The sequence below is a fragment of the Gorilla gorilla genome, chromosome 4, assembly GCF_029281585.2.
Source record: "Gorilla gorilla gorilla isolate KB3781 chromosome 4, NHGRI_mGorGor1-v2.1_pri, whole genome shotgun sequence".
NCBI lineage: Eukaryota > Metazoa > Chordata > Mammalia > Primates > Hominidae > Gorilla > Gorilla gorilla.
The window spans coordinates 108,450,489-108,522,577 of NC_073228.2; positions in this window are offsets into that span (position 1 = coordinate 108,450,489).

Genomic DNA, 72,089 nt, shown 5'->3' on the forward strand with positions numbered 1-72,089 from the left:
GCCCTGTACTGTGTAATCTTTATCGCTGTAAAATGACATTTAAAGTTTGTTTTACATGAGCAAGTAGGAGAACATTATTTCTGCAGTGAGCAATAATTATCTGCCTCCTAGCTGAAAATACATGCTGTGGATAAATTGTGTTCATCTGGTAGCCTTTGTTTGCAAGACAAGTTAATTAAAAGAGGAATGGTGAAAAATATGTTTGCCCACTGAGTGCTGATGGAGTAATAATATTACTTTACAAGAAAACATTACGTGCAAAACAACTTTGGTTTTGTTCTGAAGTTATGGGAGAAAATGAGGTAAATGTAATGTTCCCACAAGCAAAATTTGATCACACACAAAAAAGAATAGATAAGGCAAATTATATTTTAATCAAGCAATAAAGGTCTAAAATTATCTGTACCCAAGTGGTATTTGTACTGTTTAGCCGGGACAAGAAATATTGAATCTAAAAACATGGGCTTATTAAAATATCCAAGTAATTCTTTATACTAAATACTCATATGCCTGGCTGCTACTGGGATCAGTATCTTCACTGAAAATGTAATAACTATTTAATCTGAGCACATAATACAGTTATCCCCCATACGCCTTGCAAAAAGCTTCCTTGTAGCTATACATTAAAAAAGAATTTCCTATTTTGGGGAAGAGACTAATAACTCAAATTGGAATTTATTCAGCTTTTCTGGAAATAATACACTAATTTTTACCAAATGAATTTTCTCTTGTAAAAAGCATCCTAATATTAAACTCTACATTCAGTCACTGGAATCAGAGTTCAGTGCTCACACTTTGTGAAAAATGAATTTATAATTAATATTTTTCTTTAACATTTTCTGTAGCATTTTCCACTTGTTTATTTTAGCAATAAATGATCTGCCAGCAGACTTTGTCAACAAAATTTTATAGCCATATCTCCACCTCAAGAAATTGAGGCGCATACTTCCTAAGGTCATGTATCTCTGTAACCAATCAACACTTTCATCTGGGCAAGGCCATCACCACTGAACTGGGGCTTTTCTTCATTGCTATTCCAACTGGTACAGCAATGAGTATGATATTACAACAAACCTCTAACTTTCCGGGGAAAGGCTAAAGTGACATACAATTAGGTTGGTTAATGGCTCTCATTTTGTCTGTTTAGTACAAAAATCTGTTTATAAAATCAACATTTTAACGCAAGTTTATGATTTAAAGTTACACATTTTAATCTTTTATAATAGGAAATGGCGGTAAAAAAGGTATGGCCCGTTTATCAAGCTTTTCCCAAACTTTCCATGTTTACACTCACTGCCTTTGAAGTACTTTGAAGAAATCTATGGAGAGTCTTTATTTCTAACTCAGACTAGTTGAGAATCTGATAAAAGATAGATAAAGCTTCTCTGAAACCAGCAACATATCCACGGATTTTGCATACAATTTCAGGAGATTAATGAAAAACTTGAAGTTCATGGGTCCATGAATCCAAAGGTGAGAACATCTGAAAAAGATCTTGACATTGTGTCCATTTTAGGGTTCTTACCATCCGTACTCAAAATACCTTCCTTCATTTAACACTATTCCTTTAAAGCTGGTGTGATCGTCAAGCATTTTTATTGTTTTCACTCACTGAAGCAAATTGTTGTGTTCCTGTCAAGGAGATTCTTTGTTTTTAAGAATTAATCTTTCCCAAGATTAGGTTGGGAAAGTGTGAGGTGGGAACTTCTAGGTTGTAGTATGAGGTAGAAAATGTGTATTATTTCACTCACAATTTTCCGGCCTTTCTCCACGCATTTCCTCTCCATCACTCTCTTAGGAATCTGCTTCTACTAACAGCTCTTGTTCATTTTATTTTTCTATGAATCCACTCTCTTATGGATGACAGATTTTCACTCCCACATAAACTTTCCTCCTAGTTTTTAGGTGAAGAAACTGAGAACAAATACTCAAATGACTTTCATATGGTTTGTGCAAAGACCCTTGGCCAAGACAGGCAGAGTCAAGACAAGGATCCAACACTGCTAAACTTCCTGATGAGGTTTACAATTTTTCATTTTCACTTTTTTTTTTTTTTTTTTTTGAGACAGAGTCTTGCTCTGTCGCCCAGGCTGGAGTGCAGTGGCGCGATCTTGGCTCACTGCAAGCTCCGCCTCCCGGGTTCACGTCATTCTCCTGCCTCAGCCTCCTCCCGAGTAGCTGGGACTACAGGCGCCCGCCACCACGCCCGGCTAATTTTTTTTTTATTTTTATTTTTATTTTTAGTAGAGACGGGGTTTCACTGTGTCAGCCAGGATGGTCTTGATCTCCTGACCTCGTGATCCGCCCGCCTCGGCATCCCAAAGTGCTGAGATTACAGGCGTGAGCCACCGCGCCAGGCCTCATTTTCACTTTTAACTAATGCAATTGATTTCCTTAGTAAAATAATGCTGTAATAATGAAATGTTAGTCAAGTAACCAGAATAATAGAAGTGCCATATGTGGAAAAGAAGGCAACTGACATTAATGCTATTCCAATTATTTCCTGGGTTCTATTTTTAGAGATACATGCTCAATCATATTTTCCATAAATAAATGTGCCTCTAGTTGCACTACTCAAAAGGATAGCTTTGTCTCCATTCTGAACTGAGAAATACATGCCAAAATACTGTATGTAGTCTCTCTGGCAAGTTGTATCACATTTACTTGACAATGGTAAAATGTAGCTATTACTCTATTAAACAATAAACAAATGCACTCATAAATAAACACATGAGTAAAAGAGCATTTATATAATAGTTATGTGCATTTATACATATAAACATTCACACACATGCGTAGATAAAGGAAAGATGTGGAATATAAAGAGAGAGTCAAAGGGTGATTTTACCTAAATATGCAAAGTATCTGTGAGAAAAAAAATTTTAAATATTGTCAGAAAATAAAATAGATAAAGTGAGGTGGAATGTTCTTTTGCAATAAAAAATTACTCTTATAAGGAATCCTGGTCATTAGTATTCAAAAATATGTAATAATTTAAAATAAGTGGGAAAAAGAATGTTTTGACAATAAGAGTATATAGCATTTTTATAAATCATTTGCAGTTTTATAACTACTTATTGCTCTGTAAAATACTACTTCAAAATTGAACGATTTAAAACAACCATTTTACTGTCATGCAACACTTAGCAATGGGAATACTTTCTGAGAAATGTATCATTAAGGGATTTAGTTGTTGTGTGAACATCATAGAATGTACTTATACAAACCTAGATCATATGGCCCACTACACACCAAGGCTATATGGCCTATTGCTCTGCACTGCATGCTGGTGTACTGAATACTGTAGGCAAGAGTAGAACAATGGTGTTTGTGTATCTAAACAATATCTAAACATAGAAAAGGTACAACAAAAAATACAGTGTTATAATCTTAGGGGACAACCATTGTATCTAAGGTCTGTCATTAATCAAAATGTTGTTATGCACCCCATCATTGTATTTGTATGATTATTTGGGTCAGAAATTTGAAAAGGACTCAAATTGAAAAGGACTCAAAAGGACAAAGTTGGGCACTTTGTCTCTGATCCAGGTAGTGGCAGCTGAGACAGTTGGGTCCTAAAGATCCACTTCCAAAATGGTTTCAAAACAAAATAGTTGTTAAGTTTTTATTTCTATGTATATTTATTGATTCTGATTGGCACCATGAGGTTTCTAGATCAGGGAACACAATGATTATTGGCTCACACAGTGATTTTATTACCAGCTCACCACACCCTGATTATCTTTCCAGTTGACACAGTGAGGGCCAGATATACCCTGCTCCTTCAAGAGGCTTGAACCAAAGGAGAGAAACCTTATAATTATGAATTATTGGAGCTTATAAAACTTGCTGATGTAACTACCCCCTCCTCCTTTCTACAGAGAGAGACAGAGAGAGAAAGAGGCCTAGCCTTTTCTCTGGAATATAAATAAAATCCTCTCTGGGGAGAGGAAGAGATTTCTAGGCCCATCACCATTTGCAATGCAAATAAATGACTCTGGAGAGATACAACTGTTAACCTCTCTGAAGGTCTCTTTCTTTAGAGTTGCTATTTACTGACCTGCCCCTCTTCCCCAGCCCCCAGCAATCTTTGCTTAGAAAGCCCTGACTGTATAGAAATGTGAAAGTAATAACATTATTTCCAAGCACATAATATCTGGCACCTTGGTTCTCCTTGTCCTACTGCTCTCTTTCATTCTCTCTTATTCTCTTTCTCTCTCTGTCTCCATGGCATCTTATATTCCACAGTTCTTCCATGCTTTTTTTTTCTTTTTTTTTTTCTTCACAATGTGGGGCTCTAACAGAAGCTGTAATTCTTACAGAATAGATGGCTTCCAAGAGGTAGGGAGCAGAAACAGGCACAGCACCACTTCTGCTTATTCTATTGTCAGAGCAGTCACATGGCCTTCCCGGATTCAAGACAGTGGAGAAATATTCTCCAGCTCTTTATGGGGTGGAGGGAGAGTGACAGGGTCACATTACAGAATTGTGGCTATCTTTGGAAAACACAATCTGCTACACAACACAAAGACATTTTGAAAGAATGGACTTACTAGAACAAAGAAATACTGTAGTTGGATAGTAAAACTCACCATGAAAATAAATAATATACAAATAACTAAATGTCTGATACAGATCAAGGTGCTCCTTAACAAAGACCCAGATTTATTCTGAAAGTTCCTTAGACTGAAGAATAAAACAAATGCTTGAGGGCACAAGGATAGAGTTTAGTCCTTGCAGCACTTGATCTGGCTTAGATAGGTTTGGGGGAGTCTGGGCACAGGGGAGTTCAGCCTACAACATCATTTAGGTAGGGCTTAGATCTAAAAGCTTGATTTTACTTTTAGATAAACGTGAGGCTTGAAGACTTTCTTAGACTGCCTATAGGCCTCTCTGTTTTGATGTACTTCCCAGCCATTTCCATTCTCTAGAATGTTGGCTATTCTCTGGAGTCTCACAACCATTATGAGAGGCTGATAAAGAAAACTGAGACTGATTCTTTCTTACTACAAAATCTATATTCCCTCAGACTGAGAAATGTTTTTTTCAGTTCTCAAGGTGAGGTAATGTTCTCCCTACAGATTTTAAAAATTATTGCTGAGATCTGAAAATGCTATTTTATTTTTTTCTCCTCGTTTGAAAATTATAGTGGTTAATGTATATTAAATTATAAGTAGAACACAGAAGAAAGATGACAGGTATAAGATGAGAGTCAGAATACTTAGTAGTTCTGGTTCTGCCTCTGTAAGCTAAAAAAGTCACTCAAAATTCCTGGCCTTATTGTTTTCATCTAGTCAAGTTGGATCGGGTCATGATCAGTACTGCCCTGAAAAGGCACCAGTGAAGCTCTAAATGCCTGATGGGTCCATAATCTACTTCTGAGGAAAGCAGCTTCCAGCAGTTTTTCCTAAAGATGCTATGTCTCATGCATAAAATATATGTTAAGCAATGCTATGTCCCAGGTCTTAGCTAACATTTATTGAAGGAGCAGATAATGCAAATTTTTTGTAAGCACTATCACATTTAATTCCCACTCCTGCCCTGTAAAGTATCATTATTCTCTCATTTTAAAAATGAGAAAAGTGTATAGATGCTGAAGGCAAGATGGTCAACTTGGCCAACTAGATGCAGCCAGTAAGCCCTACTTCCACAAAGAAAACCGAAATAGGAAGTAGATATTCATATTTGGAATAGATTATCTAAGAAAAACACCCCAGAATTTAATGAAGAGGTGAATTTAACAAACGAAATAACAAAAGGAAAGGATAGGGAGGCAAGGCAGCCTGCTCAGCCAGGAATGGCCAGGAACTGGGAAAAGTTCCCAGACACAGGGAAAGGGTGAGTGACCCCTGCAGGGCTCCACATTCCCTCCATGGAATTTTACAATCCTAGCCACAGGAAAGCAACTCAACCCTTGTGGGTCTGGAGACCAACATAGGGAGCTACATAGAAATTATGCAGAGCATTGCTCCAAAGAGAGAGCTCACACCGAGCCCTACAGGCTTTGGAGCCCTGAGAAGCTGCTGCATTGTGCCACTCTGAGAACTAATCTCTTAAAGGATGGTGTCCTGCCCTGGGGCCAATGCTGCTGATTCTACCACTGGATTAAGGAGGGAGAAAGGAATGCCGGGCACCTTCACACACCCCAAAGACTAATCATACTGCCACTGTTGTGGTCTTTTGTGTGATTCAGACACAAGCAAACCACAAGCCTCACAGCTGTCTACCTATGCTACTCCCACCAAAAGTGGCCCTGCCCTCCCTGGAGACTGACGCACAGTGCAGCCACCACTGCCTCCACCTGAGCATTTTGCCAGCAGCATGGGGATCACTCCACCCATGACTATCAGCTAGCACTTGACTACACTTAGGGGGCCTGTGGGCAAGTCTGCCAGCCCAGTCCCATCCACCCAGTATACAGTTCAGTATCTCCCACACCAGTCCATCACCACTGGCATCTCAACCTTCCTTTCAGGGTCTGAGAGTGGGTTGACCAAACATGCCAATGTCACCACAGCTGGCACCCACCCACATGTGCCAACTGTAGGCCATGGAACTGGCCTGCCCATCTCATCGCAGCCACTACCAGCACCAAGGCCAGCTGCCTTAACACTGCTGTCGCAATTGTCCACTTCATACTCACTGTCCAGGGGCCCAAGAACCAGTCCACCCCCACCCACTGCTGTCACTACTGGCATATGAGCAAGCCACTGGGAGGCCTAAGAACTGGCCTGCTTTTATTCTGTAACAACAGAGTGAGCATACACAATTCTGGGGCTCAAGGACAGGCACACTCAGCTAACCACTGACGCTACTGGAGCCTGAAGACTGGCCCACCTGGTATTCTAGTCCCAGAAAAGCTTCATCACAGCCCCCACTTATAAGTGCACCCCAAAACACCAAGGAAATAACAGATACTGTTTACAGCTGAAGAAATAACACAGAGACTACATACACTATTGCATGGGCACAAACTCAAAGGCAAAGTACCCTATTCAACCAAAACCACATATATGTCTTCAGGAAAAAATCCTCCCATAAAAAAGCAAATTCAAAAAATTGGAAGAAATGACTATTACACCAGATATGCACATATCAGTGTAAGGACATAAGAAATATTAAAAAGGAAAAAAAAATGATACTTCCAAAGGAATAAAGCCATTCTCCAGTAACAGAACTCAATCTAAGAGAAATTCACAAAATCCTAAAGAATTCAAAATACTGATTTTAAAGAAGCTCAGTAAGATACAAGATAATTCTGAAAAAAATGCAAAGATATCAGACAAACAAGGATATGAATGAAAAATTTACTGAAGAGGTCTATATTTAAAAAAGAACAAAACAGACATTTTGGAATCAAAAAATTCATTGAATGAAATAAAAATATATTTGAAAGCTTCAATAATGGACTAGATTAAGCAGAAGGAAGACTCTCAGAACTTGAAGACAGGTGTTTAAAAATAATCCAGTCAGACAAAAATTAGCAAAAATAAATTTAAAAAGAATGTGCAAAGCATTCATGTATTTGGAACAACATAAAATCATCAAATATTCAAATTATTGGTGTCCCTGAGAGCAAAGAGACAATGAAAGGGTTAGAAAGCCTATTTAATAAAATAATAGATTTAAAAAATCCCCAAATCTAGCAAGAGACTTAGACATTTAGATAGAGGAATCTCAAAGTCCTCCAAACACATATAATGTAAAAAAGTCTTCTTTCCAGGGGCCCAACTAAACAGAATTATATTATGGCATATTATAGTCACATTGTCTAAAGTCAGACAAAGAGATAATTCTAAAAGTATCAAGGGAAAAGCATCCAGTCACTTATAAATTTACCCCGATGAGACCAACAGCATGTTTCTCAGCAGAAATCTTACAGGCCAGGAAAGAATGGGGTGACGTACTCAAAGTGCTGAAAGAATAAAATAAACTGCCACCCAGGGATACTATATCCAGCAAAATTATCCTTCATAAATGGACAAGTAACGTCTTTCTCAGACAAGAAAATGGTGAAAGAATTCATTACCCCTAGACTGGCATTAAAATAAATGATCAAGAGAATCTTAAACTTTAAAGTGAAAAGATGACATTTACCATAATGAAAACCCATTAAAGTATAAAATGCACTGACAAACCAAAGATGCAACTGAGGAAGAAAAAGGACTTGAATGGTGCCACTACAGAAAACCACGGAACCACAGTGAAAACAACAAGAGAGGGAAAAAATGTATTTACAAACAACCAGAAAACAACAATATGATTGAAACAAAACCTCACATATATCAATAATAACCTGAAATGTAAATGGATTAAAGTCTATGTTTAAAAGATATAGCCTGAGTGATGGATAAAGAAGCATAATCTAAATATACACTATCTACAAGAAATATATTTTAGTTGTTAAAAAAAAACCTTATAGACTCAATCTAAAAGGATGCAAAAAGATATTCCACACCAAAAAAAAGCCAAAGCAAAAAAGGAGTAGCTATATTTATATCAGATAAAACAGACTTTTAAGCAACAAAAGTAAAAAAAAAAAATCATTATACAATGATAAAGAGACTAATCCAGCAAGAGAAAAGAATGATCCTAAATATACATATATGCACCCAACACTGGAGCATGCAGATTCATGCAGTAATTATTACTAGAGATAAAGGGAGATATAACAATATAACAGTGACAGACTTCAACATCCCTTTCTCAGCATTAGAAAAATCATCTAGAAAGAAAATCAATGAAGAAACATTAGGTTTAATCCAGACTTTGGACTAAATGGATCTGACAAACATTTACAGAGAATTGTATACAACTACAGATTGTACATTCTTCTCATCAGCATGTGAAACATTTTCCATGATAGACCACATGTTAGGCCACAAAACATGTCTCAAAAAATTTTTAAAAATCAAAATTATATAAAGTATATTTTCAGACCATGGAATTACACCAGAAACCAATACCAAGAGGAACTTTGGAAACTCTACAAATGCATGGAAAGTAAACAATATGCTCCTTAATGATCATATGGTTTTGCTGTCCCCACTCCCAAGTCTCATCTTGAATTGTAATAGCCATAATCCCCACATGTGGTGGAAAGGACTCAGTGGGAGATAATTAAATCATGGGACCGGTTTCCCTCATGCTATTCTTGTGATAGTGAGTAAGTTCTCATGAAATCTGATGGTTTTACAAGCGGCTTCCTGCTTTACTCAGCTCTCATTCTTCTCTCTCCTGCCACCATGTGAAGAAAGACATGTTTGCTTCCCCTTCTGCCATGATTGTAAATTCCCTTAGACCTCCACAGCCATGCTAAACTGTGAGTCAATTAAACCTCTTTTCTTTAGAAATTACCCAGTCTTGGGTATGTCTTTATTAGCAGTGTGAGAATGGACTAATACATTGGGTCAATGAAGAAATTAAGGTAGGCAGTTTTTAAATATCAGAAAAAAAGAAAATTGAAACACAACATACCAACACTTGTGGGATACAGCAAAAGTACTAGTAAGAGGGAAGTTTATAGCAATAAATGTCTACATCAAAAAGTAGAAATATTTCAAATAAACAACCTAATGATACACCCCAAGGAACTAGAACAGCCAGAACAAACAAAATCCAAAATTAGTAGAAGGCAAGAAGTAACAAATATCAGAGAATAACTAAATAAAATAAAGACTAAAAAATCAATAAAAACTATCAATGACAGAAAAAGTTTGCTCTTCAAAATAATAAACAAAATTGATAAACAACTAGCTTGACTAATGAAGAAAGAAGAGATAAAACCCAAATAAACAAATTCAGAAATGAAAAAAGGAGACATTACAGCTAATACCACAAAAATACTAAAGCTCATCAAGACTATTATGAACAACTGTATGCTAACAAACTGGGAAATCAAGAGAAAATCAGTAAATTCCTGGAAACATACAACCTCCCAAGACTGAATCAGGGAGAAATAGAAAACCTGAATAGATCAACTGCAAGTAGTGAGATTGAATCAGTAGCAAAAAGTCTTCCAAAAAGGAAAAGTCCATGACTGGGGGGAATCACAGCCAAAATCTATTAAACATATGAGGAAGAGCTTATACCAATGCTCCTGAAGCTGTTCCAAAAAATTAAAGAGGAGGGAACTCTCCCTAACTCATTTTACGAGACCAGCTTTAACCTGATGCCAAAACCAAACAAAAACAAAATAAAAATACTATGGGCCAATATCTCTGAAGAACGTAGAAACAAAAATTTTAAACAAAATACTAGCAAACCGAATTCAACAGAACATTAAAAAGATAATACACCATGACCAAGTGGAATTTATATCAGGAGTGCAAGGGTAACTCAACATACACAAATTAATAAACATGATATGTCACATGAATGAAAGACAAAAGCCATACGATCATATTAAAAGATGAAGAAAAACATTTGGTAAGATTCAATCTTCCTTTATGATTAAAAAAACTCCCAAGAAACTAGAAAAAGAAGGAATATATCTCAAAATAATAAAAGTCATATATAACAAACCCAATGCTAACATCATACGGAATGAGAAAAAGCTTAAAGCATTCTCTTTAAGATATGGAACAAGACTAGGATGGCTACCTTCACCACTCTTATTCAACATAGCATTGGAAGTCCTGGCTAGAGCAGTCAATGCAAGAGAAAATAAATTAATGAAATGTATCAAATTAAAAAAGAGAAAGGCATATTATCCTTCTTTGCTGATATTATTTTATATGTAGATAAACCTAAGAAATAAAAATTCTTAGATTTGATAAATAAATTCTACAAAGTTGCAAGACACAAAACCAACATACAAAAATCAGTAGTATTTCTATGCACCAATAATGAAGTAGCTGAGAAAGAAATCAAGATGACAACTTATTTAGAATAGTTCCAAAAAAAATAAATGCTTAGGAATACATTTAACCAAGAAGTGAAAGATTTCTACAAGGAAACTAAAAATAACACTGATGAAAGAAATTGAAGAGGACACAAACAAATGGAAATACATCCTTTGCTAGCAAAGCAGGAGAATTAGTATCATTAAAGTGGCCACAATCCCAAAGCAGTTTACAGATTCAATGCAATCCCTACTGAAATATCAACATCATTTTTTTCACAGAATTAGAAAAAGTAATCCTAAAATTTGTATGGAACCAAAAAGGAGTACAGATAGCCAAAACAATCCCAAGCAAAAACAATAAACTAAAGGCATCACACTACTTGACTTCAGAATATATTACAGTGCTATAGTAACTAAACAGCATGATATTGGTAGAGAAAACAGATACATAGACCAGTGGAACATATAATAGAGGATCCAGAAACAAATTTGCATGTTCATAACCAACTGATTTTTGATAAGACACCATAAAAATTCAGTGGGAAAGAATGGTGTCTTCAATCAATGGTGGTGGGAAAATTAGATAGTCCACATGCAAAATGAAACTAGACTCTTATCTCTCTTCATACACAAAAATAAACTGAAGATGTATTAAAGACTTAAACATAAGACTTGAAACTATATACAACTACTAAAAAAAACTTAGGGAAAACACTTGAAGATGTTGGTTTAAGCAAAGATTTTATGGCTAAGATCTCAAATGTACAGATAACTGTAAGAAAAATATACAATGCCAAGTATATTAAACTTAAAAGCTTCTGCACAGCAAAAGAAACAACCTGTCAAGCAGGAGAAAGTATTTGCAAACGATTCAACAGACAAGAGATTCATATCTAGAATATACAAGGAACTCAAACAACTCAACAACAACAACAAAATAACCCCATTAAAAAGTGGGCTAAAAATATGACTAGACGTTTCTTAAAAGAAGACATACAAATGGCCAACAGGCATATGAAAAAATGTTCAACATCGCTAATCATCAGAGAAACGCAAATCAAAACAACAATGAGATATCATCTTACAGCAGTTAGAATAGCTATTATTAAAATGATGAAAAATTCCAGGTGCTGGCCAGGATTTAGAGAAAATGAACTCTTCTACAGGCTTGGTGGGAATGTAGATTAGTACAACCACTATGGAAAACAGTATACAGATTTCTCAAAAAACTAAAAATAGAACTACCATAGAATCTAGCAATCCCACTACTGCATATTTATCCAAAGGAAAAGAAACCTCTAAACCAAAAGGATACCTGTATGTTTATCACAGCATCACTCACAACAGAAAAGATAGGGAATCACCCTAAGTGTCCGTTGATGGATGAATAGCTAAAGAAAATGTGTTGTATATACACAATGAAATACAATTTGGCCATATAAAGGAATAATATAATATCATTTCCAGCAACAGAGATGGAACTGGAGATCATTATGGTAAGTGAAATAAGCCAGGCACAGAAAGACAGATATTACATGTTCTCAATTATATGTGGGAGCTAATAAAGTTGATCTCATGAAGATAGAGAATAGCATGATAGATTCCAGAGGCTGGGAAGGGTGTGTGGGTAGGAGATGGGGATAGAGAGAAGTTGATCAGAGGGTACAAACATACAGTTAGCTAGCATAAATAAGCCCCAATATTTGGTAGCAGAATAGGGTGACTATAGTTAGCAACAATGCATTATATATTTCAAAGTAGAAGAGAGGATATCACCAACACATAGAAGTGATACATATTCAAAATTAAGGATACCCCACATACCCTCACTCAACCATTATACATTCCATGCATGTAAGAAATACATGTCCCCATAAATATGTAAAATATTTTGTAAGTATGTAAAATATTTTGTATCAATAATAAATAAATAAATAAATAAAAATAAAGACTAGAAAAGCGAAACACACACAGATCTGTTAAAAACAGTCACTAGGCTTTACTTTGACTCTCACTTTATGAAAGGTGAGTTTTGAAATCTAAAATTGTGAAATTAAACTGGATTTATGTCCAGTGATAGGGCTAATAGAGACTCAAAATATGAATGCATAAATCATTATATTTTCCTCTATTTACTACACATTCCTCCAGATTTTTTTAATATGTCATTAAACATCAAGTCCGATGTCAGCATTAGAAAGTATCTAATTTTGTTTCCTAACAAAAGTGAATTCATAAACTGTGATTTATCTTTCACTGACATTACTACATTAGTGTGAGTTGTTGATAAGCTAATTTACAATGGTAGACAAGATCAAGGCTTACCCTAAGGGTGATTTATCATAGTTCCTATATTTGCTAACAGGCTGGCATGTGAAGCCTTTGAAAATATAATGAATTTACAATGTTTACCCATTATCTCACACCAGGTGATTAGTTAACCTATTCCTTGCATATTTACATTCTTTTATATTGAGTTTCAGCAGCAAATATTTAGAGTTGTAATACATCAGTAGAATAAATTTGAAATATTCAAATGTTTAGCCATTGTGAAAATAAATACAATCATCTACCATAATTTATTTTACTTTTAGTTTACTATACTACCTTGCATTTATTTTATGAAATTAATTATAAATCAAGAAAAAAAGCAGCCTACAATTTTAGAGTTCAAAGGAAACCTTAGAAATGATGTTGTTCAACTTTATTTTATAGACAGAACAAATGACAAAAGCTAGGAAGTAATTTGCTCATTGTAACAAAGCTAGTTTGAAACAGGAGTTGGACTAGGTTTCTCAAAATCTTTTAATGTGATAAAAATCCCTTCATTAGTCACTACATCATATTTTCCTGAAATTATGATATTTCCTTTGCATTTATGAATCGTTGTTTATAACAATGCATCTTATAGGAAACGGCATTTTTATAAGCGTTTAACAAAGTAAATGATACTTTATTCTTATTGCTATTTGATAAAAAGAAAGATACATACACTGGGGCAGTAAAATCACCCAGAACTATTTCGAGAATAGATGGTAACATTCACACTTGAAAGTTTTAAGAGAGCTATTATTGTTTATTGTGTGCTGTAGATGGCATACATAAAAAAAGGATTGAATATAGTTCATAGAAATAAATCAAAAAATTATATAAATTACCTATGCCAAAATAAATTTAGGGAGTTTTGGTATAACCAGTTTAACATCACGGTTTAGTTACCAAACACACCGTGTTTCAGTAATTCTAGGGAAAATTTATTTTTCACATTTGTATACATGTTGGAATTATCCTCCTAAATTTAGTATATCCCAGCAATCTTTGAATGTATATGTCCATGAAGATTTAATTAAGAAACACAATTCTTTGGGTCATATACCCAACTTTTCTGGCCATTTAAACCCTTTCTGTTTGACTGAATTTGAGCTGAGATTCCCATGGTAATACTAATCTGATGATGTTTGCTGAAATATTAAGGAATGCCTTAATTCTTAGACTAAGTCCAATATCTGTCTTAAAAGCCGACCTAGCATATGAATAGAACATTATAGTATTACATGATTTCCTTTGAAGGAATTATGTCAGTGTGAGAAATCAAGCCCATACTGTAAGTTTGAATTCTCAAAACAAACTTTAATATTTCATGGTTTCATTTATTTTCTATAAGATGTGCCTTTCTGTTTCTAAGTGGAAAAAGACATTAAAAAGTCTCAGTTCAGAATCTTTTGGGATGTGAAACAAGCAGTTCTGAGAGAGATAATAGTTTGAGAAATTAAACATGAAAGCATCAGATTTATTATTCAAATTCCTTTGATACACATTTATTGTTTAAAAATTTTAAATTATGTTTTGATCACTACTATGATTTGAATGTGTCTCCCAAAAGTTCCTCTGTTGGAATGTTAATTCCCAATGCAATAAACAGTGTTGGAAGGTGGGGCCTATTAATAGGTGATTTTGCCATGAGGGCAGAGCCCTTATGAATGGCTTAATGGCATCATCACAGGAGCTAGTTAGGTATTATGAGTGGCTTGTTATGAAGTGAATCTGGACTCTAGTGCCTCTCTCTGTCTTACACCCTCATTTGACATTTTGCTATGTCATGAAGCAGCACAAAGTCCCTTGCCAGATGCTGGCACCATGCTCTTCAATTTTCCAGCCTCAAGATCTATGAGAAATAAATTTCTTTGCTTAATAAATTATCCAGTCTGTAGTGTTCTATTATAGCAGCATGAAAGGAACTAAGATAATCATTAACTGTAGATTTTATATATTTTAAATGTAGGATCAACTTGAGATATAAGTTTTAACTTTAAATGTTTGTTTTTTTCACAGTGTAAACATAGCTCAACTAATAAAAACTGCAGCCATATAAAATACATAAAGGATATTTATATGTGAAATATCTTGTTAAAATTTAGGTGGAATATTAAAGGGTTCCAAATGTAAGCAAAACGTATCTGAGCTGGAATAAAATTAGTTTATACAACTGGATATGGCATACTTCCAAAACAATTATACTTTTCACAATGTTTCTACTATTCATATCATTTTATAAGTGTGATTGCAGATTAAGGTCCTGGTAGCCAGGCCAGAAGAGAGGGGGTACATAAAAGAACAAGTAAATCACTGTAGATGACTGAATAAAGCAACAAAGAAATGGAGGAAATTCAAGGTTGATGTGAAGATTTCAAATCTTCTGGGTTGATGTTACAAGTAAAAGAAAGAGGGAAATCAGACAAGATGAAATGGAGAAAAGCTGTCTGTTTTAGAGAAGTTGAGTTGAGAAGTAAAGATAATCAATAGAATGCTTTAGATATGGTTCTTAAAGCACAGCAATATGCCAGTTTGAAAATAAGTGTTGGAGACCAATGGATAATTTTATTTTATTTTTCTCAAGCTATGTTTATTTCAGAATGTTTAAAAATCTTTCCTGGCTTATTTAACTATTTACAGAAGTGTATATTACAAACTATTCATTCATCAGTTGTTTCTACTTTTGGGTCATTTCTACTTTTTAGGCTAACATGAATAATACTGCTATTGAAATTTATGTTGAGGGTTTTTTGAATTTTAGTTTTTTTAGTTAAAAAAGTATTTTGGGGGGCCAGGTGTGGTGGCTCACGCCTGTAATCCCAGCACTTTGGGAGGCCAAGGCAGGTGGATCATGAGGTCAGGAGTTCAAGACCAGCCTGACCAACACGGTGAAACCCTGTCTCTACTAAAAATACAAAAATTGGCTGGGCATGGTGGTGCACACCTGTAATCCGAGCTACTGAGGAGGCTGAGGCAGGAGAATTGCTTCAACCCGGGAGGCAGAGTTTGCAGTGAGCCAAAATTGTGCCACTGCACTGCAGCCTGGGTGACAGAGTGAGACTCTGTCTTAAAAAAAACAAAAAAAAAAAAAAAGGAATTTTTTTAGAGACAGAGTCTTGCTATGTTGTCCAGGCTGGATTCAACTCCTGGGCTCAAGCAACACTCCTGCCCCTGTCTCTCAAGTAGCTAGGATGACAGGTGTGTGCCACCATGCCCGACGTGTGTAGAAGTTTTTGTGTGAACATATTTTCATTTGTAAGAGATATATACTTAGCAGTGAAATTTCTGGGTCATGTGCAGCCATGTCTGACATTTAAAAGAACTGCTAGGCTGCTTTTTATAGTGGCCACATCATCTTCTATTAAAACCTCGGTGTATGAGATTTCCAATTTCTGCGTATTTTGCCAACATTTGCCTTTATCTGTATTTTTAGTTATAGCCATCCTAGTGGGTATAAACTGGTATCTTATCCTGATTTTAATTTCTATTTCTCAGATGGCCAATGATATTGAGCATTTTATATCACTTTTTTTTTTTTTGCTGCTTATGTTTTAGTATCATATCTAAGAATCATTTCTTAAACCCAAGGTCGTGAAAGTTCTTCCCCTAAGAGTTTATCCTCTTAAGAGTTTTATAGTTTTAAGTCCCACATTTAGGACTTTGATCCATTTTGAGTAAATTTTTCTGTATGGATATCCGATTGTCTTAGTAGAATTCACTGGGGGCATTTATACTGTCCACAATTAATTACCTGATATCTTTGTCAAAAATCAATTGGTTATAAATATGAATGTTTATTTCTATTCAATTGATCTACATACCTATTCTTGTGGTGGTACCAAATATTTAATTATTGGAGATTTATAATAAGTCTTGAAATTGGGAAGTGTGAGTCCTTCAATTTTGCTGTTTTTCAAGATGATTTTGGATATTTTTGTGTCCTTGAATTTTCATATAAATATAAGGATCAGTTTGTTTGTTAATTTCTCAAAAAAAAATGAGCTAGGATTTTGGTAGAAATTATATTAAATCTGAAGATCAACTTGGTAATATTGGCATTTTAGCAAATAAAGTCTTCTGTAAAGATGAAATGTTTTTCTGTATATTTACATTTTAAATTTCTTTCAATAATGTTTTACAAAATTTTAGAATAAGATTTGTACTTCTTTTGTTAAAATGTGATTCATATTTTATTTTATGCTATTAAAAAGGAAATTGCCTTCTAATCTTCACTTTCGGATTGTTCATTACAAGTTTAGAGAAATGCAATTGATTTTTGTGTATTGATCTTGAATCATGCAACCTTGATGAACTCACTTACTAGTTCTAATAGTTTTACAGTGAAACTCTTAAGATTTTCTGTATACAAAATCCTGTGATCTGCAAATAGACCTCTTTTCTACTCTGAATGCATATTGTTTCATTTTATGCTTAATTGTCCAATTTAGAATCTCCAGTACAATATTAGATAGAAGTCATGGGAGCAGACATCTTGTTTCTGACTTTCATGAGAGCAGACATCTTGTTTCTGACTTTAAAGGAAAAGCATTCAGTCTTTCACCATTAGTATGATGTTAGTTGTAGGTTTTTCAAAGATACCCTTGCTTAGGTTATAGGTGTTGTGGGATTCAGGTTAAAAGTATTTTTTGTGTGTGAAATTGTTTGCTTCTATATTTATAAGAGATAATGTTTTGCTGATTTCTTTGTATGACTTTGTCTTTTCTGGTATTAATTTAATATTGGCATAACTAAATGATATCAGAGGTGTTCTTTTCTCTTCCATTTTTGGAATAGTATATGACAAATTCATTTAAATCCACTTAAAAAGTTTGAAAATTCACCAGGTAAGTCATATATACTTGGGCTTTTTATTGTGGAAATTTTATTTTATTAAAAATTCAATCACTTCACATCTTAAAGGTGTATTCAGATGGTCTATGTCTTCTTGAGTCCATTTCAGTAGTTTTTGTCTTTCTAGGATTTGTATATTCATGTTAGTTATCTTATATTTTGGTCTACGTTTATTCAAGATATTCCTTTCTATTCCTTTTATTTCTACTAGGTCAGTAGAAATGGCCCCTATTTTAATCCTTCTTTTATAATTTGATTCTCTTCTTTATTTTATTTCCTTAATGCAGCTAAAGATGCGTTAATTTCATTGATCCTCATTTTAATTTCATTATTGATATATTTAATTCTGCCATTTTATATTGATTGCTCTTGGGCTTACAATATACATCTTTACTTCTGAGAAATTATTTCAGATTTATACTCAGTTCCAGTGCAATAAAGAAATTATCTCTATTCCAATTTCCCTTTACACACAAACACATTACATTTGCAAAAATAAATTGGCATAACTATTGCTTTCTATAATTTCATGTCTATTAAAGAAGATGGGAGAAAAAAGGAGAGTAAGTATTTTTTATATAGTTTGCTATATAGCTGTCCCTTGGTAGCATCAGGGAATTGGTTCCAGGACTTCTTGCCGATACCAAAATCTATGGATGCTTAAGTATCTGATGTAAAAGGATGTGGTATTTGCATATAACTTATGCACATCCTTCCCTATACTTTAAATCATCTCTGAATTACTTATAATATCTAACATAATGTAAATGCTATGTAAATAGTTGTTATACGGTATTACTTAGGGAATAATCATGAGAAAAAAGTCCATATATGTTTAGTACAGATACAACTTAAAAAAAAATAATTTTGATTCATGGTTGGTTAAATCCACAGATGCAAATCCATGGATATGGAGGGACAACTGTATTACATTTCTTCTTTTTATTTCTGGTTCCTTTCCTTTTTTCCTTTGGACTCAAATTACCATCTGATGTCAATATTCTTCCTCTAGTACAGCTTTAATCTCACCCACATTTTAGTTTTATAATCAAATATGTTGTTATTCTATATGTTAAAGACCCAACAATACATAAACATTTATAAAATTGTTTTAAAATTCATTAAAAGAAAAGGTGTGGAAAAATGTATTGAGTATATTGTCTATCAGTCTGTTAGCAATGAATTATCTCTAATATTTTGTGGATTTTGTTTTTTGTTTTTTTAATCTGGGAATATATTTGACATCATATTTAAAAGATAATTTTCTGTGTATTGTATTCTTGTTTGAGAGGTTTTCTTTATTTTTTCTTTTAGCATTTTGTGTATACCACCTCATTGTTTTTAAGCCTTCATTTTTTAGGTGGGGATGTTAGCAGTTAATCTTATTGGATTCCTTTGTAAATGCCTAGTTATTTTTCTTTTGTTGCTTTTAAAATTTTCTTTTTGTTTTTGTCTTTAATTTTCACTATAATATATTTAGGTGTGAGTCTCTGTATTTATCCTACTAGGAGTTTTCTCAGCTTCACATATGTGAAATTAATATTTTTATGAAATTGTGAGATATTCAGCCATTATTTCTTAGACTATTTTTCTGCTCCTTCTCTCTCCTCTCTAGTACTCACATTATTTATATTTTATGTAATTAATGCTGTCCCTCATTTCTCTGAGTCTATGTTCATTTCCTTCATTCTTTTTTTGATTTTCTTCAAATTGCATAATCTCTATCAAGCTGTCTTTGAGATTATTGATTCTTCTTCCTGTCCACATATTCTGGTGATTCCCTCTGGCATTTTTTTTGTTTTCATTTTAGTTATTGTATGTTTTATTTCTAAAATTTCAATTTGGTTTATTTTCATAATTTCTATTTATTTGTTGATATTCTCTGATGAACATTTCCATCAAAGCTTCTTTACTTCTCTATGCAGCATTTATTTAGTTTTTTTGAAAATTTTTATAATAAATCCTTTGAAATTTTTGTCTGTTAAATCAGCATCTAGGCCTTCTCACAGGTAATTTCTGTTGTCTGCATTTATTCTTATATATAGATTACATTTTCCTATTACATTGTATATCTTATAAATTTTTGTGAAAACTATACTTTTTAGGTACATATAGGTATATATACACACGTGTGTACATATAGGTATATATACACACGTGTGTACATATAGGTATATATACACACGTGTGTACATATAGGTATATATACACACGTGTGTATAGGTATAGGTGTGTGTGTATATATATAGGTGTGTGTGTGTATATATATATAGATAGATATATAATTTTTGTTTTGTGTTTGTTTGTTTCTTTTTTTTTTTTTTGAGACAGTCTCCCTCTATCCCCCAGGCTGGAGTGCAATGGTGCAATCTCGGCTCACTGCAACCTCTGCCTCCTGGGTTCAAGCATTTTTAAGCAATTCTCCTGCCTCAGCCTCCCAAGTAGCTGGGATTATAGGTGCCCACGACCACGCCTGGCTAATTTTTTGTATTTTTAATAGAGATGGGGTTTCACCATGTTGGCCAGGCTGGTCTCAAACTCTTGACCTCAGGTGATACACCCACCTTGTCCTCCCAAAGTGCTGAGATTACAAGTGTGAGCCACCGTGCCTGGCCTACGTAATATACTAGGTCTAGATACTGATTTCCTTAACTTCCTCCAAGGCTTGTTTATTGTTGGGGTGTGTGTGTGTGAGAGAGAGAGAGAGACACACACACACACGCACACACACACAGAAAAACAGAAAGAAACTTGGCTATTTCAGTCATGTCCACATTTCCTGCATGTTAAGCCTCTGGTGCTCTTTCTCAGGAGGTTCTGCCATAGGTATGTGCATAGTCACCCTGAGATGAGATGGTTTTTGTAGAGCTTTCTTTGTGTCTTTCTCTGATTTCTCTTCAGATTATCTGCCTTACTTGGTATTATTCTCAGTCCAGTCTCAGCTAATTTGTCACTGATTGCTCTCTTAATTTCCAAAGTGGCCTCGGACACAAATTACATCTTAGTCTGATCCAATGACATTTAGATCCCTTTGCAGAGGTAGGTTTAGAAGCCAGTCTTTGAGGTCTATTCTGACCCCTGGAGTGGTCTATTTAGCTATCTTTTTTTTTTTCTTGAACTCTAATAAACTGGTTGGCTTATGATTTAGTTGCTCCTTCTCAATGATCCACCAGCCTCCTCTTAATTACTGTTTCAATCACTCCCTTAGGTTTAAATTTTCTACACTCTGTTTTAAATAAAGACAGTTTTTAAGGGGCACTTTGGAGCTGTCTATTTTTATGAATTACCACATCCCCTGATTGTAATCTTTATGCTAGTGCTCCAGAGTTGCAGGGGGTGGACAGCAGGCTGTTATGATGAATGGGGTGCTGGGTAGGAAGGTAGCCTCTCACTTTCTCAGCTTGCCTTTGCCTATGTGGAACTTCTGCCCTATATGCAAGGTGGGTAGGAGCAATCAGGTCCCCAATATTTTTAGACTGTTGATCCTTGGGTAGGCTCCTTGTCCTATGAGTGGTAGCTGAATGGGGGAAGTGAAATTCTGATATCGTAGCCACACTAGCTCTTGTATAGCCTTTGCAACTTGAAATTGAGGACAGAGGGTGTGGTATGAAAAATGCCTGCAGCCTGCGCCTCCCAATGAGATACTGTTAAAATTGCCAGTACCAAAATGGAGTCACTTAACTTAAACCCTAACAAAATGTAGCTGAGAGCCAATGAAGGAAACGCCCTCATACATATATGTATGTCACAGAAGCTGCCAAGGAGAAATTTTCTAACTGGAATTTTTAGTTAAACCACTTCTATGAAGACCCTCTTCAAGTAACAATCAGTACCATCAATGAACAGATTTTACCTCCTGCAATAAGCCCTTGTAACAAATGATCTTTCTTTCAAAACAGCTTGCATGGATTCCTCCTTTTTGTCTTTAAAAGCTTCCTCTTGCCACAACACTCTGGGATGTACCTAGGGGCTGCCATAAAACGCGAATCCTAGATTGCAATCCTATGCTATTCCTGAATAAACTTTGTTTTTGAGAGTTGGCCTCTCTGCCACTCAGTTTAGGCTGATAATATTGTATTCTTTGAGTGGAATCTGAGGGAAAAGGAGTTGCAGGTTTTGTCCACACATGTCTAGAGTGGAGTTTTGATATGCTGAGCTGGGGGATGCGGTGAGGGAGGGAGCTAGCCTTTGCCCAAGTGCCACAGACCCTCACTGTTTTATTAAGACTCAGGGCCGGGCGCTGTGGCTCACACCTGTAATCCCAGCACTTTGGGAGGCAGAGGCGGGCGGATCACAAGGTCAGGAGATCGAAGATCGAGACCATCCTGGCTAACACGGTGAAACCCCGTCTCTACTAAACATACAAAAAAATTAGCAGGGCGTGGTGGCGGGCGCCTGCAATCCCAGCTACTCAGGAGGCTGAGGCAGGAGAATGGCGTGAACCCGGGAGGCGGAGCTTGCAGTGAGCCGAGATAGCGCCACTGCAGTCCGGCCTGGGCGAAAAGAGGGAGACTCCGTCTCAAAAAAAAAAAAAAAAAGGTTCAGGTTGCTTTCATATTTTATTTTATTTTTCATTTTCTGTGTGCCCTTAGGACAATGCAGGGACATTTTAAGTGGTAATTTGTTTGACTTAAAATTTTTCATCAGTTTTGCTAGAATGTTAAAATTTCCACATTACATTCTGGAAGTTGGGAACAATTTGAATGGAGCTGATATATCACATAATAGGAATAGTGAATATTTTTAAGTTCAACAGGTATTTCTAGAAAGCTCATTATATGCTGGAGGTAGTCCTTAACCTCATTAACCTAAGAGACAGGCTTTCATATATCCCATTTCTGTCAAGAATATTGCTATGAAGATTGACATTAAATAATACATCAACAATAAGTATATAGCATCAATAATAAGAGTAATAAGCAATAAAACAATAATATAAAATAGTATTACAGATTACAGTGATAGATAGAGTCTGGATTGGGGGCAAGTGCAAAAATACTCTACATGGAATGAACTGGGTAGGCTTTACTGTATGTGGTATTAGCACGGAGATTAGAAGATGAGAAGTGATGCATATGAACAATCCAGGAAGATCATTCGAGATAAAGAAACATGCCAAAATGAAGTTTTAAATAATAACAATAGCTAATGATTTCATATATTGAATCATGTTATAGGCCTTAGTATAAATGCTTTATTTACACATTACCACATGAAACTTTTAAAAATCTAATGAAATAAATAATATGATGTCTTTATTTTACAAACAATGACAGTGAGGAGAGAAATGGTGGAGCTGAGATTTAAATATAGGAATTCTGGTCCCAGCAACCACGCTATTAAGCATTTACAGTGCTACCTCCCTTGAAATGTATCTATTATAAGATGGCATTTAAGACCTAACTGCCAACCTTGGAGAGAGGAGTTTTATTAAAGTTTGGGAGTAAAATAAGACTCGTTGAGAAGAAGTCCCTGAGTTTCAATTATTATTTTTAGCTTTATGGCAGAAAGAAGACAAAAAATGATAGTAGGCCATGTGGTTAATAAGAGAAAGTGAAATTTTCACTTTTTTTGCTTTTGTTATTGTTGTTCTTTAAAGGTTAATAATAATCCAAACAAAGAGCTAGTAGAGAAAGAGAAATTAAAGATTCAGGAGTGACTGTAGATAATTGAATAAGGTCCCCATGGTAGAAGGAATTGAGGTAGGAAGCATAGGTAAAGTTTAAGGTTTTAAGAGGCTATTTTTGTTATAAAAATGAAATTCTTTTCCAAGCTTAGAGGTTGAGAGATTTTTCAATGTAGTAAGAGAATTATATTTAAAGCTATAAAGGACTTTGCAATTAGATGAGATAAAAAAGAAACAAGTACATTTACCTTATAGAAAATAGCAGTGTTGCCAAATACCAATGGATTATACAAATTCAATTAAAATGAATTATTATTAATAGTTTTTCATGTTAACTGACAATATGGATACATTTAGATATGATTAAAATAATTATGTTTCTAGAAGCTAGTCTAAAATCTCATTTATCTAATCAATGCCTTCTATGTCTGTAGTGGAATAAAGATTCACTTTACTTTCCAATTAATAGCGAAGATAAAAGAGATAAACTTTAGAGATAGGGCAGATGTAAGTAATAAAAAAAATCAAACAAATCATAGCCACATGTGGATTAGCTTATGTACCTGAAAAGAAAAATGTGTGCTATGATGAGATTCAATAATAGTTCAATTACAATAGATCTTATGAAGGGCCAGTTAAGGGCTTGAAACAAATATATCAAGTTCAAAAATAGTTTCTGAGAGTCAATTGAAGGCACTGACAAGCAATTATATATCTACACAGGAATCCAAAATCAAATAAAGTTGGCTTAGTTATCCATATAGCAGCTAATTGATCAGATGTATTCCAAAATAAGACAATCTCATATCTGCATCACAGAAGTAAATGAAATTGTTAAACCAATTTCTTCTAAATAAAGAGAGAGAATAAAATGAAATTTGCAAGCATTAAGATAAAATTCAATAGCTGACATGAAGCATTTGTGAAAATGTGAAGAGCTCATAGAAAACTAAGGAAAATGCATTGCCTTAAATGTCCTTCAAAAAAGCCTTAAAAGTGTCTAATATTAACTAAGAGTAACATAATAGTAAACAATAATAAAGATTTATAGCAATCTAATATGGAAGTACTAAATGCCTTTTAACTATCACCTTTCTCTAGTGTATTTTTCTGATGATTTATTCTGATGATGTTAAAGTTGAACTGAAAGTAAAATTCTTACTTATGTTGTGCAGTGTTTAAAAATGTGATTTTCAAAAACTAATGGGGGCCAGTCACAGTCACTCACTCGTGTAATCTCAGCCTTTTGGGAGGCTGAGGCAGGGGGATTGCTTGGGCCCAGGAGTTTGAGATCAGCCTGAGCCACGTAATAAGACCCTATCTTTATAAAAACAAAATAAAGTGAGCTGGGCATGGTGGCATGTGCCTGTAGTCTCAACTACTTAGGAAGTTGAGTCAGGAGGATTGTTTGAGCCCAAACATTTGAGACTATGGAGAGCTATGATGGGGCCACTGCGCTGCAGCCTGGGCAACAGAGAGAGATCCTGTCTCCAAAATAAAACAACAACAACAAAAACGAATGGGTATGCCATGTATCCCTGTTTTATTTGTTATATGATCCAAAGAAAAACTATCACTATATTAAATTTTATTGTTTTCCTGTCCTTTCCAAAAAAAAGATGAACATTTAAAACACTTTGCAACAATAGTCTTTCTATAAGCAAACATCCACAACAAAAAGTGAAGTCTCCATGGGCTGGCTTTTTGGGAGACAGCTGTCAGATTGTTATGTAGAATATGAAGGAGGAACCAAGTTTCATTGCTTTCTAATCCAAAAGGCAAACTATCAGCTAGATGTCTGGCTGTTTTCACGTAAAATATTCTAAAGTTGTTTATAAAATACGCTTTCAGACTTTTCAAGACAGTGCATTTCTTATCAATAACTTTTTGGGGAGCGGGGAAATGGCAGGTGAAAATGAAAATGAAGGCTATATAAGAAATAGGAAACAACACAAGGAAAATAGTAGATATAAAAAGTTCTAAGTATCTGTTGATAAATGATTGTATGATAGCTTCCCCATTAGTGAACAAGATTAAGAGGTACTAGCCACTTAAATTTAACCTAAAATCAGATCTGTTTAAAAGAAAGATGGTTAGACCATACTTACACAGGTATAAGGTTAGAGGAGTAAATTATTTGACAGCTAAAACCATTCCTGCACACTTCTACAAAATATCCCAGATTTCTCAAGTATTCATCACCTCATGGGTAGATGAGAATTGTGCATTCTTCTGCAGCACTGTGATAGGATTCACACAATTGGACCTGGATTCCAGCTGTAAGCCAGGAAGGTCAAATTTAATTTCAAGAATTCAGAATAAAACCAATGTTCAGTCTGTGTTTAATAAATGAAGTTTATTGCTTTCCTTTTTGCATTTTAGTATTATTTTAGCAATTAAGAAGCTACTTTCAGGCAATTTCCCTTTCCTGTAAGATCTGGAACAAGACAAAGATGTGCACTTTTAGCACTTTCATTTAACATAGTACTGGAAGTCCAAGCCAGAGCAATTAGGCAAGAGAAAGAAATAAAGTGCATTCAAATTGGAAAGGAAGAAGTCAAATTGCCCTTGCTCGCAGATGACAAGATCCTATATTTAGAAAAACCTAATGACTCCACCGAAAAGCTGTTAATACTGATAAACAAATGTGTATAATTATTGCATAGCAATAAAACAATCTGTGAAAATATATAGTTAAAAGAATGTATGTTGTGACATTGTTTTTTCTTAAAAAAGGAAATATATTTTCATCAGTTATGTGTTGGTGTACTATGATCTCAATATAATGAAAAACTAGTAATTGAAATAAAATTATACATAAATATTAGTTGATATGGAAACATTTCCATACATTATTGAATACAACTAGTTTTAAAATAACTGTTCATGAAAATATAATATTTTCACTAACCTTCTTATCTATTTTACTTCCCTATCCAACATACGTAATTTAAAAGTTGTAATGTGTTATTTTATTTTATTGTTCTCATATGTAATGGAGAGAGTTGCTCTTGTTGCACATACGTTGTTAACGTACATAATTCTTATTGTTCCCTCACCCCACTGATTGAATAAGCAATATGTTCTTTGCAATATAAATCTGTTTTTCTATATAAATATGAACTTTACTTTTCCCCAAATATTGGTTAGTTACTCTATTTGATAAATTTATCTTGAAACAAATGTGCTGTTCTTGTAAGTGAATCCCCAGCCAATCCTCAATGAGCATGTAGTATGATTAAACCTCAGTTGCATAAACTTCTGGCTTTGATTTTTTTTTATCCCCAATTGTAATGTAATCAATAGACTAATATATGTAATTTGAAATCAAAGTATACTAACACTATAAAATGAGCTGAGTGGCTTACACCTTTTTTATTTTCTCAAAGAATGTTGCAAGGCATAAATCATTACTTAAATTTTTGGTCTGTTTTGCCTGTCCATATATTAAAACTTGTTTTATTCATGTTTTTTATTTTTTTTCTTTTAGAGAGAGGGTTTTGCTCTGTCACCCAAGCTGAAGTGCAGTGGCACAATCATAGCTCACTGCAGCCTCAATTTCTTGGGTTTAAGTAATCCTCCCGCCTAAGCCACCACCAAAGTGCTGGGATTACAGGTGTGAGCCACTGTGACTACCCTTGTTTTATTTTTTAATTAATTTATTTGATACTTACTAATCAATTAAGTTCATTCTGTCTTTTCCTCTGATTTCGGGCCCTATTTTTCCATGTTGAATATATTTATTTTATTAAACAACAAAATTTATCATACAATAAATTATAAAAGGAATCTGATTTTTTTCATCCTCATTTTGCAGTAGTCAGAATGGATAGACTTACATAGTCATTCACTCTACAATTTTGAAATGAAATCATTTTTATCTTTCAATATCTTATCAAAGTAGAAAACATCCTCTGTATGGTAGTTGAAGAAAACTAATATCATAAAATGTTGAGGAAAAGCAAGACAACAATAAAGTGTTTATTGAGTACTTATATTATGCCAAGCAATATTGTGAGTGGTCTGTGTTTAAGAGCACAGATTCTAGAATCTGATTTTTTGAGATTTTTGAACCTAATTATTTTACATCCCATTTGTGTGATTTGGAGTAAAATATTGATTCTCTATGGGCTTCTGGTGCATAATTTATGAGATTAAAATAATAACAATATGTATCTCACTAGACCACATAAAGATAAAATACGTTATTTCTGTGGCTTTGTCTTTTTCCCACCAAACTCTTTTATAAATACAGAGAACCTTATATGTGAGAGGCAAAAACAGAGAGGCAAAAGCAAAACTATTCTTTTGAAATAGGTAAGAGGGCTCCTTGCCTTATTCTCCCTTGTATGTGTTCTACTCCTTCCCTCAAACCAGGTAGCTGAAGAAAGTACCTCTTCAGAAATATAGGCATTAAAGGAACAGAAATAAAAAAGAGAGAGATGTCTAGTATTTTTTATCAGAAATGAATCATCAAGCTTCATGCTTAATTTTGCCTTAAATAGAATTTTGCTATTTTCTGAGTGGCATAGATAAGTAGGAAGGAATGATATATGTTTTCTTTCTTTACGTCATCACCACAAACATTCAACTTACTATAAGCAAGTCACTATGCCATGTTTTGGGTATGCAAGTAATAAATAATTGGGCATAGGCAGCATGGGGCTGGTGTCTCTCTGTGTTGTTTCAGAGGTCAGGAAGGAACTTTTCCTTAATGATAGACAAATCTTGGCATCAGATTCTGGCCTCACCATTTACTAGCTGAAAACTGTATGAAAGTTAGAAAACCTCTCTGAGACTGAGTTTGTTTGTTTTAAATTTTATCATATGGCAACCTTCAATGAATATTTTGAAGAATTCTAATGATATAAGGTTACAAGTTGATTGATTCTGATATACCTCTTACGGCTTTCCATATAGTGTTAGTAATTTACTATTTCTCTAAGGGATGTTTAAACAATTATCTCTGTCTGGAACTACACATGGTGCTTACAGCAGTCTCTGACTTTATCAATGTGAATCAATAAATCCAATCTGATATTTTATTCTGGAAAGACCCAGCTTTGGCTCCAACTTGTTTTGACCACTACCAATATGTAGACTTTCTTTTGCCCATTACTGGCCCTAATCCTTATCTACATGAATATATCTTAGCCTAATCCACTAAGAGTAATTGTGCATGTATGATACCTGGATCAAATAATTTGGCACTCTTAACTTTAAAAGGAAACAGAACAGTCATTGAAAGCTCAAGTTTTTAAAAAATTAAACTTATATTACCATACTATAAGATTATAAGTGCTGAGTGACCTTCCTAGATGGTGGTTGCTTCATCTTAAATCATGTAAATAGATAAATCAAGAAAAACCTCATTATGAAAATGTACTTGATTTACATGGCTAAATGCTTACAACATTCTGCTATAGAAAAATATACACTTTTTGAGGGAATTAGGGGAGGAAATGATGGATAGGAGACAGAATTAATTTGAAGCCCCTACTTGGATAGACAGAGCAGCATGTGGTGGAGACACATCACGAACTTTAGGTCCATGACCTACTGCAGGAACATCCCAGGAAAGCTGAGAAAATCCATGGACGCTTTGAAGGAAGTGAATTGCTGCTGCAGGCTTAAGGAGACAGCCAAAAAACTGTGAGTGCCCAAAGTGTGAAGGTGTGAAAGGGAGATCATATGCCACCCCGAAACACACATCCTCACTAGGAAAGCTAAAGGTCCAGGTCGCAGGAGATGGATTTCACCTCACCTGGAGCTGATATGAATTTATAGAGCCGAGTGAAACACAGGTGTAGAGGAAGCAGCAGCAAGAGCCCTGTGGGCACTCTCAGTGCCCAGAGAAATATTTGTGACTTTGTCTCATAGACGTCCCTGGGGAGGGCTACCAGGGGAATTAGGGAAAGATCACAGGGAGAAGGAAACTTCCAGCTGACCTTAGTAACAACTTCAACCAAACAAGAAGTTTCCTGGACAAAACCTGGGGGAGGGGGCAAACCAAGAGTGCAGAAAGGAGCACAGAAGCCATGGCAGGCGGGGAGGTGCAAAACCTGAAAGTCCTCCTTGCTTTCTCAGTAGGAAGGCTTATAGCCTGGGACAAGTTCTCAACCCTGCTCACTCACTGCCTGATAATAAACTCGGTGTTGTGTGGGGTACAATGGGAGTGAGACCAGCCTTGTAGGCTGTGTGGGAGCTGGGTGAGGCCTGTAACTGCCAGTTGTCCCCCACTTCCTTGGCTACTTGTAAAATTCAGCATAGGCAGCCATAATCATAGGAACATAGTTCTATTGCCCTGAGAACCACACCCCCATCCTCAACAGCAGCCACAGCAAGCCCTGCCAGAGGAAAGTCTGAGCTCATACATGCCCAACACTGCCCCCACCTGATGGTCTTTCTCTACCCACCCTGGTAGTCAAAGACAAAGGACATAATCTCTTGACAGCTCTGTGGCCCTGCCCACTGCCTGAGAAACCAAGTACTTATCCAGCTGACCCTAGAGCAAGCTCTCATCCTCCCTATACTACCACAGGTGATGCTGTCTTGAAAGTGCTACTTCCTGGCTGGAGGCCAACCACACAAAACTAGAGCAATAAACAAAAATACCAAGGAACCTCACAGAGTTCACTTCACTCCTCTGCTACCTCCACTGGAGCAGGTGCTGGTATGTATGGCTGAGAGACCTGAAGATGGATCAGGGCATCACGACTTTTTGTAGATATTCCCCAGTACCAGACGAGCACCTAGTAGCTCTGTTGGATGGCTAGATCCAGAAGAGAAATAACAATCACTGCAGTTTGGCTCTCAGGAAGCTACAACCCTAGGGGAAGGGAGAGAGCACCACAGTAAGAGAGCACCCTGTGGGACAAAAGAATCTGAACAGCAGCACTTGAGTCCCAGATCTTCCCTCTGACATAGTCTACCCAAATGAGAAGGAACCAAAAAACAATTCTGGTAATATGACAAAACATGGTTCTTTAACACCGCCAAAAGATCAAATCAGCTCACCAGCAATGGACCCAAACCAAGAAGAAATCTCTGGATTGCCAGAAAAAAAATTCAGAAGGTTAATTATTAAGCTACTCAAGGAGCCACCAGAGAAAGATGAATACCAACTTAAATAAATTTTTAAAATGTTACAGGATATGGAAGAAAAAATCTCCAGGGAAATAGTTACCATAAATAAGAAACAATCACAACTTCTGCAAATGAAGACCACACATAGAGAAATGCAAATACACTGGAAAGTCTCAGCAATAGAATTGAACAGGTAGAAGAAAAAACTTCAGAGCTTGAAGACAAGGCTTTTGAATTAATCCAATACAACGAAGACAAAGAAAACAATTTTCAAAATGAATAAAGCCTTCAAGAAATTTGGAATTATGTTAAATGACCAAACCTAAGAATAATTGGTGTTCCGGAGGAAGAAGATAAATCTAAACATTTGGAAAACATATTTGAGGGAATAATCATGGAAAGCTTTCCCAGCTTTGCTAGAGATCTAGATATCCAAAAACAACAAGCTCAAAGGACACCTGGGAAATTCATTGCAAAAAGATCATTGCCTAGGCACATATTCATCAGGTTATCTAAAGTTAAGAAAAAGGAAAGAATCTAAAGAGTTGCAAGGAAAAAGCCTTGGGTAATCCATAAAGGAAAACCTATCAGATTAACAGCAGATTTCTCAGCAGATCCCTACAAGCTAAAAGGGAATGGGGTCCTATCTTTAACCTCCTAAACAAAATAATTATCAGCCAAGAATTTTAGATCCAGCAAAAGTAAGCTTCATAAATGAAGGAAAGACACAGTCTTTTTTAGACAAACAAATGCTGAGCGAATTTGCCATTACCAAGCCAGCATTACAAGAACTGCTAAAAGGAGCACTAGATCTTGAAATAAATCCTTGAAGTACATCAAAAAAGAAGCTCCTTAATGCATAAATCTCCCAGGACCAAAAAACAACAACACAATAAAAAAACCCAAGGTACTCATGCAACAAATAGCATAAGTAATAGAATGGTACCTCATATCTCAATAATAATGTTAAATGTAAATGGCTTAAATGCTCCACTTAAAAGATACAGGATGATGGAATGGATAACAATCCACCAATCAAATATATGCTGTCTTTAAGAGACTCACCCAACACATAAGGACTCACATAAACTTAAGGTAAAGGTGTGGAAAAAGATATTCCATGCAAATATACACCATAAGCAAGCAGGAGTAGCTATCAGACAAAACAAAGTTTAAAGCAACAGCAGTAAAAAAAGGCAAAGAGAGACATTACATGATGAAAAGACTTGTCCAACAGGAAATTATCACGATCCTAAATATATATGCACCCAACACTGGAGCTCTCAAATTTATAAAGCATTTACTGCTAGATCTAAGAAATGACATAGACATCAACACAGTAATAGTGGGGGGCTTCAGTAGTCCATGGAGAGCACTAGACAGGTAATCAAGACAGAAAGTCAACAAAGAAACAAGGAACTTAAACTATACCTTCAAACAAATGAGGTTAACAGATATTTATGGAACATTCTGCCCTACAACTGCAGAATATTCATTCTATTCATCAGCACATGAAACATTCTCCAAAACAGACCATATGATAGGCCACAAAACAAATCTCAATCAATGTAAGAAAATCAAAATTATATCAAGTACTCTCTCAGACCGCAAGAATAAAATTGAAAATTGATATGGTTTGACTGTGTCCCCACCCAAATCTCATCTTGAATTCCCACATGTTGTGGGAGGGACCCATTGTGAGGTAATTGAATAATAGAGGTCTGTCTTTCCCAACCTGTTCTCATGATAGCAAATAAGTCTCATGAGATCTGTTGGTATTATAAGGGGGAGTTTCCCTACACAAACTCTTCTCCTCTTTGCCTGCTGCCATCCATATAAAATGTGACCTGCCCTCCCTTGCCTTCCACCATGATTGTGAGGATTCCCCCAGCTATGTGAAACTGTAGGTCCAATTAAACCTCTTTCTTTTGTAAATTACCCAGTCTCGGTATGTCTTTATCAGCAGAATGAAAATGAACTAATACAGTAAATTGGTACCAGTACAGTGGGATGCTGCTGAAAAAAATACCCCAAAATGTGGAAGTGGCTTTGGAACTGGTTAATAGGCAGAGGTTAGAACAGTTTGAAGGGATCAGAAGAAGACAGGAAAATGTGGGAGAGTTTGTAATTCCCTAGAGACTTGTTCAATGGCTTTGACCAAAATGTTGATAATGATATGGACAATGAAATTGAGACTGAGGTGGTCTCAGTGGAGATGAGGAACTTCTCAGGAACTGGAGCAAAGGTGACTCTTATTATGTTTTAGCAAAGAGACTGGTGGCATTTTGCCCCTGCCCTAGAGATCTGTGGAACTTTGAAACTGAGAAAGATAATTTAGGGTATCTGGCGGAAGAAATTTCTAAGCAGCAAGGCATTCAAGAGGTGACTTGGGTGCTGTTAAAAGCATTCAGTTTTGGGCTGGGCATGCTGGCTCATGCCTATAATGTCGGCACTTTGGGAGGCCGAAGCAAGTGGATAAGCTGAGGTCAGGAGTCTGAGACTAGCTTAGACAACATGATGAAACCTCATCTATACCAAAAATACAAAAATTAGCTGGGCATGGTGATGGGTGCCTATAATCCCATCTACTCAGGAGGCTGAGGCAGAAGAATTGCCTGAACCCAGCAGGCAGAGGTTGCAGTGAGCAGAGATTATTTCATTGCACTCCAGCCTGTACAACAAGAGTGAAACTCCATCTTAAAAATAATAATAAAATAAAATAAAGCATTCAGTTTTAAAAGGGAAACAGAGCATAAAAGTTTGGAAAATTTGCAGACTGACAATGAGATAGAAAAGAGAATTCCATTTTCTGAGGAGAAAATCAAGCCTGCTGCAGAAATTTGCATAAGTAACAAGGAATTGAATGTTAATCACCAAGACAATGGGGAAAATGTCTCCAGGGTATGTCAGAGGTCTTCATGGCAGCTCCTCCCATCACAAGCCTGGAGGCCTAGGAGAAAATGGTTTTGTGGGCCAGGCCCAGGGTCCCCATGCTGTGTGTAGTCTAGGGACTAGGTACCCTGCCTCTCAGCTACTCCTGCCATGACTAAAAGGAGCCAAGGTACAACTCAGGCTGTTGCCTCAGAGGATGGAAGCTCCAAGCCTTGGCAGCTTCCACATGGTGTTGAGCCTGTGGGTGCACAGAAGTCAAGAACTGAGATTTGGGAACCTCCACCTAGATTTCAGAAGATGTATGGAAATCCCTGGATGCCCAGGCAGAAGTTTACTGCAGGAGCAGTGCCCTCGTGAAGAACCTCTGCTAAGGAAGTGAGAAAGAGAAACGTAGAGTCAGAGCCACCATACAGAGTCCCTACTGGGGCACTGCCTAGTGGAGCTGTGAGAAGAGGGCCACCATCCTCCAGATCCTAGAATGGTAGATCCACTGACAGCTTGCACCATGCACCTGGAAAAGCCCCAGACACTCAATTCCAGGCCACGAAGGTAGCCAGGAGGGGTGCTATACCCTACAAAGCCACAGGGGTGGAGCTTGCCAAGACCATGGGAACCCACCTTTTGCATCAGTGTGACCTTGATGTGAGACATGAAGTCTAAGGAGATCATTTTGGGGCTTAAGATTTGACTGTCCTGCTGGATTTTGGACTTGCAGAGGGCTTGTAGCCCTTTGTTTAGGCCAATTTCTCCTATTTGGAATGGCTGTATTTACCCCATGTCTGTACCCCCATTGTATCTAGGAAGTAACTAATTTGCTTTTGATTGTACAGGCTCATAGGCAGAAGGGACTTGCCTTGTCTCAGATGAAACACTGGACTGTGGACTTTTGAGTTAATGCTGAAATTATTTAAGACTTTGGGGGACTGTTGTGAAGCCATGATTGGTTTTGAAATGTGAGGACATGAGATTTGAGAGGGGTCAGGAGCAGAATGATATAATTTGGCTGTGTCCCCAACCAAATCTCATCTTGAATTCCCATGTGTTGTGGGACAGACCTGGTGGGAGGTAGTTGAATAATGGAGGCAGGTCTTTCCCATACTCTTCTCATGATAGCAAATAAGTCTCATGAGATCTGATGGCATTGTAAGGGGGAGTTTCCCTACAAGTGCTCCTGTCTCTTTGCCTGCCATCATCATTGTAAGATGTGACTTGCTCTTTCTTGCCTTCTGCTATAAGTGTGAGGCTTCTCCAGCTTTGTGGAACTGTAAGTCCAATTAAATCTCTTTCTTTTGTAAATTGCCCAGTCTCAGTTATGTCTTTATCAGCAGTGTGAAAATGGACTAATACAGAAATCAACTCCAAAAGGAACCCTCAAAACTATGCAAGTACATGAAAATTAAATAACCTGCTCCTAATTGATCATTGGATCAACAATGAAATCAAGATGGAAATTTAAACAGTCTTTTAACTGAATGATAATAATGACAAAACCTATCAAAACCTCTGGGATACAGCAAAGGCGATGCAAAGAGGAATGTTCATAGCATTAAATGCCTATATCACAAAGTCTGAGAGAGCACAAATAGTCAATCTAAGGTCACATGTCAGGAACTAGAGAAACAAGAACAAACCAAATCCAAACGAAGCAGAAAAAAAAAAAACAACAAAACATCAGAGCAAAACTAAATGAAATTGAAAAAAAAAAGATAAATGCAACAAAAAACAGGTTCTTTGAAAAGACAAATAAAATTGATAGGTCATTAGCAAGATTAACCAAGAATAGAGAACATCCAAATGAACTCAATTAAAAACAAAATGGTAGATGTTACAACTGATAGAACAGAAATACAGAAGATCATTCAAGACTACTATGAGCACATTTACATGCATAAACTAGAAAACCTAGAAGAGATGGATAAATTCCTGGAAATATACAACCCCCCTAGATTAAACCAGGAAGAAATAGAAACATTGAACAAACCAAGAGCACGCAGTGAGATTGAAATGGTACTAAAATAAAATTGTCAACAAAAATGTCCAGGACCAGACATATTCACAGCTGAATTCTATTAGACATTCAAAGAAGAATTGGTACCAATCCTATTGACACTATTCCACAAGCTAGAGAAACAGAGAATCTTCCCTAAATCATTCTATGAAGCCAGTATCACCCTAATACGAAAACCAGGAAAGGACATAACAAAAAAAAGAAAACTACAGACCAATATCCCTAATGAATATAGATGCAAAAATCCTCAACAAAATACTAGCTAACAGAATCCAACAGCATATTAAAAAGATAATCCACCATGATCAAGTGGACTTAATACCTGAAATGTGGGGATGTTTTAACATATGTAATTCAATAAATGTGATACACCACATAAACAGAATTAAAAATAAAAGTCACATGATCATCTCAATAGATGCATAAAAAGCATTTGACAAAATCCAGCATCCCTTTGTGATTAAAACCCTCAGCAAAATCGGCATGGAAGGGACATACTTTAATGTAGTAAAAGCCATGTATGACAAACACAGAGCCAACATTATACTGAACAGGGAAATGTTGAAAGAATTCCCCCTGAGAACTGGAACAGGACAAGGATGCCCACTTTCACCACTTCTATTCAGTATAGTGCTGGAACTCCTAGCCAGAGCAATCAGACAAGAGAAAGAAATAAAGAGCATCCAAGTCAGTAAAGAGGAAGGCAAACTGTCACTGTTTGCTGATGATATGATTGAATTCCTAGAAAACCCTAAAGGCTCATCTAAAAAGCTCTTAGAACAGATAAAGAACTCAGCAAACTTTCAGGATACAAAATTAATGTACATGTATCAGTAGCCCTGCTATACACAAACAGTGACCAAGTTGAGAATCAAATCAAGAACTGAACCCCTTTTATAATGGCTGCAACAATAATATAAAAACTTAGGAATATACCTAACCAAGGAGGTGAAAGACCTCTACAAGAAAAACTACAAAACACTGCTGAAAGAAATCATAAATGACACAAACAGATGGAAACACATTTCATGCTCATGGGTGGGTAGAATCAATATTGTGAAAATGAGCATACTGCCAAAAGCCATCTACAAATCCAATGAAATACCCATCAAAATACCAATATCATTATTCACAGAGGTATAAAGAGCAATCCTAAAATTCTTATGAAACTAAAAACAAGCCCACATAGCCAAAGCAAGACTAAGCAAAAAGAAAAAATCTGGAGGTATCACACTACATGACTTCAAACAAAAACATAAAGCAGGGAAAGGACACCCTATTCAACACATGGTGCTGGGATCATTGGCAAGCCACATGTAGGAGAATGAAACTGGATCCTCATCTCTCACCTTACACAAAAATCAACTTAAGATGGATCAAAGACTTAAATCTAAGACCTGAAATCATAAAAATTCTAGAAAATAACACTGGGAAAATGCTTCTAGACACTGGCTTAGGCAAAGACTTCATGACCAAGAGCCCAAAAGCAAATGCAACAAAAACAAAGATAAATAAATGGGACTTAGTTAAACCAAAAAGCTTCTGCACAGCAAAAGAAGCAATCAGCACAGTAACACAGACAACCCACAGAGTGGAAGACAATCTTCACAATTTATACATCTGACAAATGACTAATAACCAGAATCTACAAGGAACTCAAATAAATCAGGAAGTAAAAAACAAACAATTCCATCAAACAGTGGGCTAAGGACATGAACAAAATTCTCAAGAGAAGATATATAAATGGCCAACAAACATGAAAAAATGCTCAACATCACTAATAATCACGGAAATGAAAATCAAAACCACAATGCAATACCACCTTACTCCTGCAAGAATGGCCACAATTAAAAAATTTTAAAAAAAAAATAGATGTTGGCATGGATGTGGTGAAGAAGGAGCACTTTTAGACTGCTGGTGAGAATGTAAACTAGTATAACCACTATGAAAAACAGTGTGGAGATTCCTTAAAGAACTAAAAGTAGATCTTCCATTTGATCCAGGAATCTGACTACTGGGTATCTACCCAGAGGAAAAAAAGTCATTGTAAGAAAAAGATACTTGCACTCACGTTTATAGCAGCACAATTTGCAATTGCAAAAATGTGGAACTGGCCGAAATGCCCATCAATCAATGAGTGGATAAAGAAAATGTGATGTATAAAAGAAAATTGTGTGTGTGTGTGTGTGTGTGTGTGAGAGAGAGAGAGAGAGAGAGAGAAAGAAACAGAGATGCACTTGCAATTTTAGGAAAATTCTACATTTTTCATTCACATATGTCTTTTATATGTGTCTAAAAATCTCACTATAAATGAAATATGTATATGCACACACACACACACACACACACACACACACACACACCATGGAATACTACTCAGCCCTAAAAAGAAATTAAATAATGGCATTCACAGCAAGCTGGATAGAAATGGAGACCATTATTCTAAGTGAAGTAACTCAGGAATGGAAAACCAAACACCCAATGTTCTCACTCATAAATGAGAGCTAAGCTATGAGGATGCAAAGGCATAAGAATGATAAAATGGACTTTGGGGACTTTGGGGAAAGGGTGGGAAGGGGTGAAGGATAAAAGGCTATACATTGGGTAGCGTGTACACTGCTTGGGTGATGGGAGCACCAAAATCTCAGAAATCGCCACTAAATAAATTATTCATGTAACCAAACATCACCTGTTCCCCAAAAACCTATTGAAATAAAATGTTTTTTAAATTAAAAAAAATGTTGTTGTCACTGTATAAGGACTTCACTAATGTACTTAGCATTCTTGATATGATAAAATCCTATCATCTATGCTTATTTAACAAAAGAGAAAATATATACTTTTTATGATAAATATGATTAACAAATATGTAATATTTTAGTCCCATTTCTACAGTTTCCCAAGGTTTATAAGCATAAATAAAATACATTAGGAATAACTAAAGAAGTATATACATGTTTATATTAGATTTTAATTTTATATATTTTATATACATGTAGAGAGCATATATGCATATATTTGTGTGTGTGTGTGTGTGTGTGTGTGTGTGATATGCACTCACAATTTTAGGAAAATTCTACATTTTTCATTCACGTATGTCTTTTACATGTGTCTAAGAATCTTATTAGAAATGAATTAAAAATCAAAGTAAATTGATTTCTACCTTTGAATAAGGTGGTACTTTTAGTTTTTGACAACCCAGTGGGATCCTGTTTGATGTTCTTCTTAGTTCTGTGAAGCCTAACCATGTGTATGTTAAAGACAAAATGAAATAAAACAAATGACCCTGATACAGTCTCAACTAAGAGAATCCTTGAATAAAATTGTGGGCTGTAACTAGACCTTCTTCCTATCATCTAGAAGGTCGGATTCTACAGAGTGGCATTAGGAATCAGAGGTCTATCTCACTGTTCAGCATGAGTACTTTTGTTTCAGGAATATTTCAAAGTAAAGCTAACTGAAAGAAGTTTTTGACTCTGAGAAGAGTGCTCCTTGGGACTTCACCTTATAAATTAAGAGAGGTTTTCTCTTATTCTTATTGTAGTAACTGGGAGGAAGGAAGCATGATAATTATGATAGATTAATGCTGTCCATCAAAATTATATTTTCTCCCTCTTTTTAGGTGAGTAGGAGGATTGGGTTTTCCTGCCACCTTTAAATGTGATTATGTGACTGGTTCCAGCCAATGAAATGTGAGAAGTGAAGCATGCCAGTTTGGAGCAAGAAGTTTTAAGTGCCAGCACACTGACAATGTGCACTGTTCTTTACTTTTGAAATGGTGATTTGTGTGTTCTAGATAGTGGCTGTTGTGTCATCATCAGGTCCAGAGAGAGAACATGATGACACAGAGTGGAGTTCTGTAGCTGACCTGAAATGGACATGTACCATGTCTGAAAAATAAATCATTTTTTAACCCTTTGAGCTTTTTGTATGTATTTATTATGGTAGCATAACTTAGCATGTCCTGACTGAAGCAATAAAGTATTAAACTACTGGTTTTAGAAGTATACCATATTATACCATAATCATGACAAGAGTGTTATCACTGTGTATAGCAGTTCTTTTCATTTTGAAATTCTTACATTTTCCCACTTATATATTAAATTCTTAAATCTATCATCTTACTGAATCCTTACAATGACTTTAAGAAATAAATTAAACTTCTCTCCTACTCGTACATTAGAGAAAACAGAGGCTTATAGAAATTAAGTAAAGTCCCTAATACCACACAGCAAGTAAGTAGAGGCAGATCTCAAACACAGATTTATTTTAAATGGCAAATCTCATACCCTTAAACATTACATTACATTATTTCTCTTATACAATGCCCCAAATCAACAAATAAAATGAACTAACCAAACATTGAATAGTCAGCAACTAAGTTACTGTTTTATCCATGTGTATCTAGGAACTATATAAGTGGGAGGTGAGGAAGTGGTAGCTGAAGGATCCTACAAAAATGAATATGATATTAAGTCTCATAATGAGCAAGCTGGAGATTGGGACAATGTGGCGAGGAAATTGAATTGAGAGTCAGGGGTATGCACCTGGAAGCAGGAAACAGGAAGGAACAAAGCACTGGAGCATGACGTGTTGAACCTGAAGTGGCCCATATCAGAGAAGACTGGTCATGCTGAAGTGATGAAAACCATAGTTACATAGTGGAAGAACTTAGGGAAATTAAGGGTTCTAGAGTAAAAATGGCCAACAAATGAAAGTATGAGTGCACAAATAGGATAAACTTTATAATCATTGCTGTCAAGTATCCAATATCAGGACAGTGTGTATACCTAATGATATCTGGATTGGATTTGCACTGTGGAAAGTGTGATAAACTGGTGAAGGTAATTTGTATTTATTTTGTACATCTAAACTTCTGCAATGAAATTTAAGAATTCATTTTAGTTATTTACTGTATGTTTTATTATTTATTTACTTATTTATTTTTGAGACAAACTCTTGCTGCATTACCCAGGCTGGAGTGCAGTGGCGTGACCTCGGCTCAATGCAACCTCCGTCTCCCGGGTTCAAGGAATTCTCCTGCCTCAGCCTCCCAAGTAGCTGGGATTACAGGCATCCACCACCATGCCCGGCTAATTTTTTTAATTTTTAGTGGAGATGGGGTTTCACCATGTTGGTCAGGCTGGTTTCGAACTCCTGACCTCAGGTGATCCACCTGCCTCAGCATCCCAAAGTGCTGGTGCCCATCTATTATCTGTTTTATGTATATTATCTATATAGATTATAAAGAATGCTTGTGGTTATTTTTCGTATAAGATGAGTAAATACCTTACATTTAAACTTAGTGGAAAATTTCTAAAAATAAATGGGAAATTTTAAATAAATGACACTGAACATGTAGATATTTTAGATAATGATTTGAAAGCAAAGTATATTTCTTAAGATATAATTCTAAACATCAAAATCTTAAAAACTGGGAGAATCAAAACACTATAAATGTTTGGGTTGAGACCTACAAATAAAGATATAATTGGATGTGCATTTTTGTCCATAATATTTCAGGACTGCATATTAACCAGTTCTAAGGTGCAGTGAAGTTTTCTTTTTTAATATATTGAATTCTAAAAAGTATCATTTTGAAATGATCTATAGGTCACCTAGTATAGTTAGAGAGCAAATATGATGATTTTAGAATCCTTTTTCAAAGCACAGAATTGTAATAAACAATGAATCAAATTATCAAATATTTTCCCAACCATTTTTGCTCAATATATTTAGCAATTAGAGATTTATCATGTGTAAGCTTTATTCCAAATAAAACAAGGATTAGGGAAATGCACAATTAAATAGTCAAATGTTTATTTAAAGATGATTTTCTTGAATCTCCTTTAAATAGGGAACAATTATACTTAAATTGTTATTCTTCTTTTCTTTTCATAAACCTTCTTATTCTCTGTTTGAATTCATAATGATGTGGGGTATTATCATATTAAGTGAAGCATTGTGGAACATTACACAAAGCTTTGGAGTTAAAAAATAAAGCTGAACAACTTTCACTTTTTTGGCTAAAGATTTTGTTGTCATGGTTTATAATAGCATTCACACAGTCTCATCAGTCTTAGGTGGTTGAAGATTTATTCCTTGGTAGTTTTAATTTTTGTTATTTTTATTTTATATTATAGGTGGACATGAAGACCATGACATCATCGAGAAAGACCACCAGCTGCCCAAGCCAAACTTCTAAACAGTCTACATTTAAGCTTACGTTGCTTTTTCCATGAACCCCAACGTACATCTTCAAACTCATCATAGGTGGCTGAATTCTAGCATCTATTACAAGGATCTAATACAAGGATCACTGGTCCAGTCAATAGTGACTGGGGAGGTTAAGGTGAAGACACAAAGCATGAAGGTCCAGGTGCAAGTTTATGCTCATGACTACTCTGGCAAACTGATTCTTGGAACAATATCATGTAGACATTCATGAACTAGCTACACAAAAGCAATACAAAGCGACAATTCTTATTTCATGGTATTAAAAAAAGTTGTTTTTTCTATTGAACTTCCCATGAATTTTTATCTAAAATAACATGTTGTCGTAGATTCCTTGTTTACTTTATCCCTGATACTATTTCTGGCTTATTTGGAATTTCCCAAATCTGCCTTTAGATCACAATTTATACTCCACAGCTCAACCCCTTGAGCTATCTGGATCTACCCATATAAACTAGAAACCTAATTCTAAGTTTTTTGAAGATGACACAATTCTAATATGTGATATCATATCATAAGCCCTACTAAGATAGCCTAAATTATTTTGTAGTTGCTGAGAAACGAAGGTACTAAGTTTAAATTCTGTAAGTCTATGAACAGCTATTTTTCTGGACCAGTACCTAATTTTGTCGAACATAAAAAAAGTTGTCTGGTTTCTTTCAAGACAATTTAGATTTTCTAATTTCTGTGAGAACTACAGCCAAAACTTCCAAAAGGAGAGATTCTTTGAATTCAGCTGTCCATTAAAGTGTTGTCCAATGCCTGCTTTTGCTGTCAATTTGTTATACTTAAACACTGTGTGAAGAATTAAATTAGAATGAGCGTAATTCACTTTGATCTCAGTTATGACATTCCTTACTTTCTGTGTAATACACAACCTGTCTTATGAGTTGCAAACTATATTAACCTTGAATATATCAACATTTTAGCCTAATGTGCCCTTCCAATATTTTCTGATCTGATATGTGCCACCAATCAATACATTTCAGACACTTTTTCATACTCCACAAAGCTGTTAACATGTTAATCTATTCAGTCTATTCTTGTCCTTCACATGTCCTGACATTTTTAACTACTTAAAATAGAGGCATTTTCATCTTAAAGTCTTTATACAAGATTTTATTTCCAATACATCTCTTACACCTTGCCAACATTCTTAAGTATTCAAAAATGAGTTTTTTCTTTCTCATTTATGAGCATGCCAGAGTATATCCAGTGATGGGGTGGGTGGGGCGGGGGTACACTCTAAAGCCATGTAGGTCTTCACGTTCTGTAATATTTATTCCTTCTTTAAAATTTTTCTCTATAGGCTTCTCCATGAAATTTCACAGAGTACAAAAATATTTATTTTCATATTCAGTTGGGAAAGGGTCCCCAAGTCATATTCATTATATAAATTTGTCAATATTGTAATCAAAATCTATTCATTACTTTAGACTGTATACAGTGATTTCAAATAAATCATTCATTTAACTAGGCATGTGTACCATTCTTCATTTTAAGGAGAGGTCCCAAGGAGTGTAATGACTTACCTTAAATTATGTAGCTAGAAAGTGTGAAAAGATTCCAACTCAGGAACTCTACTTTCAAATAGTCTGAACATCCTATCAGACTATTTGACCCTAACTTCTCACTGCTGGACTTAACAATATGTCATGATTTAAAAGATAATAAGAATTATACCGTGATGTAGTGATGCTCTAAATTACTTAAAGATTTTGCATTGATACATGAAAAGGGACAGAGGGAGAATGAAAGCCGTGACCTCACTTTCAGGAATGATATAGTGAAAATTATATTTATATTATCTGTTTAATTATGCAGTAGTTGATAAGAGCAAAGTTACCTAAATACTAAAGCTGGAACAAGTTCTATTCATTCTAATTATTTATTGTTTATCCCATCCTGAACAGCAAAAACAAATACAACCATTTAACCCTTCCCATGCCTCCAGCTTTCACCTGATTATTTTTATCTCACATACACACCCCTTAACTCATTTTTTTTTCTTTCTTTTGACTGCATCTTCTATTACACTATGAACTCAGCTGTGATATAATATAGGGCAGATAGAAGTAGCTCAATAGTCTGGGCGCAGTGGCTCATGCCTGTAATCCCAGTATTTTGTGAGGCCGAGGCAGGCAGATCACCTGAGGTCAGGAGTTTGGGACCAGACTGGCCAACATGGTGAAACCCCGTCTCTACTAAAAATACAAAAATTAGCCGGGCGTGGTGGTGGGCGCCTGTAATCCCAGCTACTCAGGAGGCTGAGGCAGGAGAATTGCTTGAACCCTGGAGGCGGAGATTGGAGTGAGCTGAGATCGTGTGACTGCACTCCAGCCTGGGTGACAGAGTGAGATTCTGTCTCAAAAATAAAAGAAGTAGCTCAATAAACATTATCAAGTGAGTTAATAAGATGTTCCATAGATCAAAAATTAATCATTTTGTAGTAATTCCACTACATAGCCAATTGTAAATATTTTTTATGTTAGAATGGATTATACTTTCAAGATATGTATTCTCTTCTGATAACCTTTTTAAAGTAGGCTAGAGTACTGTAGAAGACCTTTGATTACTCCAGGTCCAAATAGATAATTTAAGTATGTCTTATTCCTCTAGCAACATTTGTGCTTGATGCCTATAGTTAAAACTTGGGATTCAGATAAACAAACTGGAAAAAATAAAAGGGAGCATATTTAGCCAAATTTAAAAACAAAGATTTTAAATAACCTCATAGGCCTCCATTGATAGGCAGGAAACTACTGATGCTAATTACAAATATTTATATAATAATACTTAATGATCTATAGCTATTTACAGGGTAAGTAAAAGTGAACAATTATAATTTACATGAAAGCAATAGTATGATTCTATTTTCTATGTTTATGGAATCAGGTTTTGGAAAGTTAAATAATGTGTATGTATTTTTCTGATGTTGAAACTATTAGTGGTAAAAAGCAATTCTAAATTTGAAATATTAAAATATGTGGATAACACATAATTAATATCACATCAAGTAAAATTTAACATCTTAACAGAGCTGATTAGGATGTAAATATGCTGGAGTTAAATATAGGCTCTTCTTTATTCTTCTACCTTTAGTATATTCTAATTAGAAAAGAAATAGTCTAAGACTTACCTTGGAATCCCAGCACATTTTGAAGGACCCTCTTTATTTGCACTGCCAGAATATTCATAACATCAGTGAATATTTACCTCTTTTTGCCTAAAGCCCTAACTGCAAAGCAACTTCGAATGACTCCTAAGTGAGTACTCCGTTACAGAAATCAGCTATCAAGGAGCTTCCACTACTCTAGTTGGCTTTACAAGATCCTCAACAAACAAAATCCAAACAGGAATATTAGTCAAATCTTCTGGTTGAAAATTAACATACCAGGCTGATCTGCAAAACCGCCCAAATTTATATTACAAAAAGTAGTTGAGGCCAGTTGTAATGAACAGTTTTGGGGTTAGGATGGGTGAACATTATTATTTAGATTTGAAGAACTTTTCTTACATTCACGGATGGAATTTTCAGTCCTTAATTTTTATGACTCCTAGAGGCATTGGCCTTCGTGCAGATTCCACTCCATCACCATTCTTTGTGATTTTTTCTCTCTTATGTACCTTCCCTCTTCATGCTTCAATTTGTAAAAATCGTGATTGATAAAAAGATGATTATGATGCCACATGCCTTACAGAAGTTGAGGACAAAATGAAGGTACTTTCAATTAATATTTTTATCCACAGTATAATGTCATCTTTTATTCTGTGATCCCTTGTCTTCTCATTTTTTCTTTCTGTAGTTCAGCCAGGGGTACCACTCCATTAAATAGCCAGTTACTGCAGTCCAAGAGCTCTATTTGCATGAAGACTAAAAGTTCAGTCGTCTTCCACGTGTTTCACACATCTCCAGGGAATATTTTCCTTTTCATAATCTATCCTGGTCTGACTTTGCACCTTTACTCTCAGCTACACTAACTTCAAATAACATGCTATCCCTGTCTCTAAACTACTCATCCCCATTGTAAACAGAGCTCTTTGTTTATTTTTCTAAATACCAAAGTATGGTATTAAACAAAACTTTACCTGAAGGGGGGGGAAGAAAAGAAAAGGTAAAATAACAGTCTATCATTGCTTTATAATGAGGAACCCTAGCTTTCCACAAAAGTGTCCTTATTAGCTACTTTTTTCCTTACCTGACTTCTTACACAGAAGTCATCCTCATATGTGGAAACCCCATCAGAGAAGAAAATTCATTTGGCATTATAATTTTTGCCTAGGAAGTTGAAAAACTTTTACATACTATACAGACTCATTTCCCTAATTTGGCCCAAACTTTCCTTTTCAGAAAGGAAAGTAAGATTGTACCTCTGTGTAAACACGGTTTCTAATAAAGCGTGTTCCCTAAACAAGAGAATTCTCCGGTAGAGGAGCCAAGATGGCCGAAAAGGAACAGCTTTGGTCTACAGCTCCCAGCGTGAGCAATGCAGAAAACGGGTGATTTCTGCATTTCCATCTGAGGTACCGGGTTCATCTCACTAGGGAGTGCCAGACAGTGGGCGCAGGTCAGTGGGTGCGCGCACTGTGCGCGAACCAAAGCAGGGCGAGGCATTGCCTCACTTGGGAAGTGCAAGGGGTCAGGGAGTTCCCTTTCTGAGTCAAAGAAAGGGGTGATGGACGGCACCTGGAAAATCGGGTCACTCCCACCGAATACTGCGCTTTTCCGACGGGCTTAAAAAACGGCTCACCACGAGATTATATCCCACACCTGGCTCTGAGGGTCCTACACCCACGGAGTCTTGCTGATTGCTAGCACAGCAGTCTGAGATCAAACAGCAAGGCCGCAGTGAGGCTGGGGGAGGGGCTCCCGCCATTGCCCAGGCTTGATTAGGTAAACAAAGCAGCCAGGAAGCTTGAACTGGGTGGAGCCCACCACAGCTCAAGGAGGCCTGCCTGCCTCTGTAGGCTCCACCTCTGGGGACAGGGCGCAGACAAACAAAAAGATAGCAGTAACCTCTGCAGACGTAAATGTCCCTGTCTGACAGCTTTGAAGAGAGCAGTGGTTCTCCCAGCATGCAGCTGGAGATCTGAGAATGGGCAGACTGCCTCCTCAAGTGGGTCCCTGACCCCTGACCCCTGACCCCCGAGCAGCCTAACTGGGAGGCACCCCCCAGCAGGGGCACACTGACACCTCACACGGCAGGGTACTCCAACAGACCTGCAGCTGAGGGTCCTCTCTGTTAGAAGGAAAACTAACAAACAGAAAGGACATCCACACCAAAAACCCATCTGTACATCACCATCATCAAAGACCAAAAGTAGATAAAACCACAAAGATGGGGAAAAAACAGAACAGAAAAACTGGAAACTCTAAAAAGCAGAGCGCCTCTCCTCCTCCAAAGGAGCGCAGTTCCTCACCAGCAATGGAACAAAGCTGGATGGAGAATGACTTTGACGAGCTGAGAGAAGAAGGCTTCAGACGATCAAATTACTCTGAGCTACAGGAGGACATTCAAAACAAAGGCAAAGAAGTTGAAAACTTTGAAAAAAATTTAGAAGAATGTATAACTAGAATAACCAATACAGAGAAGTGCTTAAAGGAGTTGATGGAGCTGAAAACCAAGGCTCGAGAACTACGTGAAGAATGCAGAAGCCTCAGGAGCTGATGCGATCAACTGGAAGAAAGGGTATCAGCAATGGAAAATGAAATGAATGAAATGAAGCGAGAAGGGAAGTTTAGAGAAAAAAGAATAAAAAGAAATGAGCAAAGCCTCCAAGAAATATGGGACTATGTGAAAAGACCAAATCTACTTCTGATCGGTGTACCTGAAAGTGATGGGGAGAATGGAACCAAGTTGGAAAACACTCTGCAGGATATTATCCAGGAGAACTTCCCCAATCTAGCAACGCAGGCCAACGTTCAGATTCAGGAAATACAGAAAATGCCACAAAGATACTCCTCGAGAAGAGCAACTCCAAGACACATAATTGTCAGATTCACCAAAGTTGAAATGAAGGAAAAAATGTTAAGGGCAGCGAGAGAGAAAGGTCAGGTTACCCTCAAAGGGAAGCCCATCAGACTAACAGTGGATCTCTCGGCAGAAACCCTACAAGCCAGAAGAGAGTGGGGGCCAATATTCAACATTCTTAAAGAAAAGAATTTTCAACCCAGAATTTCATATCCAGCCAAACTAAGCTTCATAAGTGAAGGAGAAATAAAATACTTTACAGACAAGCAAATGCTAAGAGATTTTGTCACCACCAGGCCTGCCCTAAAAGAGCTCCTGAAGGAAGCGCTAAACATGGAAAGAAACAACTGGTACCAGCCGCTGCAAAATCATGCCAAAATGTAAAGACCATCGAGACTAGGAAGAAACTGCATCAATTAACCAGCAAAATAACCAGCTAACATCATAATGACAGGATCAAATTCACACATAACAATATTAACTTTAAATGTAAATGGACTAAATGCTCCAATTAAAAGACACAGACTGGCAAATTGGATAAAGAGTCAAGACCCATCAGTGTGCTGTATTCAGGAAACCCATCTCACATGCAGAGACACACATAGGCTCAAAATAAAAGGATGGAGGAAGATCTACCAAGCAAATGGAAAACAAAAAAAGGCAGGAGTTGCAATCCTAGTCTCTGATAAAACAGACTTTAAACCAACAAAGATCAAAAGAGACAAAGAAGGCCATTACATATTGGTAAAGGGATCAATTCAACAAGAAGAGCTAACTATCCTAAATATATGTGCACCCAATACAGGAGCACCCAGATTCATAAAGCAAGTCCTGAGTGACCTACAAAGAGACTTAGACCCCCACACATTAATAATGGGAGACTTTAACACCCCACTGTCAACATTAGACAGATCAACGAGACAGAAAGTCAACAAGGATACCCAGGAATTGAACTCAGCTCTGCACCAAGCGGACCTAATAGACATCTACAGAACTCTCCATCCCAAATCAACAGAATATACATTTTTTTCAGCACCACACCACATCTATTCCAAAATTGACCACATACTGGGAAGTAAAGCTCTCCTCAGCAAATGTAAAAGAACAGAAATTATAACAAACTATCTCTCAGACCACAGTGCAATCAAACTAGAACTCAGGATTAAGAATCTCACTCAAAACTGCTCAACTACATGAAAACTGAACAATCTGCTCCTGAATGACTACTGGGTACATAACGAAATGAAGGCAGAAATAAAGATGTTCTTTGAAACCAACAAGAACAAAGACACAACATACGAGAATCTCTGGGACGCATTCAAAGCAGTGTATAGAGGGAAATTTATAGCTCTAAATGCCCACAAGAGAAAGCAGGAAAGGTCCAAAATTGACACCCTAACATCACAATTAAAAGAACTAGAAAAGCAAGAGCAAACACATTCAAAAGCTAGCAGAAGGCAAGAAATAACTAAAATCAGAGCAGAACTGAAGGAAATAGAGACACAAAAAACCCTTCCAAAAATTAATGAATCCAGGAGCTGGTTTTTTGAAAGGATCAACAAAATAGATAGACCGCTAGCAAGACTAATAAAGAAGAAAAGAGAGAAGAATCAAATAGATGCAATAAAAAATGATAAAGGGGATATCACCACCGATCCCAAAGAAATACAAACTACCATCAGAGAATACTTCAAATACCTCTACGCAAATAAACTAGAAAATCTAGAAGAAACGGATGAATTCCTCGACACATACACTCTCCCAAGACTAAACCAGGAAGAAGTTGAATCTCTGAATAGACCAATAACATGAGCTGAAATTGTGGCAATAATCAATAGCTTACCAACTAAAAAGAGTCCAGGACCAGATGGATTCACAGGAATTCTACCAGAGGTACAAGGAGGAACTGGTACCATTCCTTCTGAAACTATTCCAATCAATAGAAAAAGAGGGAATCCTCCCTAACTCATTTTATGAGGCCAGCATCATTCTGATACCAAAGCCTGGCAGAGACACAACAAAAAAGAGAATTTTAGACCAATATCCTTGATGAACATTGATGCAAAAATCCTCAATAAAATACTGGCAAAACGAATCCAGCAGCACATCAAAAAGCTTATCCACCATGATCAAGTGGGCTTCATCCCTGGGATGCAAGGCTGGTTCAATATACGCAAATCAGTAAATGTAATCCAGCATATAAACAGAGCCAAAGACAAAAACCACATGATTATCTCAATAGATGCAGAAAAAGCCTTTGACAAAATTCAACAACCCTTCATGCTAAAAACTCTCAATAAATTAGGTATTGATGGGACGTATTTCAAAATAATAAGAGCTATCTATGACAAACACACAGCCAATATCATACTGAATGGGCAAAAACTGGAAGCATTCCCTTTGAAAACTGGCATAAGACAGGGATGCCCTCTCTCACCACTCCTATTCAACATAGTGTTGGAAGTTCTGGCCAGGGCAATTAGGCAGGAGAAGGAAATAAAGTGTATTCAATTAGGAAAAGAGGAAGTCAAATTGTCCCTGTTTGCAGACGACATGATTGTATATCTAGAAAACCCCATTGTCTCAGCCCAAAATCTCCTTAAGCTGATAAGCAACTTCAGCAAAGTCTCAGGATACAAAATCAATGTACAAAAATCACAAGCATACCTATACACCAACAACAGACAAACAGAGAGCCAAATCATGAGTGAACTCCCATTCACAATTGCTTCAAAGAGAATAAAATACCTAGGAATCCAACTTAGAAGGGATGTGAAGGACCTCTTCAAGGAGAACTACAGACCACTGCTCAAGGAAATAAAAGAGGATACAAACAAATAGAAGAACATTCCATGCTCATGGGTAGGAAGAATCAATATCGTGAAAATGGCCATACTGCCCAAGGTAATTTACAGATTCAATGCCATCCCCATCAAGCTACCAATGCCTTTCTTCACAGAATTGGAAAAAACAACTTTAAAGTTCATATGGAACCAAAAAAGAGCCCACATCGCCCAGTCAATCGTAAGCCAAAAGAACAAAGCTGGAGGCATCATGCTACCTGACTTCAAACTATACTACAGGGCTACAGTAACCAAAACAGCATGGTACTGGTACCAAAACAGAGATATAGATTAATGGAACAGAATAGAGCCCTCAGAAATAACGCCGCATATCTACAACTATCTGATCTTTGATAAACCTGAGAAAAACAAGCAACCGGGAAAGGATTGCCTATTTAATAAATGGTGCTGGGAAAACTGGCTAGCCATATGTAGAAAGCTGAAACTGGATCCCTTCCTTACACCTTATATAAAAATCAATTCAAGATGGATTAAAGACTTAAATGTTAAACCTAAAACCATAAAAACCCTAGAAGAAAACCTAGGCATTACCATTCAGGACATAGGCATGGGCAAGGACTTCATGTCTAAAACACCAAAAGCAATGGCAACAAAAGACAAAATTGACAAATGGGATCTAAATAAACTAAAGAGCTTCTGCACAGCAAAAGAAACTACCATCAGAGTGAACAGGCAACCTACAAAATGGGAGAAAATTTTCACAACCTACTCATCTGACAAAGGGCTAATATCCAGAATCTACAATGAACTCAAACAAATTTACAGGAAAAAAACAAACAACCCCATCAAAAAGTGGGCGAAGGACGTGAACAGACACTTCTCAAAAGAAGACATTTATGAAGCCAAAAAACGCATGAAAAAATACTCATCATCACTGGCCATCAGAGAAATGCAAATCAAAACCACAATGAGATACCATCTCACACCAGTTAGAATGGCGATCATTAAAAAGTCACGAAACAACAGGTGCTGGAGAGGATGTGGAGAAATAGGAACACTTTTTACACTGTTGGTGGGACTGTAAACTAGTTCAACCATTGTGGAAGTCAGTGTGGCGATTCCTCAGGGATCTAGAACTGGAAACACCATTTGACCCAGCCATCCCATTACTGGGTATATACCCAAAGGACTATAAATCATGCTGCTATAAAGACACATGCACACGTATGTTTATTGTGGCATTATTCACAATAGCAAACACTTGGAACCAACCCAAATGTCCAACAGTGATAGACTAGATTAAGAAAATGTGGCACATATACACCATGGAATACTATGCAGCCATAAAAAATGATGAGTTCATGTCCTTTGTAGGGACATGGATGAAATTGGAAATCATCATTCTTAGTAAACTATCGCAAGAACAAAAAACCAAACACCGCATATTGTCACTCATAGGTGGGAATTGAACAATGAGATCACGTGGACCCAGGAAGGGGAATATCACACTCTGGGACTGTTGTGGGGTGGGGGAGGGGGGAGGGATAGCATTGGGAGATATACCTAATGCTAGATGACGAGTTAGTGGGTGCAGCGCACCAGCATGGCACATGTATACATATGTAACTAACCTGCAGAATGTGCACATGTACCCTAAAACTTAAAGTATAATAAAAAAAATTAAAAAAAAAGAATTCTCAAGAGAATACTGCTTTTGTTGAAACAGTGTTTTGCTTCCTTACACTAGAATCTGTCAGTAAAGATTCTAGAATCTGTCAGTAAAGATTCTTTCAAATTTTTAAAAGATTAAATCACAGTATTACCATAAATTTAATGTTAAAAGGCCTTTGTAATTAAAACAAATAAAAATAGTATCATAAATTCTCACCAGAATATCCACCTTAAATAAAGGTAATTAGAAATATATAGTTGACTTCTCATTTTCCTTCAGAAAAATGTTTACCAAATGGACATATTGACCTAAAATGCATTTTCTCTGTCTGCTTCAAGTTTGTTTCTGCAGCCAATTCTTTCTCAATATGAGGTAAAATTATGTTCAATCCCAATAAAAAAAAACTTCAGAGCCAAAAATAGTTGTGGACTTTTTCATTAGTTAAATTGAAATCAAATAAATATATAAGTGGAGCAGTGTTACTATGAGAAAATAGGCCTATTTTCCAAAATTTTCAAGAGAAATGTGATGTCTTGTTTTATAGGAAGAAAAGGGATCCTGTGACTTGCTTTGGTCTTTCCAAGGTAAACCCTTCTCCTGACTCTATTTTTTGTGAACTATGCTAAATGGATTTATTCTATCCTAAAGAGTTGAACACGGAGAGGCTACTGAAATAAAAGGTTTTACAAAACAGCTACTGCTATCTACCTTCTGGTTCTGAGCAGAAAGACTACTGAATACATATACAGAGGTATTAGTTTTCAGTCTACTTGAGGTAATCTAATGATTCATTTTCAAATTATGTGGGTATTGAAGAGAAATGGACAGGGTTTTTTAACTGTTTACAGATGAAAGCAATTACCACACCAGTGAAAGCACAGGAATTGTAGTGCGTGGAAATTATAAGAAAGAAAAGCAAGGACTGAAGATACTTTTTACTTTTAATTCAATGTATAAAATATTTAGAGTAATGGAATCAGATTCATTAAACACTTTTCAATTTGTATTAAATTGTAAAAAAGTTATTGCAAAATCAGTCTTCCATCTAATTAAAAAAATAAAGTCTAGTTTCTATACAGTGCTACTAATTGAACACACCTGAATAATTCATTTACCATAATTCACCCTGGCCATCATATATCAAAACTGGCCCTTACTAGAAGGACCTAATTGTTCTCTCAGCAAATAATTTCTGGAAATATGCTTTTGGCTACGCACAATGCTAGGTACAGGCCCATGAGCTTAATAAAACTTTAATATGTAAATAAGAATAACGTGTACTTTAAGTTACTTATATGCTATTGTATTAGTCCATTCTCACATTGCTATAAAGAAGTACCTGAGACTGGGTAATTTATAAACAAAAAAGGTTTAATTGACTCACTGTTCCCCAGACTGTACAGGTGACATAGCTGGGGAGGCCTCAGGAAACTTACAATCATGGCAGAAGGCAAAAATAGAGGCTGATAGTTCCTACATGGCTGGAGTATGAGGAAGAAAGTGAAAAGAGAGGTACTACACACTTTTCAACAACCAGATCTCATGAGAACTCACCCACTATCACAAGAACAGCAAGGGGAAATCCACCTCCATGATCCTATCACCCCCCTGACAACCCTCTCCTCCAACGATTGGGATTACACTTCAACACAAGATTTGGACAGGGAAACAAATCCAAACCATATCAACTATATACCTTGTGAAGTACATAGGGCAGGGTGGTGAAGTTGAATGGACAAAAATGGCTTAATTCAAGAATACTGCAATATGGGAGAGAGGCTAGAAGTCCATCACAGCTCAACTACTCTGAAAATAAGAGCTGGAGAGTTATGAGCTGGGGTGTGGTGAATTATATAAGCCACCTGTGTTTGCTACTTGGCATTACCCAAAGAAAACTGGCAAGAAAGCTTTAAAATAATTTACATCTTAAAGGGGAAGAGAAAAAAATTACAAGTTTTCTGAAGTAAAATCTCTAAGAAAAGGGAAGTCAGGCCAGGCTTGGTGGCTCACGCCTGTAATCCCAGTACTTTGGGAGGTCAAGGCAGGTGGATCATCTGAGGTCAGGAGTTTGAGACCAGACTGGTCAACATGGTGAAACCCCATCTCTACTAAAAATACAAAAAATTAGCCGGGCATGGTGTCAGGTGCCTGTAGTCCCAGCTACTAGGGAGTCTGAGACATGAGAATCACTTGAACCTGGGAGGCAGAGGTTGCAGTGAGCCGAGGTTGCACCACTGAACTCCAGCCTGGGCAATAGAGTGAGACTCCATCTCAAAAAAGAAAAAGAAAAGAAGAAAGAAAAGAAAAAAGAAAAGGGAAGGCAGGAATAGAGTAAGAGAGAAAACTATATAAAATGTAATCAAACTGAGGGGAACATTAAGGCCATCTTGGTCAGTGAAGAGAAAATACAAATTGACTGTAAACAATTGAAACAAATGATGCAAATTACACGGATAATCTTAATTAAAGCATATGTGGTACAATCACGTTTTTGTTCATTTGTATTTCCTTTTGAGTATCTATTCATGTCTGCAAGCAGTGGAAATCAAAAAATGGCAGTTTCACTTGTCACAAGAGTGGATATCAAAATGAACAATCTTTACATTGCATGGATTACACTAAAAATTTAAAGGTGCCATGAAATTTATTTGGGCATATTACAGTGCTTCAGTTTACTATAGCCTTCTAGACCGGGCCTACAGAAGCCATTGAAAACTCTCATTATCTTCTACTTTTTAAAGCCTGCCCTTGTGGTTTTTGATGAAAGAAAGGTACAGAAATGCATTTATTGTGGCCCTATTGATGTTTAGCATCACTGTAGAAAACATTTTAGATAAGAATCTTCCTTATATTTTGTAGGTATAGAAAACCTTAGAGAACACTAACACAAATTTGCTCCACACACATGCAGTTTTTTGGAGGAAGAAATACCATCTCACATTATAAGACATATCACAAAAATAAAGTACAAAAATGACCAGATATTGTAGGAAAAAAATAAGTATTTAAGACGACCTTACTAAAAGTGCATTGTGAGAAGGCCTCTATGATCAGTGAAATAGTCTGAAGAATGAAAACGATGTTGTTTTTCATAACTGCCCTAATATCAGACTGGTTCTCATTGTTTCTCAGAATAAAATAATTGAAGCAATTTGTCCTCAAGACAAGTACTATATAACTCTATCTATTATTGCTGTTGTGAGTATAGTCAAAAGTGTTAAACTACAGTTTGAATGAAACTTTCCAGATGTATAAAAATCGTTGCTTCTTTTAGTAGTTGTGGAAACCTTGCTTGCCAAATTACAGTGACAAATGGCCAACTATGTACTAGTCTGCGAGCTTCTTGTGAATTGCTGATGTCATATTTCACGTTGTGCACATATTAGCTCCCATTAAACATTTAAACACTTCTTGAACACATAAATAAGGGAATGTTCTTTGTATTTGGATCTTGGCAGAGTTTCAGTTCAGAAAAGGGAAATTAATCAATAGAGGTTTAATCCCTAGGAAAAGAGGAAATTTGTAAACCAGAGCTATTTGAAAGTGTTTTGTTTTTCTCATAATTGTAGAGTTACCATGTCATTTATTGTTCATATCAGAAAACGTTTGTCCAGGACAAGTATTAAACTAGACAGGAATCCCAATCATATGTTGAAGTTTCTATTATTCTACCCATTCTACAGATGATGAAACTGAAATTTATTTAGGGGTCAGACTTGACTCTATATAAAGTATCTGACTATGAGATAATAAATAGGCCAAAATAATTAGAGAAAATGTGTTTCTGATTTCTATTTTGATAAGCTTTGTGGGATGCGAATTTTCCAATTTCTCTTGCTCTCACTAGCAAGTCCATTTGGGGACCACACACGATGTTGCAGTCCTGATGGGAACTTCATTTGTCATCACTAGAAGCTTCCTTTGCTTAGGGCTTTGTAAAGTTAGAAGTGAATTAATTGAAAATAACCTGGTATATTTAAAATAATTATAATTATATGAAATTTATAAGCCAGTATGTTTAAACAAAAATACATATTTTAGGGACTATAAATAAGGTGTTATAGGGTCCAACTTTTAAACTTTCATTGTTCCCCTAGTAACCTTTCTATTTCCCAGGAATAGGGAAAATTGTAGCTAGCTGATTATTTTTAAGAAAATTGTTTCTTTTCTTGTTCCATCAAAATTTCTCTTCTGGTCTAGGTTTAGCCTACCATTTTCTGTGTAGCATGATATTTGAGTTTGCTGTTGTTTATCAGGAGTTGACTTTTTGTTTTGAGGAGAATAGTTTCATATGTGAAAAATGTTCATGCTTCAAGTAAGAACATATTATTTATATTACCTATTTCTATTTTTAATTTCCCAGCAGTTATACAGATCCTCTGTCTCAAATACAGTTAACAATATCTGCTATAGAATTGTGCTGTGTTTTATAGCACTAGGAAGCTATTATTTTGTCCTCCTGTTCACCTTCCTTTCCTTGTAATGATGAGGAAAATCATGGGGAAAGCACATTTTAAAAGAAGTCTGAGCCAAAAATGAATCATCCATTGGGCAAAAACTACAGCTGTCATGTTACTTAGTGTGTTGTACCAGCAAACCAGTAAACACACTTCTTGGCTACAGAACACCAGAGTTTTAATACTGAAATATTTTATGTCATAAATTATACAGTTGCACATTCAAAATTCCCTAGTTCAAAAATATTTGTGTTTTTTTTCCCCAAAGATGGCAGATTAGAAGCTTTTAGGATGCCTAAGCCATTTGAAAATAGCAAGATAGTGCATAACGATCAACTCAGTGAGCTTTAATTCAAGAAGGGAAATGGGAATCCACCAGAATCATGAAGGACATCCCAAATCCTGGGGAGGAGAATGTGGGCAAAAAGCCCCTGCGAAGGCATCTGGCTGATAAAAGTGAGTGAAGTCATTATGTGAGAGAGTCAGAGAGCCTCCCTCATGATTCACCTTTCCATTGGGGATCTGAGCAACCCAGGACAAAAGAGAACACTGCGTTTCTCCTAAGCCATGGAGGTAACTTGGGAGGTGGCTTGGAGACCCTGAGAAGGAAAGACAATAGGAAGAGCTGCAGGCATTTTCCCCAACCCAGGACCTAGAGCAGGATGGCATTTTTAATCCAGACACATACGCAGCCAGGCGCAAAGCCAGGCACGAAGCCATTATTTGGTGACCTGGCAGTGTGCCCATACCAGCATTGTAATCTCAGGACAGAGATTGGAGCACTTGCTCTGGAAAGTGCCTGAGGACTAGGCGCTAGAACTGTGCTGTCCCCCATCACAGGCCTGGAGTGGAAGGAGAGCTGCTACAGCTCCGGTTTCTCCTAGATTATAAGACATGCATCCAGGGCCAGCTTGATGACCAGTAACCGGTCTGGGTGTGTCCTTGCTGGGTGCTCCATTCTGCTCCCCGGATATCCTGGTGCAGCAGAGCCCTCTCCACTCCTCCCCCATGCAGAATTTCAGGCATTTGGAGTGCCACCTTGCCTAGATCAGCAGCCTGAGATACCCACTGTTTCTGTGAATAGATTATGGTGTATTGCAACCCTCTGCTCCACACCCAGGCAGATTTCTAGGCATTCAGAGCACCTGCTTGCCTGGGCCTGCAGCATGAGCTCCTATCCTTCCTGGGCATAGATCTCGCTGAAGCAGGACCCTCCCTGTTCCACATCCACACAGAACTCCAGACATTCGGAGTGCTCCCTTGCCTGAATCAGCAGCCTGAGACGCCCACCGTTTCTGTGCATGGATCATGGTGCAGAAGGACCCTCTCTGTTCCACATCCAGGCACATCTCCAGGCATTTGGAGTATTCACTCACATGAACTAGCAGTCTGAGTCACCCTACCCTTCCTGTGCAGAGATCCTGTTACAGAGGGTCCCTCTCAACTTCAAGCCCAGACAAATCTCCAGGCACTTGGACCACCTGCTCAACTGGCTCTGCAGCCTGAGCCACCTCACCCTCGCCATGCGCAGACTGTGGTGCACTGAATCTTTATCCACTCCACACTTAGGCAGATCTCCAGCCAGCCAGAGCACCCACTCACTCAGATCAGCAGCCTGAACCACCCAGATTTTCCTCTACAGAGACCATGGTGAAGTGGGGCCCTTTCTACTCCATGCCCAAGCAGACCTCCAGACATTAGGAGTTTAGGCTGCACCCACTCCCCCTCACCACCCCCGTGCAGAGAACTTGAGGTAGGGTTGGGGGAGAGAGAGAGAGCGAGAGGACGGAGAGGGGGGAGAGAGAGAGAGAGAGAGAGAGAGAGAGAGAGAGAGAGAGACTATACTACAGAACCTTGAGCATAAACAACATTTATATGAATGTGGTTACTTTCTCTTTCCTTCCCGCTTGTTGAGGAATGTGTCTTTAGCCTTAACTTGTGAGTGTAGACCAATGCGTGCTTTAAACCTGACGTTTCTGAAACTAATTACACCATCCAGGGTCTTCAATGTGCTGCTTCAGTTGAAATACAACTGCTAGGAAAAATAAAAACTCAGGTATTATCTTATCTGGGCAAGTTATAGGGCAGTACGTTGCTAAGTGCCACCTAAGGAAAAGGATTTATTGACATGGAAACTACTATAATTCACTCACATTTTATTATAAGTTCAGCATGTTTTATAGTTTCCTTATACTTTCAGATAAAAAAATCTCTTTTTGAAGTTACTGTGAAACACATGGAAGAACATTGAGTTTGACAGGTAACCTCTAATAAAAACAACAAAAAAAGCAAAAACAAACAAACAAAAAAACCACTTTTAGAATATATAAAGGATAAAATGCAAAAGTATTTTATAAAATTTTGTGGAAAAGGACATTCACTAGAAGACACATGCATTTGGCTCTCTAAAAATTCAAAACATGAGACAAAGGGCAAAGCCAGGGAGTCTATTTGATGCTTCCTATCTCTATAGAAACTGTATTATTGATACCCATCCCTTTTCTATTTCTATGGTTACAGAACACAGAAGACCCTTAAAAAGCAAAAGGATAAAGAGATACATCTCTTAAGTGTCCATGGTAGTGAGTGGAGCCTGATGATAAGAAGAAGAATGGATGCTCACAAATTCTTGACAATTTCTTAGAGTTATGGAAAAATGTTTAAGTCAGGGCTTGAGCTCAGAAGACAAAGATGTCTTGTTCACAGGTGAGAACACCATTAAGCTAAACTGAATTCATAAGATGAATTTACTGTGACCCCACATGAGTTATTTTACATGCATACCTTAGTAGGTTTTCACAATTGAAGCAGAATAAAAGTTTTAAAAGTTTAATAAAAAAACTAATGTGTTCTTTTTTATATTTATACACTGGTGTCTCATTTTTTTCATTAAATTGCTACATAGAAGAAAATAACATAATGTTTGGTACTTGGAGGAAATAAGATGGAATGAAATACATACATAGAGACTACTTTAGACGTTTAGTTGTTCTTTGTTTCTAGCTTCTCCATGTAAATTTATTCTTGAATTTTTTTTTCTCCGAAACACCAAAAGTTTAGATGGTAAAAAGAGAAGAGAAGAAAAGGAGTCAGACAATTTCAATACTTTAGTAGTGAGAGAATGAAATTACTCACAGCCAGATAGGTTCTTAGCTTTTCTTCCCCATTGACATATGCCAAACATAATACTGACAAAGAAATGAAGGACAAAGACATTTTGTGCCATCTCCTGAATTATTTCCTACAATTCCTTTAAAGTTAAAATTACTTAACATTGCAGGGGAAAATGAATCAGGAAGTCACATGGTGAATTAAATAGTATAGAGTACACTTACTGACGTACTCTGCTACTGAAAGTACCAGCTCAGTTGGAAGTGAGCAGTCATCTAAGGTCTATGTGCTCTATTCTGTGTAGGCAATAGAAATCTCATGAAAATAATAAGATTGGTTTATTCTTCTTTAAACAGAAGTGCTTTATTCTGTATGTGTGTATGTTTGTGTGTGTGTGTGTGTGTGTGATTTTTTCATGTGAACCTTCTTTGTGAAGGATTATTGATTTATGACCATATTTATAACACCTTTGTCTTAACATTTTCTCCATGAATTAACTCATTCTTGTTTTGAAGGAATAAAAACAACTCTTGTGGAAGATTTGCCATCTTGCTTTCTTTTCCACTTATGCATACTTCAGTGGAACAGTTTTCCTGGGAGGAGACAGTGAGATTTCACACTCTCAGATCTGAGGAAATGAGGTAGCTGTGGCAATGATAATAGGACCAGGTGTAGAAGTTAAATAATGTGCTTTTTTAAATTGGTGTGATGGGGAATGGAAAAGCCTTCTTGAAATGCGAAAATGTCTAATTGGTGTCCGCAGAAAGTTTCACTCAATAAAACATTTTAAGTCAGGATGTGATCATTTTAATCAGTCATTGATGAAAAATGTAATTTTGAAAATAAGTCCAGTTAAGAAAGCAAGAACAAATATGCCAGCCTTTTTCTTCCTCATATGAGACACTAACATGAGAAAATTAATCAAATCACATTAATGTCTCCTTGCTCGATGCAAATTCTTTATTCTTATTTTGTGCAGTTTTAGAGTTGAGTGAGATAAGATTGTACCTGTGCCATAATATTTACTTCATTATTTGAGGACAAAACTAGTCAATTTTTACAGAAAAAAAATCAGTAAAACTAGCCATTTGATATAAGTCTTCAATTCAGACAAAACGTTATGTTAGTAGTTTCTCCAGAAATAGTTCCATATATGTCTATGACTGCATTTAAATTTTTGTGATAGCTTTAAAACCCTTCAGATATTTTATTTTATTTGTTATTATACTTTAAGTTTTAGGGTACATGTGTACAATGTGCAGGTTATTTACATATGTATACATGTGGCATGTTGGTGTGCTGCGCCCAGTACTCGTCATTTAACATTAGGTATATCTCCAAATGCTATCCCTCCCCCCTCCCCCTACTCCACAACAGGCCCTGATGTGTGATGTTCCCCTTCAATTATAATTAAAATTGTGCATTCATTGTATGTATATCATTAATGAAGAAATTTTAAATTGGTTAATTCATATGATCAATGTTGCTAAAATAATCATCTACATGCTTTGTATTATACCAAAATTACAAATTTATTTATAATCTTAAAATCTGAAAAATGGGCAAGAAGAATGATATCTGAATTTTTACAGGTGAATTCCAGGACTTCTTCAAATAGGTATTCCAACAAAAACATCTGGTTTTGCCTTCCTATTCTAATATTTTTATCTAGATCTTATTTAGAAATTCATCATGAGTCACTATGACTGTGGGTATGACATTTGTGGTGTGCATGTCATTGCTTATTCAACAAATAACTTATCACTATGGCCATTTAGCTCATTATTTGTCTTTATGGTTGGCTTTCTATAAGGCAATAAAAATTTCATGTGTTATTAAATAAAAAATTCAGTGTCCAAGTAAAGGTTTTACCCTTCATCAGATTACAAAAATCTTTCTTTCCTGTAAACGACTTATCCATTTGTTAATTTTCAAAATTGTAAAACACGTTGCCAAACTAAGAATAGTATGGGGTGATGAAATGGAAAAAAGTGGACTTGAGTGGGGTAGTCCTGCTGTTTGAATCTGGCTTTTCCAATTCCTTACTGAGAGATTTTGGTCTCATTAGTTATGTTGCCAATTTTTGATTTGCTCATCAAACTGGAAGAAACAACATATATTTAGGAAGATTTTGTGGTAATGAGAAACAACATCTATAAAAACATAACCAATAATCCAGAGTATGATACATGTTCAATAACTGTTAGACCAAATATCATATACTTTTAATTTAATTAGATAAAGTTTTCCATGAATTTCCTCTCCATGTTGTAAAGGAAAGGAAAGAAACCTAATATATATTGACTATTTACTGTACTCCAGCCACTGCGCTAAAGTTAGAACTTTGATTTCTAATTCAGGGCACTTGGGATAATTTGGACACTCAGGTTAAATAAAACACTACAGTGTTTCTGCTGAACCTCCTCCCCAGCATAACTAAGTTCATGGTGTTAACAAATAGGCCATATATCCCATGTCTTTCTCTAGACATAAAATTTCCAGAACTTCAGTTGCTACCACAACAAAAATGAACAAAACTGTGTTTTTCTGGATGTGTCAGTCCCCTTCCTGTTAACTGGACCAAGGCTATCATTTCATGGCCTTTTGGGGATTGGGGAGAGTGGAGGGTAAGACACACCTCTCTTTATCTCTCCAGCCCCCACAAAATTTCTTCTCTAAGATTCTGTGTTCAAATATTTCTCGTTTTAATAATAATCTCTCTATATATACTATAATACAGATTATTTAATAATCTATATATAATAATTAGATATGTATATGTGTATCCCCAATACATAGAATTATAAATTATATATTATAGATATTACTATATGATTATGTTATATAATGATATATAAATTATATATTATATATTTTATATAGAACACATATAAATTTTATATTATATATTATTGTATAACACATAATATATATTATTGTATAACACATAATATATATTATTGTATAACACATAATATATATTATTGTATAACACAATAATATATATTATTGTATAACACATAATATATATTATTGTATAACACATAATATATATTATTGTATAACACATAATATATATTATTGTATAACACATAATATATATTATTGTATAACACATAATATATATTATTGTATAACACATAATATATATTATTGTATAACACATAATATATATTATTGTATAACACATAATATATATTATTGTATAACATATATTATATATTATTGTATAACATATATTATATATTATTGTATAACATATATTATATATTATTGTATAACATATATTATATATTACTGTATATAAATTATATATTATATTACATGTTATATAATATATACTATATAGTATATTATAATTATAAATTAATACATATATTTTATATAATTACATATTTATAATTATAAATTACGTATTATAATTTATATTATATAATATGTACTATATATAATAATTACATATATGTGTATATATATCATATATGTATATATATATATATATATCTCCCCAACCTTAGGTATTTTTATGTGTGTTATCACCTTTAATAACTTTTGATACCTCAGACTGCCTCCTAAATTGCCCTTTTAGGAATGAAAAAAAAATATTATTATTAGCCACAATGCCAGTTCTGTACAATTAATCTACTAGATTTCACAAGGCTGGAAGAACTGAAGCATCTGAATTGAGTATCATCTTCTAAAATGAGAAAATAGGATGAAACTGTTTCTGGGGGCTATTACATGTAATTGAGATCGAGTTTTGTTTATCAATGCTAACAAACAGGAAGTAATAAGTATAGAATGAATAATCTTAGGCTATAACCCACAAAAAGCGAATAACTAAGAGTCATTCTTTGGATTTAAAACACTCGATTTTTGTTGGTATGTTAATGTACCTCGCTTTCATCTAATATTCTGTACAAATCTATCTGACATTAAAATCTGTTCTTTTCTGGGTTCATACAGATTACTAATTAAGAAAAGGTACTGACTGGATATATAGATATTTATTCTCTATTTTAATCAATGTTGAATATAATTTATCAGAGAAGTAATAAAATAGTAATGTGGCCTTACGAAAGTCATGAATTCAGATTATTACCACTTTTTGATCTTAGTAGATAAATTTTTTTTGTATTATTCAAAAAATATATAAATAGCTTTTCCTGAACTCACCATTGCTGCATCTCTAGGAATTTTCCTTAAGGACTTTCTATGCCTTGTGTCACTTAATCCTTATAAATTGCCAGATTTAGCAAATAAAAGTAGTGGATGCCTAGTAACATTTGATTTTCAGATAAACAGCTTATTAATTAATTAATTTTTGACACAGGGTCTCACTCTCTCATCTAGGCTGGAGTACAGTGGCACAATCATGGCTCACTACAGCCTCGACCTCCCAAGTTCAAGTGATTCCTCAGCCTCAGCCTCATGAGTAGCTGGGATTACAGGGGTGGCTAATTTTGTACTTTTCATAGAGACAGGGTTTCACCATGTTGTCCCAGGTTGGTCTCGGACTTCTGGGTACAAGCGATCCACCTGCCTTCGCCTCCCAAAGTTCTGGGATTACTGGAGTGAGCCACCATGCGCAGCAACTTTTTTTTTTTTTTTAATTACAGGTATGTCCCATGCCATTTTGGGCATGTATACACTAAAAAATACTACTTGTTTTTCTGAAATTCAAATGTAACTTGGTATCCTATATTTTATTTTGCAACCCTAAAACTACTTCATTGGCCAGCCACTGTTACTGATCATCCCCATTTTAAATAAAAGAAATTGAGGTACACAGTGATTGTCATGTGCTCAGTGTTACATGGATTTTAGTATGGATTAAAATCCAACTCGTTTTATAGTCTGGTTTCCTGGTTCATATTCCCAACCATTTCACCACTTTCTCTCTCAATATCTACTCCTATGAGTTTTAAGACTGCCTGATATTATCACTGTGGTTCCTCTCAAATCCAACCCTCCATGACCTAATTCTATTTATCAAGGTAAAAAGGGGCTTATCCTTTAAAAGCTTATTCTACCTCATCGCTCCAAAATGAATGCCATTATTTTGGCAGCATCAGTAAAATATCACTAATATAAATAAGATCTACATTTCTCTTGAAAAACTTTCCAGAGATCAATGTGGCATAACTAGCCAATCACCATATCAGAAGAACTGATTTTTGTAAGGTATTCAGTGAACCTTGTAGCTTCTCTCCAAAGTTTACCTGCTAATTACTATCTCTTTACTTGTAAAAATGCTAATCGAATATACATGGATTTAAAAACACGGGGAAATTCCTCTTCAATTACCACAATGGTTCATTCTCTTCACTGTGGAAAGGATGCAGTCCATGACAGACAGAGTAGCCTGTGGAATTGAAAATTAAAAGGAAAAAGGACCTCCTTGTTATGTAAAAAGTAGTTTTATTCAGTAGAGTGCTGGGTAAGTGTGGCAAAATGTGTTCCACATTATCTGGGTGCAGTAAAGGATTTTCATTTATCTTGTCTACGATCACTTTAGGCAGCTCCAAGTGACATCTTTCACACCATTAATTCATTGATATGGGTCCAAGATCCCCTTTTTATCTGTAATGGAGGCAGCATAGAGGGTGATACAGACTCTTCACCTAGAGTGGTCAATTGGGGAACTGACCAATGTCTGAGGTCCAGAAACATTACGTACTGATAGTAGAGACAATTGTCCCATGCTAAAGACAAAACAAGAAAAATTTATAAATATTCTGGTTACAGGCTATATAAGGTGTTCAAGAGAAATCAGCAGATGCAGACTGGACAGTCTGTGGGTCTGAGTGACTGCCAATCATCTCAGAGATACTAGTGTTAGATGGTACTTTCTAGGGCGGTGGCAAGAGCCAAGGACTTGACAACTCTGTTCCCTGCCCTGGAAAACTGGCTACTTTTGCTGCCTTGGATGAAAAAGAAGACCTCACAATAGGGTACAACTAAGCTTAGAGGACAAGAAATCATGTTTAGTAATGAAAATCATTGTTCTCATCTGATTTGCTATTTTATACCTTCACTATTCTACTGGAGTGGTTTTTATATTTTTCTCTTTCCTACAGTAATATTTCAATCATGTACATATGAGACACATTGTCTAGGATCCCAAATAATAAGTGTTGTTTTGATAAAATACACTGCTGGTCATGCACAACACCTAGATAACTATAATCTCTTTTTCTCCTACATTAGAAAGCATGTCTGAGTGTCTGAGTGAGAAACACTTAAAGTGATAGTCTTATAGAATTACTAATTTATTTTTTAAAGGAAAATATTTGCTAACTCATTGTTAGCATAAAAGCATTGCAATGTGATGACACAAACATCATAATACCTTGAATAAGAGCCACTATATATAAAAGTAGGAAGCTACCCATAAAATTATGATAGTTCTCTGCTTAAAATCCTTCAAAGACTCCCTCTAAAGTCATCACAGTTCATTAGACACGCAATGCCCTTTATAATGTGGCCACAACTTATCTCTCCAGTCTTTCTTCTTTCACTTTCTCCTATGCTTCCCTGGCCCCCAGAGAAGAAGAAGAAAAAAAAAAAAAAAAAAAAAAAAAACAACTGGCTATGTCTGAATTACATCACGTAATTTAATTTTTAGGGCCTTTGCTTGTATTTTCCTATCTGCTTGAATCACCCTTTCGCTATATTCTATGCATACTCATCTTTCAAAACTTAACCCGAATGTTACTTTCTTCATGATATTTGCATGCCTCAAAATAATTTTTTCTCAGTGCTCAAATAAAATTTCTTAGAGCTCTGCTTGAATAATAGCATTCTTTGTTGATAAATTCTTTGATATTACATAATGAAATCTCTTGTGATGGGATTAAAATGTATTTCTCATTATATCTCTAACATGATGTATGTGATTTAGAAGTTGTTTAATGAATGTTTGTTAAAATAGTAACTAAATGGCAAACAATCATGTACTAATCTCAGACTATCACCAAATACATACCACTTATAAGCAAGGAAATTCTGCAATACTTATTTCACAGTTAACAGGGACTAAAAATAATTTTGAGGATCAATAAATTAGTTAATTATGTGATTGGGGTGAAATATGGAAACAGTATAGTTTAAAGAAAAAAGCATGGTCTTTGAACTAGACAATTAGATTTTCATCTGAATTTCTCCACTTTTGGTTGTGAAGTCAATGAGTAATTATTTGACATCTTTGAGGTTCATTTTTGTTGTCTTAAGGAGAAGAAGAAGAAGAAGAGGAGGAGGAGGAGGAAGAAGGAGAATGAGGAGGAGGAGGAGGAGGAGGAGGAGGGGAAATATCGGTGAACCCAGTTGCTGGTACATAGTAGGTGATCATTAAATATGAATTCACTTTCCCTTTCCTGAGTTCTTCTGAGCTAAATGCGTAAACAGAATGACCCATGATGATGGAACATACCAGGTTAAAGCTGTCTAGAAATAGGAAAGTAAAAGGAAAATGCAGAATATGTAGAAATTAAGTTATTTGATTATGAGGATAATAAGATAAAATATGCCAAAATAGATTTAAACCATTTTAAATACTTACTTTTGTATTCTAATGTTGCCTTTTCCTAAATCCAATTTTATAATATTCCAGTTTCAGGTGCAAAATAGAATACTAAAATTCTCTTGGCATGTTTGCAATGTTTCTTTTATTATCATACCCAGTATCCTTCTTTATTGCAGCGACTTCACGTAGAAGCCAGCCTCTTTATAGTTTCTTCTTTTGGAAACTATGTCAGCCTCTCTGAATCTCTCTGACTATCACATTCATCTTGAGCTTTCCGGTATGTTATATAAAACAATACTAGCACCTTCTGTTTGATGTAGATAAAAATGACAGGATGAAAATCTGACTATGAGACAAACTCCTGGCTCATTTGTAAAATAATAAAACACTTTCAGCTGCCTCATAGATAAACATTTTGAAACAAAGTATAGCTTGGGTCCATTTTATACTAATTTTGTTTCTTTAGTATTTAGAGGTCTGAACAGGACTCATGATAAAAGTGACATTTTTGTTAGTTAATTCACTACCTACTTCATTGACTTCTACTTGATAGGAAAAGAATGTCTAGACAGGAAGACTTTCTTTTCATTAAGAGACTAGGAACTTGGGTTAAATATTAAGAAATAATTTATGATTCTGGCTGGTCACAGTGGCTTATGCCTGTAATCCCAGCACTTTTGGAGGCTGAGGTGGGTGGATCACTTGAGGTCAGGAGCTCAAGACCAGACTGGCGAACCCAACCTCTCCTAAAAATACAAAAATTAGCCAGGTATGGTGGAGGGTGCCTGTAATCCCAGCTACTCAGGAGGCTGAGGCAGGAGAATAGTTTAAACCTGGGAGGCAGTGAGCCTCCCAGATTGCAGTGAGCTGAGATTGTGCCATTGCACTCCAGCCTGGGCAACAGAGCAACACTGTCTAAAAACATAAAAAGAAATAATTTATGATGCTGAAGGATAAAAAGATAAAAGATTAAGTATGATCAACAATCTAAATAGTCTATATACAACTTGACTACAGCGATTTAAGTATTCAGACAAATACTATTATCAGGAAATGATCTCAGGTTTAGGCAAATAGGTATATCTTAACTTACGGGAATTAGGAAACCCAGTAGCTGTTCTCTTGAGGGTAACCAGAAAGGCTGTTCCACATTTACCTGTACTCACCTTACAAGGCTAAACCCTTGAATTTTCTAGAAGTTCCTACAATATGGTTCTCTATAAACAAAGAATGTCAATAACATTATAATATCAAATATCTTTGGAAGTTTATTTTTAGCATGCTGTGCATTTATATTCCAGGAGAGGACTCTAAGGAGCATCTATAGAGGTGCTAACTGTGTGGCCTATATAGGCTACTGTGTGGCCTAACATTTATTGAAACCTCAGTTACAGAACAAGAAGGCATAGACACATTTTCCCCTAATTGAAACTGCTATGTACAACTAAAAACCCCAGAAGTAGGGGAGAAGGAAACAAAAGGGTGGTAGGCAGAACGCAAACTGATTTGGGATCCAAGCATTGCAGAAAATGGTCATCTGGGTCCGAGATTTTCCAACACTCAAACTAGAAACAGAAGGCATTCCAGGCAGGCCCATTTCTCTCTCGCAGGCAAAATGGGAACTGTACATAAAACACCATGTTAGCCCTGGCATATTTAGCAAGGGAAATTGATTGGGAGCACCACTAACAATAAGTAGTCAGAGTGAATACTCTCTTTCCTTACTAGTCCTGTGAATTCCCTACTGGACCTAGAGATGCTGGAGAAGCTGATGAGATCACAGGGGAGGAGAGAGAAACCTCCAGGGAGATGTAGTGAATTATTATAGTTTTATGTTGCCTCAGGATCCATTTTGAATATAGGTTTAATTTTCTCATACCAAAAGCAGGACTTAGTCACCCTTGACAGTTTCCAGGTCTCTGCCTTCTCCCAGTTCCTCAATATTGACAATCCAGATATCTACCTTATACAACCACATCCTGGTGATCAGTTTCCTATGAGACAGCTAGATCAAACTTACTTGATTTGTCTCACTCACTTCCATATCCTGTGTGGACTGTGCAGATGTGCCTCAGGGATCACCTCTCAGTCACAGTGTGTCTCCAAGGATCTCATACCTACTCGTTCAAAACCCAATTAAAATTCCCTGAGGAAAGCCTGCTTGGGTAATGCTTGGAACCCCAACAAAGGCTTCATCCAACAGACCCCTCTCTCTTTAACTTTCTCCCCACCTGCTTGTTGAGAGTGCATGTCCCAGAAAGCAGCCCCCCTTCCTGCTGGACCTGCAAGGTATGCCACCCAACTTCTCTCTGGGAACTGTCAGTAATAAAACTGCTTCTGTTATTTTATGTGTTTTGTTGTCTTGGTTCCTCTGTGTTTTATCTGACCAACACACCTGAACCTAACTTCTTTCCAAGTTAGGGCTCTGTTAGAGAGTGACTATATGGGTAGAAATAAACTGGACACAGGTCAGGCAAAAGCCACGAAAGGGTCTTCCAGAATAAACAAGTTTTCTTTGAGAGGGACACCTAGTCAAAGGTTGACACTTAGGTATTAGACTGTTCTCCAGGATAGAGGTATCCCATGAAGGGCACACTCTAAACGTACAAAACAATATCCCTGAAGCCCTGTCAAGGTTATACTTCATATCCACTCTCAAGAGAGAAACCTCAAACTCAAATTAGAAATAAAAAATAGAGCAGAGGCCGGTCGCAGTTGCTCACGCCTGTAATCCCAGCACTTTGGGAGGCCGAGGTGGGAAGATCACAAGGCCAAGAGATCGAGACCATCCTGGCTAACATGGTGAAAAACCGTCTCTACTAAAAATACAAAAAATTAGCCAGGCATGGTGGCACACACCTGTAGTCTCAGCTACTCGGGAGGCTGAGGCAGGAGAATCGCTTGAACCTGGGAAGTGGAGGTTGCAGGGAGCCGAGATTGTGCCACTGCACTCCAGCCTGAGTGACAGAGTGAGATTCTGCCTCAAAAAAAGAAAAAAAAAAACACAGCAGAAGATCACATCACACCAAGCAGTTGGGGAGCCACTATCCATCCCCAACAGACAAAGATTGAACTGTCACAACAAGCATCTAACAGGGAAGTTTTTTTACACCACGGTCCGGGGACTCCTTTCCTCCTTCAGAATACACCAAGTAAGTGGCCACACAGAGGCCACCTTTCTGCCTCTGTAGACAGCATCAGCAGGGGCCAGTGGGAGCACCAGTAGTGCCACATGAACCAGGCAAATCAAAACAATGTAATGAAGTCTTTGAAAATTAAACTGTTATTGGAATCATAGCCCACATAAGTAGGCCAGAACTTATTTAGTAAATCTGAGCATCTTATCCTGAATTCTGGTGTTCAACTCAGTCCATCCTGCGTTATATTTAGCCAATTCCTAGATTTAGAAAAGCTTACAGATACAGATCAAAGAAATGGGTTGGAAATCAACAGAAAGCAAGTCAATGAAAAGGCTTACTTTGGATCTATGGAGAAAATGAAGGGAATGTCAAATGGGTAAGGTACTGAGTGTACAAACAGTCTATTTGCCTGGAAATTGAAGCAGATAGCACTTCAAAGTTTGGGTCAGTGATATAGGTAGTCGTCTGTGGCAAATAAACAGCTTTTTAGTCTCAATGGTGTAATTGCTTTATACGATCTGTGAGTTTTATACTTTTAATGTGCTTTTAGGACAGGAAGTATCATCCTTTCATTTCCATGTTTAGAACTCCTTTGAGCATTTCTTGTAGAACCAGGCCAGGGGAGATGAATTCCCTCAGCATTTGCTTGTCTGAGAAATACTTTATTTCTACAAATATAAAGCTTGGTTTGTCAAGCTACAAAATTATTGACTGGAAGGTTTTTTGTTTGTTTGTTTGTTTTCTTTTTAGAGGACAAAATAGGATCCTGGCTTGTAAGGTTTCTGCTATGAAGTGCACTGTTAATCTGATAAGATTTCATTTATAAGTTATTAGATGCTTCTCTTTTGCTGCTTTTAGAGATTTTTCCTTCATATTGACTTTAGATAGTCTGATGACTATATTCCTTGATGAGGTTTATCTTGCAAAATATCTCCCAGGTGTTCCTTGAGCTTCTTGTATCTGAATATGTAACTCTGTAGCAAGACCAGGGAAGTACTTCAGAAACAGTCCCTCAAATAGGTTTTCTAAGCTTGTTACTTTTTTTTTTTCTCCCTCAGGAATACCTATAACTAGTAGGTTTGGTCACTTTACATAATTCCATATGTCTTCGAAGCTGTGTTCATTTCTTAGAATTCTTTTTTAGTTATTTCTGACTGGGTTAATTCAAAAGGCCTATCTAAGCTCTGACACTTCTGTTTGGTCTGGTCTGCCTATTGTTAAAGCTTTTGACTATATTTTGTAATTCCTTCAATAAATTTTTCATGTCTAGTTCTGTTTTTTTTTAACCTATCTCTTTAGTAAATTTTTCATTCATATCCTGATTTGCTTTTTTTTTAAATTTCTTTGTGTTGGTTTTCAACTTTCCTTTGGATCTCATTGAGCTTCCTTACAATTCATATTTTACATTTTTTATCTGTCATTTCACAATTTTCATTTTGCTTAGAATCCATTGCCAGAGGGCTAGTGAGACCTTTTTGGGGTGTCTGCCACTCTGTCCCACTTCCTGCCTCACCCTTCATGCAAGTCCTGGCTGGTGGGCACACTGCCAATA